We start from the raw sequence: 69,634 nt of genomic DNA, 5'->3' as shown, positions 1-69,634 counted from the left end.
CCCACCCTCCCCCGCCATCTCTCGCCCTATCCCCCTCTTCACCCCCTTCCCCGCCTCTCCTCTCTCCCAAATCTATCCCTTTTCCTCCTCATCCTCTCCCCTCCCTCCCCTCTTTCTTACCCCCCCCCCCCCCCCCCGCAAACGCCGTTGGGGAAACAGGACCCAACGGGTCTGCACATGGTTCTAGTTAATATATAAAACTCTCGTCCCATTCCGACCGGGGGGGGCTGGCGTTCCTGGCACCCTTTCTGCCTTTCGATTCGTTCCCGCCGTGCGATTTCACAATGCCCGATGCTCGCAGCTGTTTCCAATCGCAATGCCCGACGCTCGCAGGACGTCCAATCGAATGGATCCATTTACAGTACGGCTTCCGGCCGCATTTCTTCCTTTGATTCCCTGCAACTCCGAAACCAGGACGCAGAATCGCCGACATCTTTTCCATTTCGGTAGAGATTTCACGTTTCTTTCTAAGTATCCGCACCTCATTACATTTCGTCGTGTTTAAGTACACGTTTTTAATCAAATCCTTCCCCCCCCCCCCCAATATTTCAAAAATAAACTGGCTTCTCACCCATAGAAGCTGCACCAGCCCCAGCCCCTGGTGAATGTTCCATCGTGTGATGTCACAATGCCCGATGCTCACAGATGTCCAATCGGAATGGATTCATTTACATATGCCTTTGCAGGAGCACAAGCACTTGGTGAACGTTCCATCGTGTGATGTCACAATGCCCAATGTTCAAATACATTGTTGCCATAGAGGGAGTACAGAGAAGGTTCACCAGACTGATTCCTGGGATGTCAGGACTTTCATATGACGAAAGACTGGATAGACTCGGCTTGTACATGCTAGAATTTAGAAGATTGAGGGGGTATCTTATAGAAACGTACACAATTCTTAAGGGGTTGGACAGGCTAGATGCAGGAAGATTGTTCCAGATGTTGGGGAAGTCCAGAACAAGGGGTCACAGTTTAAGAATAAGGGGTAAATCTTTTAGGACCGAGATGAGAAAAACATTTTGGTGAATCTCTGGAATTCACTGGCACAGAAGGTAGTTGAGGCCTGTTCATTGGCTGTATTTAAGAGGGAGTTAGATGTGGCCCTTGTGGCTAAAGGGATCAGGGGGTATGGAGAGAAGGCAGGTACAGGATACTGAGTTGGATGATCAGCCACGATCATATTGAATGGTGGTGCAGGCTCGAAGGGCCGAATGGCCTACTCCTGCACTTAATTTCAATGGTTCTATGTTTCCCTCTCCTCACCCCTCTCCCTCTCCCACCCATCCCTCTCTCCCCCACCCCCCTTCCCTCTCTACGCCACCCCCTTCCCTCTCTCCACCCGCCCCCTTCCTCCTACCCCTCTGTCCCTCTTCCATCACTCCCCCTACCCCTCTCCACCTCCCTCCCCACTCTGGGGTGGAACCCTCTCCAAGACAGACGCGAAGCTCACCGTTTGACCTGTTTTTACAAAATGTTAAATGGTCAGCTTGACATAGATTACAAGACCTGCACCAAACTGAAACCTATTAGGAGCAGACGAGGGCATTCGATCCAATTTGTGATCCCAGCTACAAAGACAGATGTGTACAGCAATTCGTTCTCCCCCCGCACAATTAAAGCATGGAATAATATCCACCCTACTATAGTTACCCAACCAGATGCAACTAAATTTAAAGTAGCTCTTTCTTCCCAATAACCCTTTCATACCTGCCTTCTCTCCATACCCCCAGATAATGATCTGCCTCCCTGTTATTGCCACCAAAATTGATAACCTTACATTTATCCACATACAGTGCCCTCCATAATGTTTGGGACAAAGACACATCATTCGCTGTAGAAGAGGGGAAGACCATAAATGACTGCCCGGTTCATCGTAAAATAAAACCAGGGACAAGGGGAGTGAAGAAGTTGTCAATCACTGGTGGGATTCAGATAAATCCGAATGTAATTTAGAGGTACATTAGGGGCAAATGCGTGATTAGGTGAAGAAATAAACACAAAATGAAATATCTGTCTTCCCCCACACAGCCCCACTCCCCTCACACCCACTTTTCCCCTCCCCATTCCTCCTCCCTTCCCCCCACACCACCCCACCCCACACCACCCCACCCCCTCACACCACACCCCATACGCCCTTTCCCCCTCCCCACTCCCCTCCTCCCCACACACACACCCTTCCACATCCCCCTTCCCCATGGGTTGTACTGGTGGACCAGGCCTCCCGTGTGACTGGGACCCAACGGGTCCCACTTAGTCTAGTAGTATTATAAACATAGGAACATAGAAAATAGGTGCAGGAGTAGGCCATTCGGCCCTTCGTGCCTGCACCGCCATTCAATATGATCATGGCTGATCATCCAACTCAGTATCCTGTACCTGCCTTTTCTCCATACCCCCTGATCCCTTTAGCCACAATGGCCACATCTAACTCCCTCTTAAATGTAGCCAATGAACTGGCCTCAACTACCTTATGTGGCAGAGAATTCCACAGATTCACCAATCTCTGTGAAAAATGTTTTTCTCATCTCGGTCCTGAAAGATTTCCCCCTAAAACCAGTGCATAGGATTACGGTGATCAGTTTGAGATTTAAAATGAATCTCAGACCAACATCTCATTTCGGAGATTGAACCAAATCTGGAATGAGTTTTCAGAGGAAGTTACTGAAGAGGATGCCAGTCTAGTTTCCTATTTTTAAAAGTCAGTTGGTCAGATGCAGTTTGTGAAGAGTTAAGAAGACTGTGGATAATTGCAGTGATTGGTAAATGACACTAGCTCAGCAGGCCCACTTGATCGGGCCTGTACTAAGTGGGCTGAAGGGCATGTGTCCCTAAGACGTTGATTGAAAAGGCGCCTAAGAGATACCGTTAAAAATGTTGTACGTCGGTAAAAAGGAAGATACCAAACTAATCAAAATTACCGCAAATTAATGCAGAAATATAGAAAAAATAAGCCGTTGCCATCAAATACCAAGGATAAGAAATCAGATGATTCAGTTTAGATCAATTTAGTTTAGTTTTCTATTACCTCGGTACACTTAACAAATAGTCAACGAATATTCAGTGGAGGAGGGTCAGGGCGGTGAGTACTTAAATCGGGCGCGGGGCTTGTTTTCACAGAGGCCCGGGACCGTTGGAGACAGTGGAGGAGGGTCAGGGCGGTGAGTACTTAAATCGGGCGCGGGTCTCGTTTTCATAGAGGCCCGGGACCGTTGGAGACAGTGGAGGAGGGTCAGGACTTTTACCAAAGTCTGTAACGTTCCACACTCCATAGGGAGGGTTTCTAGTGGAAGCCGCTGATTGGTGGAAGCAGACTAGAGGAAGCAGCTGATTGGGTGCAACCTCAGGTTAGCATTTCTGCTTTCTGGTTAAAGGTACAGTGAGCCAAGGGTACAGTGGGCTAAAGGTACAGTGCTTTAGTGAAGGTACAGTGGGCTAAAGGTACAGTGCTTTTTGTTTATATAATAAAGGTGCAGTTTAAAGGGCAAGAGGGAGCAGCTGTATGTGTCAGATACCTGCTGATTTCTCCCAGCAGTTTCTATTGTATTATACTGGTATCGGATCCAGGGTAAGGCGAGAGAATGACAGTCAGAGCAGTGTACTGTTCTGGATGTCAGATGTGGGAGGTCATGGTGTCGGATGGCCCTCCAGACGTCCACATCTGCACCAGGTGCAGAGAGATGGGGCTCCTAAGGGACCGTATTAGGTTCCTGGAGCAGCAGCTCGATGACCTCTGTCTGGTCAGGGAGAGTGACGAGGTCATAGAGGGGAGTTATAGGGAGGTGGTCACTCCAAAACCACAGGAGAGAGACATGTGGGTCACGCTAAGGAAGGGCAAGGGGCAGAGGCAGGAACGAGGGAGTACTCCAATGTCAGTACACCTTGCAAATAAGTACTCGTGTTTGAGTACGGATGGGGGTGACAGCCTACCCGGGGATAGCAACAGCGGACGGGCCTCCAGCACAGAGACCGGCCCTGTTGCTCCGAAAGGTAGGAAAAAAAACAAGAGGGCAATTGTAATTGGGGACTCTATTGTAAGGGGGTCGGATAGGCGTTTCTGTGGACGCAGTCGGGAGACCAGGATGGTGGTCTGCCTCCCTGGTGCCAAGGTCTCGGACGTGTCTCAACGCATCCAAGATATCCTGAAATCAGAGGGAGAGGAGCCAGAGGTCGTGGTACATATTGGTACAAATGACATAGGTAAAAAAAGTGAAGAGGTCCTGAAGGGAGGATTTAGGGAGTTGGGAGGAGTGTTAAGGAAAAGGACCAAAAAGGTAACAATCTCAGGATTACTGCCTGTACCACGCGACAGTGAGAGTAGGAATGGAGCGAGGTGGAGGATAAATGCGTGGCTGAAAGACTGGTGTAGAGGGCAGGGATTCAAGTTTCTGGATCATTGGGACTTCTTTTGGGGAAGGTGGGACCTGTACAGAAAGGATGGATTGCACTTGAACCCGAGGGGGACCAATATCCTGGCGGGGAAATTTGCAAAGGTCACTGGGGAGACTTTAAACTAGAATGGTTGGGGCGAGGGACTCAAATAGAGAAAGCTAGTAGACAGAATGGGAGGCAGGAATCAGAAAAGGGAAGCACTCAGACACAAGAGGAGAAAGAAAAAAGGAAATAAACAGAGAAGAAGAGACGGGGGGTTTCTTAAATGTGCATATTTTAATGCTAGGAGCATTGTAAGAAAGGTGGATGAGCTTAGAATCTGGATAGACACCTGGAAGTATGATGTTGTGGCGATCAGTGAAACATGGTTGCAGGAGGGCTGTGATTGGAAACTAAATATTCCAGGATTTCGTTGCTTCAGGTGTGTTAGAATTGGAGGGGCAAGAGGTGGAGGTGTTGCATTGCTAGTCAGGGAAGATATTACAGCAGTGCTTTGGCAGGATAGATTGGAGGGCTCATCTAGGGAGGCTATTTGGGTGGAACTGAGAAGTGGGAAAGGTGTAGCAACACTTATAGGGGTGTATTATAGACCGCCAAATGGGGAACGAGAATTGGAAGAGCAAATATGTAAGGAGATAGCAGATATTAGTAGTAAGCACAAGGTAGTGATTGTGGGAGATTTCAACTTTCCACACATAGACTGGGAAACACATTCTGTAAATGGGCTGGATGGTTTGGAGTTTGTAAAATGTGTGCAGGATAGTTTTTTGCAGCAATACATAGAGGTACCTACTAGAGGAGGGCAGTGCTGGACCTCCTGTTGGGAAATGAGACGGGACAGGTGGCGGAGGTATGCGTTGGGGAGCACTTCGGGTCCAGTGATCACAATACCATTAGTTTCAATATAATTATGGAGAAGGTCAGAACTGGACCTAGGGTTGAGATTTTTGATTGGAGAAAGGCTAACTTTGATGAGATGCGAGATGATTTAAAAGGAGTGGACTGGGACATTTTGTTTTATGGGAAAGATGTAGAAGAGAAATGGTGGACATTTAAAGGGGAAATTTTAAGAGTACAGAATCTTTATGTTCCTGTTCGGTTGAAAGGAAACAGTAAAAATTGGAAAGAGCCCTGGTTTTCAAGGGAAATTGGACATCTTGTTCGGAAAAAGAGGGAGATCTACAATAATTATAGGCAGCATGAAGTAAATGAGGTGCTTGTGGAGTATAAGGAATGTAAAAAAAATCTTAAGAAAGAAATTAGAAAAGCTAAAAGAAGGTATGAGGTTGCTTTGGCAAGTAAGGTGAAAGTAAATCCAAAGGGTTTCTACAGCTATATTAATAGCAAAAGGATAACGAGGGATAAAATTGGTCCATTGGAGAAACAGAGTGGGCAGCTATCTGCAGAGCCAAAAGAGATGGGGGAGATATTGAACAATTTATTTTCTTCGGTATTCACCAAGGAGAAGGATATTGAATTATGTGAGGTAAGGGAAACGAGTAAAGTAGTTATGGATACTATGAGTTTCAAAGTAAAAGAAGTACTGACACTTTTGAAAAATATAAAAGTGGATAAGTCTCCAGGTCCTGACAGGATATTCCCTAGGACATTGAGGGAAGTTAGTGTAGAAATAGCCAGGGCTATGACAGAAATATTTCAAATGTCATTAGAAACGGGAATAGTCCCCGAGGATTGGCGTACTGCGCATGTTGTTCCATTGTTTAAAAAGGGTTCTAAGAGTAAACCTAGCAATTATAGACCTGTTAGTTTGACTTCAGTGGTGGGCAAATTAATGGAAAAGATACTTAGAGATAATATATATAAGCATCTGGATAAACAGGGTCTGATTAGGAACAGTCAACATGGATTTGTGCCTGGAAGGTCATGTTTGACTAATCTTCTTGAATTTTTTGAACAGGTTACTAGGGAAATTGACGAGGGTAAAGCAGTGGATGTTGTCTATATGGACTTTAGTAAGGCCTTTGACAAGGTTCCTCATGGAAGGTTGGTTAAGAAGGTTAAACTGTTGGGTATAAATGCAGGAATAGCAAGATGGATTCAGCAGTGGCTGAATGGGAGAAGCCAGAGGGTAATGGTGGATGGCTGTTTGTCGGGTTGGAGGCAGGTGACCAGTGGGGTGCCTCAGGGATCTGTGTTGGGTCCTTTGTTGTTTGTCATGTACATCAATGATCTGGATGAAGGGGTGGTAAATTGGATTAGTAAGTATGCAGATGATACCAAGATAGGGGGTGTTGTGGATAATGAAGAGGATTTCCAAAGTCTACAGAGTGATTTAGGCCATTTGGAAAAATGGGCTGAAAGATGGCAGATGGAGTTTAATGCTGATAAATGTGAGGTGTTACACCTTGGCAGGACAAATCAAAATAGGACATACATGATAAATGGTAGGGAATTGAAGAATACAGTTGAACAGAGGGATCTGGGAATAACCGTGCATAGTTCCTTGAAGGTGGAATCTCATATAGATAGGGTGGTAAAGAAAGCTTTTGGTATGCTAGCCTTTATAAATCAGAGCATTGAGTATAGAAGCTGGGATGTAATGTTAAAATTGTACAAGGCATTGGTGAGACCAAATCTGGAGTATGGTGTACAATTTTGGTCGCCCAATTATAGGAAGGATGTCAACAAAATAGAGAGAGTACAGAGGAGATTCACTAGAATGTTGCCTGGGTTTCAACAACTAAGTTACAGAGATAGGTTGAATAAGTTAGGTCTTTATTCTCTGGAGCGCAGAAGGTTAAGGGGGGACTTGATAGAGGTCTTTAAAATGATGAGAGGGATAGACAGAGTTGATGTGATCAAGCTTTTACCTTTGAGAATAGGGAAGATTCAAACAAGAGGACATGACTTCAGAATTAAGGGACAGAAGTTTAGGGGTAACATGAGGCGGAACTTCTTTACTCAGAGAGTGGTAGCGGTGTGGAATGAGCTTCCAGTGGAAGTGGTGGCGGCAGGTTCGTTGGTATCATTTAAAAATAAATTGGATAGGCATATGGATGAGAAGGGAATGGAGGGTTATGGTATGAGTGCAGGCAGGTGGGACTAAGGGAAAAAAGTTGTTCGGCACGGACTTGTAGGGCCGAGATGGCCTGTTTCCGTGCTGTAATTGTTATATGGTTATATGGTTATATGAATAGACAATACGCAATTCTCGTGAAGCCGTTCACAGTGCACAGACACACGATAACCGATATACAAACATAGAAACGTAGAAAAAGGAGCAGGAGTACCCATTTCGGCACTTCAAGACAGCACCGCCATTCAATATGATCATGACTGATCTGCTTTTTCCCCATTACCCTTCATTCCATTAGCCCGAAGAGCTAAATCTGACTTTCTCTTGAAAAACATCCAGTGAATTAGCCTCCACTGCCTTCTCTGGCAGATTATTCCTCAGATTCACTGGGTGAAATAGGTTTTCCTCTTCTCAGTGCTAAATGGCCTACCCATTATTCTTAAACTACGACTCCTGGTTCTAGACTCCCCCAACATCGGCAAAAAAAATCTGCATCTATCCGATCCAATCACTTAAGAATTGTATATGTTTGTCATATACATCAATGATCTGGATGATGGTGTGGTAAATTGGATTAGTAAGTATGCAGATGATACTAAGATAGGTGGGGTTGTGGATAATGAAATAGATTTTCAAAGTCTACAGAGAGATTTAGGCCATTTGGAAGAGTGGGCTGAAAGATGGCAGATGGAGTTTAATGCTGATAAGTGTGAGGTGCTACATCTTGGTAGGACAAATCAAAATAGGACGTACATGGTAAATGGTAGCGCATTGAGGAATGCAGTTGAACGGAATACGAACGGACAGGAATAACTGTGCATAATTCCCTGAAGGTGGAATCTCGTGTAGATAGGGTGGTAAAGAAAGCTTTTGGTATGCTGGCCTTTATAGATCAGAACATTGAGTATAGAAGTTGGGATGTGATGTTAAAATTGTACAAGGCATTGGTGAGGCCAATTCTGGAGTATGGTGTACAGTTCTCCTCGCCAAATTATAGGAAAGATGTCAACAAAATAGAGAGAGTACAGAGGAGATTTACTAGAATGTTGCCTGGGTTTCAGCACCTAAGTTACAGAGAAAGGTTGAACACGTTAGGTCTTTATTCTTTGGAGCGCAGAAGGTTAAGGGGGGACTTGATAGAGGTCTTTAAAATGATGAGAGGGATAGACAGAGTTGATGTGGATAACGGGTATGAGACGTGAATTGGCCAAGATTGACTGGCAATTGATTCTTAAGGGGTTGATGGTGGATAAGCAATGGAAGGCATTTAAAGACTGCATGGACGAACTACAACAATTGTTCATCCCAGTTTGGCAAAAGAATAAATCAGGGAAGGTAGTGCATCCTTGGATAACAAGCGAAATCAGGGATAGTATCAAAACAAAAGATGAAGCGTACAAATTAGTTAAAACAAATGTAGGTCCCTTGCAAACAGAAACAGGTGAATTGATTTGCTCCTTATACCCCATACCGGCCCTATCCACTTAATAATCTGCCGGAAATAGCAGGGGACCGGGGGTCAAATGCGATGGAGGAACTGAGTGAAATCCAGGTTAGCCGGGATGTGGTGTTAGGTAAATTGAATGGATTAAAGGCCGATCAATCCCCAGGGCCAGATAGGCTGCATCCCAGTGTACTTAAGGAAGTAGCCCCAGAGATAGTGGATGCATTAATGATAATTTTTCAAAACTCTTTAGATTCTGGAGTAGATCCTGAGGATTCGAAGGTAGCTAATGTAACCCCACTTTTTAAAAAGGGAGGGAGAGAGAAAACAGGAAATTATAGAACGGTTAGTCTAACATCGGTAGTGGGGAAACTGCTAGAGTTGGGATAGATGGGATAGATGTTAAAGATGGGATAGCAGCACATTTGAAAAGTGGTGAAAACATTGGACAAAGTCAGCATGGATTTATGAAAGGTAAATCATGTCTGACGAATCTTATAGAATTTTTCGAGGATGTAACTAGTAGAGTGGATAAGGTAGAACCAGTGGATGTGTTATATCTACATTTCAGAAGGCTTTCGACAAGGTCCCACATAAGAGATTAGTATACAAACTTAAAGCACCCGGTATTGGTGGTTCAGTATTGATGTGGATACTTTCATATGAAGAAAGACTGGCTAGACTCGGCTTGTACTTGCTAGAATTTAGAAGATTGAAGGGGGATCTTATAGAAACGTACAAAATTCTTAAAGGGTTGGACAGGCTAGATGCAGGAAGATTGCCTTCAAGCCTGCGCCGCCATTCAATATGATCATGGCTGATCATCCAACTCAGTATCCTGTACCTGCCTTCTCTCCATACCCCCTGATCCCTTTAGCCACAAGGGCCACATCTAACTCCCTCTTAAATATAGCCAATGAACTGGCCTCAACCACATTCTGTGGCAGAGAATTCCACAGATTCACCACTCTCTGTGTAAAAAATGATTTTCTCATCTCGGTCCTAAAAGACTTCCCTCTTATCCTTAAACTGTGACCCCTTGATCTGGATTTCCCCAACATCGGGAACAATCTTCCTGCATCTAGCCTGTCCAACCCTTTAAGAATTTTGTAAGTTTCTATAAGATCCCCTCTCAATCTTCTAAATCCCCGAATGTCTTTCCTCAGATTAGGAGACCAAAACTATATGCAATACTCCTGATGTGGTCTCACCAAGACCCTGTACAACTGCAGTGGAACCTCCCTGCTCCTATACTCAAATCCTTTTGCTATGAATGCTCACAATAGGACCGAGATGAGAAAAACCTTTTACACACAGAGAGTGGTGAATCTTATGTTAATCTTATTCAACAGCAGATGGTTAATACAAGTCAAACACAATACAAGGGCATATTGACATTATGCTATCTCACCGTTCAGGTGGCCCACGCCTCCATCCCCTCTCCAAGCCAATCATAAGCCTCTCAATTACTGCAATGTATCTACGCCACTCGCAAAAGTGGACGCGGGTGATCTATTGTAATTCCTCACAGAAGGGAAAACAAGCTTCATTATCTTCTCTACCATTTCATGTTTACATTTACCATCCACCCTTCAACACATTCCCAGACAAGAGGTAATACGTCTAATTTACTTTGTCGATATCCACAACCTCTTCTGCACCTGGTCAAGCGAGAGCTGCCAGTTGTCACATACAAAACATCCATTCCAGTCACAATTAAGCCAAGGACATTAATATTTCTTCCACACCGCCGGTGCACCCACAGCCCCGACGACCGGGCAAAGGTCTCGCCAAAGGTGGAGCAGTCGAAGGGCTTCCAGCCCAAGTGCACCCGCTGGTGCATCTTCTGCTCATGTGTCATCTTGAAGCTCTTTCCGAAGTCGGAGCAGCCGCAGGGACACTCGCCGGAGTGCACACAGTTGTGCCGCAGCAGGCTGTCGTAGCAAGTGAAGCTCTTGCCACACTCTGGCAGTTTGAGGGGCGCTCTCCCGTGTGCACCCACCGGTGGGTCTCCAGCTGGCTCGGGCTCTGCCAGGCCTTGCCACACACATCGCACTCATAACTCTTCTCCTTGTTGTGCCCCATCATGTGGTCCTCCATCGAAGCTCAGCCCCTCGAAGCTCAGCCCACACACCGAGCAGATGAGAGGGGGGATCGCCGGCACCCTGGCCGCCCTCAATGGCCGCTCACGTCCCCGCCTCTCCGCCCACAGGAACGGCTCCTAAACCCTGCAGGAGAGGAACACAAAGGGTCAACAAACTGGCAAACAGGTTATTATTAAGGTGTGAACATTACCAGTGCTTGAAGGGGGAAGAGTTAGTCTGGGGGGGAGGAGGGGGGTGATGGGGTGAGGGAGGGTGGGGGTAAGAGGATCAGGAGGGTGAGGGGAAAGAGGGGAACTGGGTGCCGAGTATGCGGGAACTGCGTTGAACCGTCTGCCCGCCCTGCTCCGTGATGTCAGCCGCATGCACGGATGGCGCTCACAAACGATGCCCTGACATCACCGCCAATCCGAGGGGGACTACTGGCCCCGCCCACTGCCATTGCGTAGAGTCACATGGGGGGGGGGCCGGCATGCATCATGGGAAGAGGCCACACAGTGCTGGAGTCAATCAACGGTTCGGGCAGTGTCGGTGGAGAGAAGGAATGCATGACGTTTCAGGTCAATACCTTTCTTCAGTCTGATGGGAGGTGCAGAGATAAGGAAGTGTAAGGAGTGAAAAGGAGAAAGGGAATAGAGTTCAAGGAAAATGTAGAATAGATCATTGTTAGATACATCAATGGGAGGTCACCATCGACACCACAGTCAAAAAGCCGCAGAGGGAGTAGAGAAGGTTCACCAAAAGGATTTGAGTATAGGAGCAGGGAGGTTCTACTGCAGTTGTACAGGGTCTTGGTGAGACCACACCTAGAGTATTGCGTACAGTTTTGGTCTCCTAATCTGAGGAAATACATTCTTGCCATAGAGGGAGTGCAGAGAAGGTTCACCAGACGGATTACTGGGGTGTCAGGACTTTCATATGAATAAAGACTGGATAGACTTGGCTTGTACTCGCTAGAATTTAGAAAATTGAGGGGGGATCTTATAGAAACTTACAAAATTCTTAAGGGGTTGGACAGGGTAGATGCAGGAAGATTGGTCCCGATGTTGGGGAAGTCCAGAACAAGGGGTCACAGTTTAAGGATAAGGGGGAAAGCTTTTAGGACCGAGATGAGAAAAAAAAATTTCACACAGAGAGTGGTGAACCTCTGGAATTCTCGGCCACAGAAGGTAGTTGAGGCCAGTTCATTGGCTATATTTAAGAGGGAGTTAGATGTGGCCCTTGTGGCTAAAGGGATCAGGGGGTATGGAGAGAAGGCAGGTACAGGATACTGAGTTGGATGATCAGCCATCATCATATTGAATGGCGGTGCAGGCTCGAAGGGCCGAATGGCCTACTCCTGCACCTATTTTCTATGTTTTCTATGTCTCAAAAGGCCCAACTGACGATGTACTTCCTGCGGCAGCTGAGGAAACACAATCTGCCACAGGCAATGGTGGTCCAGTTTTATACTGCCATCGTAGAGTCTGTCCTCACCTTCTCCATCACAGTCTGTATATCCGCTGGTGTTGCCGTAACCCCCGCAGTACGGGCAGTCGTAGGGCTGGTCACTGGTGTGCACATGCTGGTGAGACAGGGTGTGGTTGGCCATGGCAAAGCGCTCTCCACACACCGGGCTGGGGAAGGGACGGTCACGGCGTGCACCCGCTCGTGGGACAGTAGGCTGTTGGAGTGGGTGTAGCCCTTGCCGCTCTGGTCGCAGGTGAACGGGCGCTCGCCAGTGTGGGTGCGCCGGTGCTCCAACAGCTTTTTAGAACTGGTGAAGCCCTTGCCGCAGTCGCTGCATGTGTAGGGCTGCTCCCCGGAGTGCAGGCACCTGTGTACCTTGAGTTCCAGCGTCGACTTGAAGCTTTTACCGCAGTCGGAGAAGGTGAAGGGCCGCTCACTGTTGTGCGCCTGCCGGAGCCGCCTTAGCCCTGACAACTCGGCAAAGCTCTTGCCGCAGGTGGAGCAGCCGAAGAGCATCTCGCCCGTGTGCACCCGCCAATGGATCTTTAGCTTTTATGTCGTATTGAAGCTCTTGCCGCAGTCGGAGCAACCAAAGGACCTCTCGCCGGTGTACACCTGCTGGTGTTCCAGCAGGTTGTTGGAGCGGGTGAAGCTCTTGCTGCACTGGGCGCAGGTGAAGGGGCGCTCGCCGGTGTGGATGCGCTGGTGCTTCAGCAGGTTGTCGGAGCGGGTGAAGCCCTTGCCGCATTGGACGCAGGTGAAGGGGCGCTCACCTGTGTGGGTGTGCTGGTGCTCCAGCAGGCTCTTGGAGCGGATGAAGCCCTTGCCGCACTGGGCACAGGTGTAGGGGCGCTCGCCGGTGTGGGTGCGCTGATGCTCCAGCAGGCTGTTGGAGCGGGTGAAGCCCTTGCCGCACTGGGCGCAGGTGTAGGGGCGCTCGCCGGTGTGGGTCCGCTGGTGATCCAGCAGGTTGTCGGAACGGGAGAAGCCCTTGCCGCACTTGGAGCAGGTGAAGGGGCGCTCACCGGTGTGGGTGCGCTCGTGGGACAGCAGGCTCTTGGAGTGGGTGAAGCTCTTGCAGCAGTAGCTGCAGGTGTAGGGCTGCTCCCCGGTGTGCAGGCGCCTGTGCACCTTCAGGTTCGAGGACAACTTGAAGCCTTTGCCACAGTCGGCGCAGGTGAAGGGCCGCTCACTACTGTGCACCCGCTGGTGCGCCCGCAGCCCCCACAACTGGGCAAAGCTCTTGCCGCAGGTGGAGCAGCCGAATGGCCTCTCACTGGAGTGTATGAGGTTGTGCCGCAGCAGGGTGTCATAGCGGTTGAAGCTCTTGCAGCACTCTGTGCAGTCAAAGGGGCGTTCTCCCGTATGCACCCGCCGGTGGGTCTCTAGCAGGCAAGGGCTCCGATAGACCTTGCCACACACGTCGCACTCATAATGCTTCTGCTTGTTGTGCCCCGTCATGTAGTCCTGTATCGAAGCTCAGCCCCTCGAAGCTCAGCCGCCACACCGAGCAGATGGGGGCAGGGGCTCACCGGCACCCTGGCCGCCCCTCAATGGCCGCTCACGTCCCCGTCTCTACGTCCACAGCAACGACTCCTAAACCCTGCAGGAGGGGAACACAGAGGGTCAACAAGCTGGCAAACAGGACATTACTAACCGCGTGAACATTACTCGTGCTTGAAGGGGGGAGGGGGCAGGGGAGTGACCGGGGCGGGGGGGGAGACGGGGGGAGGAGGGGATGAAGAGGGGGGAAGTGAGGGGGGAGAGATGAGGCGGTGAGGATGAGGGGGGAGCGGGAGAAGGGATGGGGAAGAGATGGTATGGAGGGAAGGGCGGAAAGTGGTGGAAGGGGATGAGGACGGTGTAAGTGAGGGGAGGGGGTAAGGGGGGGATGAGGAAGCAAGTGGGAGAAAGGGGGGGGCGCTGAGCAACGTGGCACCGCGTGGAGCCGCCAGCCCGTGCGCCAGCCAGACGCCCTGCGCTGTGACGTCTGCAACACACACGGCGCGCACGACCGTCGCCCCTGACGTCACCCCCAAACAGAGGGGGGGCTGCAGGCCCCTCCCCGCCAGTGATTGGCGCCCAGTCACATGGGAGGCCGCATGCATCATGGGAAGAAGGTCACAGAGTGCTGGAGTCACTCAGCGGGGAACGTGGACAGGTGCAGCGTGGCCTCCCGCCGCCAGGGGCCGCTGCACTGGGAGGACCAGAGGCGCTGCCACAGAGACACAATGACGGCGCCGCCAGGTTAACACAAGCCGTGGGATCGCCCTGGGGAACGGAGGGAGGAGGGGGTGGGTGGGGAAAGGACGCGGGGCCGAGCGGCGGCGGCGGCGGCTGCTTTTCCCACCTGAGCTCCCGGCGCTGAGAGGAGGCCCCGCCTCACGTGACCGGCACCAGGTCCCGCCCCCTCCCTCTGTCCCAACCACTGACGGGCAGCGCCAGCGACCAATAGGAGCGGGTCCAGGGCAGGCGTCACAAACCACCCGCTCCCGCCCCCTCCTCGCTTCCAACCAATCGGAGCCGCGTCCCCACCCCTTTATCATATAGGTCGAGCCGTAGCCCCGCCCCTCGGATGGACAGCTCCCTCCGCCAATCGGAGCCGCCCATCCCGCCCTAGCAACAGTTGCCAGGACGCGGCCGGGCCAGACAACAAGATGCTGCAGGAACTCAGCGGGAGAGAAGGAATGGGCGACGTTTCCAGGTCGAGACCCTTCCTCAGGCTGAGAGTCGCAGGAGAGATGTAAACGGTGATGTGGAGTGAAAAGCATTTACATAGAAACATAGACAACAGGTGCAGGAGTCGCCATTCGGCCCTTCGAGCCAGCACCGACATTCAATGTGATCATGGCTGATCATCCACAATCATTGCCCCGTTCCTGCCTTCTCCCCATATCCCCTGATTCCATTAGCCCCAAGGGCCACATCTAACTCCCTCTTAAATATAGCCAATGGACTGTGGCCTCAACTACCTTCTGTGGCAGAGAATTCCACAGATTCACCACTCTCTGTGAAAAAATGATTTTCTCATCTCGTTCTTAAAAGACTTCCCTCTTATCCTTGTGAGATACAAATTCAATCACAAACTCTTCAGAGACAAAATCAAAGAAACAAGTTTTCCTTTATTACATTTCTGCGCAGAAAAGGGTGTCCCTCCTCTATCATCCTCTAGAGACACACAAAAATGGAGGTTGTATCTGTCTTTTATACCTTTCTTCACTATGTTCACCACCTCATGTCTCCCCATCGAGCTTCGTCCAATCATAACATAAAGCCCACATTCCCACGAGAACGTCCAGAAACGTCTCGGAACATCTCCTGACGTCAAAGGCTTCTGCTGGAGTTTTTATCTGTTACTTCTTTATTTAGAAGTTCCCTCTGTAATTTTCAGAGTTCTAGGATAAATCAACCTTCCCTATTAACCCTTCTCTCACAATCCACCATTTTTCTTTTTGCTACGCAACTCTTGATTTATACTATATCTTCCTTTTCTAGTGCTAGCAGCAGATTCTTCGCCTCCCTATCCTCTCGCTAGTCATACTGTGTTCTGAAGGCCATCATGACGGTGCTGTTCTTTGTCAGGGCTGTCTCTATAAATCGCTGAGCCAGAACCCGTGCGCAGGGAATGATACAACATCCGAATAGGCACAAAGTCAATGGTTCCTTCCCTTCCCGCACAGTCCATGGGCTGATATTGTCCGGTGGGGCCTCCACAGGACCCTTAAATCGGCTTGCGTGTGTCCACCCTTTTTCTTTTTGTTCGTACTGCTGTCTCGGTGATTAATAACACAAGGTAGGGTCCAGTCCACCTAGGTTACAGCTTTTCTTCCTTCCATGATTTTACAAGATCCCAGTTCTCTGCTTTCACAGAATGGAGTGGCAAGTCGAGATCGGGACTCTGTGCCAGCAGCCCTTGGTTTTTAATTCTGTAATAGAACGAGATATTGCCAGTAAATAGTTCCTTAAGAAAACATCACTACCCTCTATGGTGGGTATTCCTTCTCTCTTTCCCCAAATATGTAACTCGTTCAACCTTGCTCTTATAAATATGCCTAACAAAATTATACACCATACTCCACAATTGACCTCACCAATACCTTGTACAATTTAACATTACAACCCAACTTCTATAAACAATGCTCTGATTTCAACTTCATTCCTCAATTCACAATCTTTTACCATGTACGTCTAATTTGAATTGTCCTGCCAAGATGTATCACACTTATCAACATTAAATCCATCTGTCATGTTTCAACCCACTCTTCCAAATGACCTAAATCTCTCTGTACACTTTTAAAATCTACTTCATTATTCACAACACCACCTATCTTTGTATCATCTACATACTTCTTAATCTATCTTACCACACCAACATCCATATTATTGATTCACATGACAAACAACAGTGGACCCAGCACACATCCCCGAGGTACCCCTCTAGTCATTGACCTCCAACCTGACAAACATCCATCCACCATTACTCTCCCTCATTTCCCATACAGCCACTTTTTAATCCATCTTGCTATTCTTTACTAACCTCTTCTTAACCAACCTTATTTCCTTATTGAACCTTGTCAAAGGCCTTACTGAAGTTCACCACTTTAACCTCATCAATTTCCCTAATAACCTTTTTTTTAAAGTAAAAAATCAAGATTAGTCAAATATCACAATCACAAATCCATGCTAATTCTTCCTAATCCTACCCTATTTATCCAAATCCCTATAATATTGCCTTTAGTATCCTTTCCATTATTTCCCACCACTGATGTCAAACAACGTTCTTGTTAAAACTCTACTCTTCTTTGTCCTCTTGTTCACTTACCTCAGGGCTATTATCTATTCGTACCTGCAGGACAGCCCTCATGTAACTATTGAAATTGTACTAGGTATCTCAACCTTCCAAACGAACATCGGTCGGTGATTTAGAAAACTCATACATACACCTTGTCTTCAGGTTTAAAGGGTCCTTCCTCCTGGTCCATCTCCGACAGCTTTTACTTTACCTGTTCATAAATAGACTTGTATATCATTATTAACTGTTTCATATACTTTTTTTTATTATTCGATCTGTAACTGTTCCAAACTCGGTCCCCTGCAGGGACTTCTCCATTGTGCCACCCACGGCTGGTTAGTTTGCATGCAACATTTCTTCAGTGCCAATGGAAGAGCATTACACAAATGTTCCATTTATTCTTTTCATCAAATGAAAACAATCCGTTGTCAAAGCTGATTTCTGTAGGTTTACCAAACCTCTTAATTACCTTATTCATCATAAACGACACTAGTGTTTATACCTAAATTGATTCAGACTTACCCTGGACATCTCTTCCAGATGCTGTTTCAGCTGCTTTGTCTGCATTTTAATTTAACTTCTTTGACATGTACTTTTTCCGTTTCACCATACAATTTCAACATATTTTCCGACCTAGTCTGAACTATATCCTGCCTTTCCCAAGGTCATCATCTGCTGTCTTATATTCTGAAGTATTTCTCTCTCTCTCTCTCTTTACTTGTGGAACAAACCAACAAATTGTCCACATCAGCAAATACCTTCTAAGGGTATAACCATATAACCATTACTGCACGGAAACAGGCCATCTCGATCCTTCTAGTCCGTACCGAACACGTATTCTCCCCTAGTCCCATATACCTGCGCTGAGACCATAACCCTCCATTCCTTTTCCGTCCATATAACTATCCAATTTATTTTTAAATGATAAAATCGAACCTGCCTCCACCACCTTCACTGGAAGCTCATACCACACAGCTACCACTCTCTGAGTAAAGAAGTTCCCCCTCAACTTTCAACTCTGCCTTTCCCATCTAATTAAAAAAACCTACCTCATCCTAGCCTTTCTTGACATCCTTCCTTAAATCCCTTCCTCTCTCTTGGGGACCCCAGTCCTGTTAGGGCTTATCATCTCCAGATTAATTTCACTCCTGATAGGACTTTTCGAGGAAAAGTTCCCCAAGACATGTATTATTGGCATGTAATTCTCTGGCCCCGCTTGGTTCCGTCATAGGACTCACTTGTGTCAGTTCATCACTTATTTCAGTCTTTTCAACCAGAGGCTTTGTTCATTGACATTGACCACAGAGACCAACTGTTTACTGATTCTGCTTGACTTTAAGAAGAATGGCTTCCACCACAATAGTTCATAATTTAATGTTCATCAACTGGTTGCCTTCTATTTCTTGTTCATTTTCAACTCTCCACCTTTTCATTCCCATTTGTTCCTTGGGGTTCACCTTAAGTGGGTAACATTTGCTGAGGGGGCTGCATACCCTCGGTCATGACGGCATCCAACCAGAAGATGGCGCTGTGGCCGGTAGTCATGCTGCAGTGACGGCATCCAACCAGAAGATGGCGCTGTAGGCGGTAGTCAGGCAGCAGTAACAGCAGCTGACCTAACGGTGGCGCTGTTGCCGGTAAGTTTTGAACGGCGGCCATGTTTGTAGTCTATTGCCGGTCATTGTAACAATTTACATAGTGGTTCCCACCACTCACCAATGGTGCCTTCAAACCTTCCATGGCCAACAATCGTCCCACGTTCTCCTCCTCCAAAGCCCTAATCCAATTTTTATTTTATTTTTTAATTTTAATTTTAGCCCTCTCAGTTCATGGGTGCTCCAAGGGATAATCTGTCGTCTCTTACTTCTGTTTCTCTGTCTGTCTCTCTCTCTTTCTGTCTGTGTCTGTGTCTGTCTCTCTCTCTCTCTCTCTCTCTCTCTTTCTCGACGCTGAATAGATTCAGGACTACATGGCCCCTGCTTGGCCAGCCTTCACAAATGGGGCAGCAGCCCAACCCCACGGTGTGCTTGTGGCACTCCCGTACAACACATCATTGAAGCATGCCTTCAACAAAGACTCAAAGGAGGACTTGTCACCCTTCACACAGCAGATCAAGAGGCAACTGCTTGGCTAAAGGATTTTGCATTCGCTAAATAAATAAAATCTCTCTCTCTCTGTCTGGCTGTCTCTGTGTCTGTATCTCTCTCTCTCTCTCTGTATCTGGCTCTCTCTGTGTCTCTGTGTCTGTCTCTCTCTCCCTCTCTCTGTCTGTGTTTCTCAACTTATATGTCTACCATAAAACAACATAAAAGCTGGTCATGTTTCATCAATTAACTTATTTCCAGTTAACTTTACTGACAAGAAATCTAAGAGAACATCAAGAAACGATTTTTACAACTTCTCTTTTTCAGGTTACCAGGATACAAAGAGTTAATTTTTGCAGCTTGTTCGCAATCCCCCACGGCCCAAACACAGTGGGAATTCCCACCTCCGCCACGGGGGCGTCTGTGTTCAATTTTACAACTTGCTCATTTCAACCATTTGTTCCAAACCGGTTTTCAAACAAATCACTTCGTTTCATTCTTACTTCAAATAGGTTAGTCAATTTATATTTTCTCCCTGCCTGCACTGTTGTCCCCGGCCTTTGCCGTCTTCTATCACATCCCCCTTTCGCGGCCTCTGCCGTCTTCTTATCTGCTACTTTCGGGAGTAACTCCCTTATCATCCTGTCTCAGGAATTTTCCTGTCTCTCAGGAATTGATCTAACTGTTCTCGTCAGACCTAATGAATCTTCAAGGAGGCAAACTCCCTTCCCCCTCAGGGTCCTCTCCTAGGTACCTCCCTCGGGTCTAATTTCTCCCGAACTTCTTATCTTCCCCTTCTGCCCTTTGACTCCCCATCTTGTTGGCCGGGTGATTTTCGTCCACCCCGGCCCCTGTCTTCTCTTTCCCTTGGGTATTTTGGCCCCCTCCGGCTCTGCTCTTCCGTGGACATCTCCTGCCCATATGCAGCTCTGCATTTTCCCAAACTGACTATACCTTATCATTGTTGGCTTCTCCAACCCCTGGGTATTTCCTGCCCTCCAGGGTCCAGCATTTGCCCCAACGGACTATTGGGCAGAATGCGGGGATTTGGCCCACAGCCTTTTCCCTCCCTTTTTCTTAACACTGTGTTTATCATCCCTGCCTTGCCCGTATAGACCCCTGAATCTTTCAGGGCGTTAACCACAAGGTCTTATATTCTTAATACCGTGTTCATCATACCTGCCTTGCCTGTACAAGGTCTTATATTCTTAATACCGTGTTCATCATACCTGCCTTGCCCGTACAAGGTCTTATATTCTTAACACCGTGTTTATCATTCTCAATCGCCCAGGAAGTACTTAATAGTCATTTTCCTACCTGGGTTCCATGCACTGGAATTGCTCGATTGACTTTTCGCGATTTCCTACCACTCTCACACTATCACTTGTTTCTCGTGTCTCTCTGTGTGGTCCTGGATACTACTGCTCAAACAGCTGGCGGCAAGCAAGGAGTCTGAGACTGCTGAATTCAGCAGGGTGCACCTTCCCTTCGTCCGTCTACTCCCGTCAGCTGGCTGGAGTAATTGATCCCGGAACCGAGCCCCCATCTGTGAGATACAAATTCAATCACAAACTCTTCAGAGACAAAATCAAAGAAACAAGTTTTCCTTTATTACATTTCTGCGCAGCAAAGGGTGTCCCTCCTCTATCATCCTCTAGAGACACACAAAAATGGAGGTTGTATCTGTCTTTTATACCTTTCTTCACTATGTTCACCACCTCATGTCTCCCCATCGAGCTTCGTCCAATCATAACATAAAGCCCACATTCCCACGAGAACGTCCAGAAACGTCTCGGAACATCTCCTGACGTCAAAGGCTTCTGCTGGAGTTTTTATCTGTTACTTCTTTATCTAGAAGTTCCCTCTGTAATTTTCAGAGTTCTAGGATAAATCAACCATCCCTATTAACCCTTCTCTCACATCCTTAAACTGTGACCCTTTGTTCTGGACTTCTCCAACATCGTGAAATAATCTTCCTGCATCTAGCCTGCCCAAACCCTTAAGAATTTTCTACGTTTCTATAAGATCCCCCCTCAATCTTCTAAATTCTAGCAAGTACAAGCCGAGTCTATCCAGTCTTTCTTCATATGAAAGTCCTGCCATCCCAGGAATCAGTCTGGTGAACCTTCTCTGTACTCCCTCTATGGCAAGAATGTCTTTCCTCAAATTAGGAGACCAAAACTGTACGCAATACTCCAGGTGTGGTCTCACCAAGACCCTGTACAACTGCAGTAGAACCTCCCTTCTCTTATAATCAAATCCTTTTGCTATGAATGCTAACATACCATTCACTTTCTTCACTGCCTGCTGCACCTGCATGCCTACTTTCACTGACTGGTGTACCATGACACCCAGGTCTCTTTGCATCTCCCCTTTTCCTAATCGGCCACCATTCAGATAATAGTCTACTTTACTGTTTTTGCCACCAAATTGGATAACCTCACATTTATCCACATTGTACTGCATCTGCCATGCATTTGCCCACGCACCCAGCCTATCCAAGTCACCTTGCAGCCTCCTAGCATCCTCCTCACAGCTAACACAGCTAGATGCAGGCACAAAAAGCTTCACTCTAAAACATTTAGATCCAAGCATAAATACGCAAATATATTATAATCTGTCACTAAGCACCCACAAAAATATCTCGCAATAATGCTCTTTGCTCTTTGATTCAGAGGTTTAGTACGTTGCTGTCGGCTAAGCGTTTTAGGTCCCAGGCCTGTGTTAAAGGCTTGGCCCGAAGTTCAAAGCTATTTTAAGGGCTCAGGGCCTGTATGTTAGGCCCCAGGCCTGTGTTGTGGGCTTGCCCTAAGTTCTGGAAATTCCGAGCCTGTGTTTCGTAGGCCCCAGGGCTGTATTATAAGCTCCAGACCTGTGTTTTTTGCCTTGGCCTAACCTGTGGGCTTTGTAAAAAATATATATATAATAATAATAATAAATACTTTATTGATTCCCTCAGGGAATTCAGGAAGTTTGGCCTAAGTTCTGCGTTTCAAAGCCTGTGTTGTGGGCCTCAGGGCTGTGTTGTAGGCTCCAGGCCTAGTTCAAATCAAATCAAATCAAATCAAATCAAATACGTTTTATTGTCATTGCTCAACAACTGTACAACGAAATTTCATGGCATCTCCTTCAGTGGTCTACATAGAAGACACGGGATAAAAGATTTAAAAGAACAAAAACACAAACAACCATTAACTCTCACATACCGGCAAGATCAATGAATGAAACGAATAAATAGATAATAGAAATATAAAAATATTGCACATTATATTGCACACTGCAACAGACGATTTTTTATATTGCACCACGAATAGTGTTGTGTTGCCCGCAGTGTTATCTAGCTGAGTTTAGTTCTTTAATGGCACATAGGTAGAAACTGTTAATTAGTCTACAAGTGCGGGCCTTCAGAGACCTGTATCGCCTCCCAGAGGGCAGCAGAGTGAAAAGGTGGTTGGCAGGGTGGGATGTGTCCTGTTTGATGTTTGTGACCCGGCATAAACATTGGGCCCTGTAAATGTCTTCCAGGAAGGATAGTTGAGCGTTTGTGATGCTCTGTGCTATTTTAATAACTCTCTGTAGTGCCTTCCTTTCAGCCACAGTGCAGCTAGCAAACCACACCAGGATGCCAGTCAAGTCAAGTCAAGTCACATTTATTTATATAGCATATTTAAAAAACAACTCTCGTTGGCCAAAGTGCTTTATATTTGTTATAAGAATACTATAAACAAACAAACTACATACATATAGCCCTCGCTCAGTGGACGTTAGGAAAGGCTTGGGAGTATAGATAAGTTTTTAGTCTTGACTTAAAGGAGTCGATGGAGGGGGCAGTTCTGATGGGAAGGGGGATGCTGTTCCACAGTCTAGGAGCTGCAACCTAAGCTTACGCCTAGACCGCAGGATATTCAGCTGCCCCACGTCGGCCGATCTGAGGGACCTGGAGGTGGAGGGGTGGGTGAGAAGACTTTAATGTAGGAGGGGGCAAGCAAGAGGATGCTTTCCACGGCGCACCGGTAGAAGGACAGCAGCAGCTGCTGCGAAACGTTTGCTTTCCGCAGAGACCTCAAGAAATATAGCCGCTGCTGTGACTTTTTCACGAGAATGATGGTGTTCACTGTCCATTCAGTGTAGTTGTGGGCTTTGGCCTACGTTCTGGGCCTCCAAGCCTGTTTTGTAGGCTTCAGGGTTGTGTTGTGGGCTCCGAGCCTGTGTTATAGGCTCCAGGCCTGTATTTTTTTTACCATGGGCCTGAGTTGTTTGCTTTGGCCTATGTTCTAGGCCTCAGAGCCTGTGTTTTGTAGGCCTCATGGTAATGTAATAGGCCTCGGGCCTAACCTCTGGGCTTTAGCCTAATTTATGGGCAAGTAAAGGCCTACTGGAGTCAGGCTCCTGTTCCTAGAGAAGGCCTAGTCTATTGTCAAGGAAGGCCTAATGCCAACAGGCTTCTGTTGCGAAGGACGATCTACTGGTATCAGGCTGGTATCAGGCTCCCGTTGTTAAGAAACTCACACACGCACTCACTCCAGCACTAATATGAATCTTTTTGCAACTGCTTCTCACAATGAATGCTTCTAGTAGTTTCGGGGACCAGAATAGCACACCACACTCCCCAAATATTGCCCCACACACACACATACACACACACACACCGACATCTTTTGTACAGCTCTCTCTAACATGATGTATGTCCCAACTAACTCTTGTACTCAATGCTCTGACTGATGATGAAGGCGAGCAAGTTTGACAAACTGCTGCTGCTGCTTCTTCATCACCCCGTCTGTCTGTCTGTCTCTCTGTGTGTTATCGCTTTCAGAGAATTATGCGCTCATACTATTTTCACACACCCCCCCCCCCCCCTCTCTCTCTCTCAGTAAATTTGTTAACAGCAGCAGCAGCAAAGTTGGTGATGTACAGGACTTTAAAGCGATTGACTTACTCTCTGAAATTGCAGCAGTGTCTGGATCAATTGGAAATGTGGGCCAAGGAATAATGGCAGGTTGAATTGAACTTGGACAAGTGCAAAGTGGGAAGTTAAATCATTGCAGCAGCAGCAGCAGGACTTACACTGCAAATGGCAGCAGAGCCCCAGAGAATGTTGTAGGTGGACACAGAGACCGCCGAATAGTACGAGTACATGATTGTCTGAAAGCGATAAACAGGGTGATGAAGAAGCAGTTTGTCAAGCTTGTCTTCATCAGTCAGAGCATTGATTACAAGGCTTGGGACATCATGCAGTACAAAAAATGTTGGTACATTAAAAAAAGAGGGAGAGAGAGAGAGGTGGGGAAGGGAGAGACTGGAGAGAGGGGAGGAGGGGAAAGAGTGAAAGGGAGAGAGAATGATTACATACAAAAATTACATACAAACGCACAATAAATTACATAGCGGGGGGGGCAGCAGCATCACACACACACTAACCACCCCCCACACACACAAGGGGGGGAGGCGGGTGAGAGGGGTGGGAGAGGAGGGGGTAGAGAGGGGGGGAAGGGGCGAGAGAGGAGGGCAGAGAGGGGGAAAGCGGGTGAGGGGGAGAGTGGGAAAGGGCAGGGGGAAAAGGGGGGATAGGGGAAGGGCGGGCGAGAGAGAGTAGAGGGGAGATAGGAGGAGGGTAGAGAGGAGGGGAGAGAGAGTAGAGGGAGCGAGGTGGGGGGGAGGAAAGGACGATAAGTAGAGGCGGGAGGAGGGGGGGGAGGGATGAGAGGAAGGGGGAGGAGGGCGGAGAGGGGGGGAAGGCAGGGGTGGAGGGGAGTGGAAATGTGGCAGAGTAGGGCTGAGGGGGTGGAGGGGGGAGTGGGGAGAGGGGGCCAGAGGGGAGAGGGGAAGGAGAAAAGGATGGGGTGGGTGGAGGATTGAGGTGGGGATGAGAGGGGAAGGAAGGGGGGTGAGGGGGAGGGACGGGGTAGAGTAGAGTGGGAGAGGAGGGTGGAGTAGTGGGGGGAGAGGGGGTAGTGGGGAGGGGACAGAGGGGGGATGGGGAGAGAGAGGGGGGAGAGGGGATAAGGGGAGAGGAAGGGAGAGACAGTAGAGGGGAGAGAGGAGGGGGAAGGGAGGAGGTAGGGGGGGAGGAGGGGTGTGGAGGAGGGGGTGGGGGAGTAAGTAGTAGGGCAGGGGGCAGGTGGGGAAGGGAGAGAGGAGTGTAGAGGGGGCTAGAGAAGAGGAGAGCGAGGAGTGGGGTAGAGAGGAGGCCGGAGAGGAAGGGGGAGAGGAGAATGGAAGCCGGGCGAGCGAGGGTGCTGCGAAAAGCGGAGAGAGCCCGGGGAGAGAGAGAGCTCAAGTACATGGCCCAACTCTAGTAAACAACTCTCGGGAAAGCCGAGTTGAGGCTCGCATGTGTTGACCTCAGAAGCGCTCGGAAAGTCAGGAAGCGCCTTCGGAAGCCGTCGGGATCTGCAGAACAGAGCCGACTTGCTCGTTCTTTCTGCATCTTTTGAAGAACCGAGGGGGGGGGGGAGGGTGATGACGTCACTCCTGAAAAACAGTGCGCAGCAGGTGGCGCGTTGAAAACTGCGCAGCTCGCCTTGTGACGTCATCAGCTGTTAACTTCAAAAAATATCTCAGATTGTTGAACAATTTTAGTAAAAAACTCAGGAAATAATGAATCAAATTTTCTGATGATGGGCTTTTTGAGATCATGAGGTAGATCTCTACCAGAATATGTAAAAATTTCACCATTAGCGCGTCGGGTTTTCGAAGAGATGTGAATCACACACACGGGCACACACACACAAATAAATACATCCACATCCAAGATCAGAGTTTCATATTATAACTAGACCAAGTGCAGATCCCTTGGGTCTGTTCCCCCAAAGTGTGGTTGTGGGGGAGGGGGGGGGGGCATGCGGCATCACACACACTAACTACCCCCCTGCACACACGCTAGCTACCCCCACACACACGCTAAATGCCCCCCTTGATATATTAATATTATTAATTTGCTCCTTTTACCCCATACCCGCCCTATCCACTTAATAATCTGCCGGAAATAGAAGGGGACCGGAGGTCAAATGAGATGGAGGAACTGAGTGAAATCCAGGTTAGCCGGGAAGTGATGTTAGGTAAATTGAATTGATTAAAGGCCGATAAATCCCCAGCGCCAGATAGGCTGCATCCCAGAGTACTTAAGGAAGTAGCACCAGAAATAGTGGATGCATTAGTGATAATTTTTCAAAACTCTTTAGATTCTGGATTAGTTCCTGAGGATTGGAGGGTAGCTAATGTAACCCCCCTTTTTAAAAAGGGAGGGAGAGAGAAAACAGGGAATTACAGACCAGATAGTCTAACATCGGTAGTGGGGAAACTGCTAGAGTCAGTTATTAAAGATAGGATAGCAGCACATTTGGAAAGTGGTGAAATCATTGGACAAAGTCAGCATGGGTTTATGAAAGGTAAATCATGTCTGATGAATCGTATAGAATTTTTCGAGGATGAACCTAGTAAAGTGGATAAGAAGGAACCAGTGGATGTGTTATATCTGGACTTTCAGAAGGCTTTCGACAAGGTCCCACGTAAGAGATTAGTATTCAACCTTAAAGCACACGGTATTGGGGGTTCAGTATTGATGTGGATAGAGAACTGGCTGGCAGACAGGAAGCACAGAGTAGGAGTAAACGGGTCCTTTTCACAATGGCAGGTAGTGACTAGTGGGTATCGCAAGGCTCAGTGCTGGGACCCCAGCTATTTACAATATATATTAATGATTTGGACGAGGGAATTGAATGCAACATCTCCAAGTTTGCGGATGACACGACGCTGGGGGGCAGTGTTAGCTGTGAGGAGGGTGCTAGGAGGCTGCAAGGTGACTTGGATAGGCTGGGTAAGTGGGCAAATGCATGGCAGATGCAGTATAATGTGGATAAATGTGAGGTTATCCACTGGTGGCAAAAATAGGAGAGTAGACTGTTATCTGAATGGTGGCCGATTAGGAAAGGGGGAGATGCAACGAGACCTGGGTATCATGGTACATCAGCCCATTGCATTTAGCAGGAGTGGTCTATTTTTGGCCGGGAGTGGGTGGGTGTGGAGCTCCGCTCTGTGACCTGTGCTGTGATGTTTGCCTGCCACGTGGTCACCGAGCTCCCATTGGCCGCTGGCGCTGCCCGTCAGTGGGGGGGGGGGGGGGTAGAAGGGGCGGGGCATAGTCGCCGGTCACGTGAGGCTGGAGCTCAGGTGGGAACAGCCGCCGCCTCCGTCGCTCGGCCCCGCTTCCCTGACCCCACCCCCTCCTTCTTTCCTGAGGATCCGGAGCCCGAGGCGGGCGGGAGATATCAGTCAATGAGAGAGGGAAGAAGGAGGTCTGGTCCTCCTTTTTAGACATAGGAAACATAGAAAATAGGTGCAAGAGTAGGCCATTCGGCCCTTCGAGCCTGCACCGCCATTCAATATGATCATGGCTGATCATCCAACTAAGGATCCTGCCTTCTCTCCATACCCCCTGATCCCTTTAGCCACAAGGGCCACATCAAACTCCCTCTTAAGTATAGCCAATGAACTGGCCTCAACTACATTCTGTGGCACAGAATTCCAGAGATTCACCACTCTCTGTGTGAAAAACGTTTTTCTCATCTCAGTCCTGAAAGATATCCCCTTTATCCTTAAACTGTGACCCCTTGTTCTGGACTTCCCCAACATCAGGAACAATGACCCTCTGTGTTCCCCTCCTGCAGGGTTTAGGAGCCGTAACTGTGGACAGAGAGACGGGGACGTGAGCGGCCATTGAGGTGAGCCCCCCCCCCCCACCTGCTCGGTGTGCGGGCTGAGATTCGAGGGGCTGAGCTTCGGTGGAGGACCACATGACGGAGCACAACAAGGAGAAGCGTTATGAGTGCGACGTGTGTGGCAAGGCCTGGCAGCTCCCTAGCAAGCTGGAGACCCACCGGTGGGTACACACAGGAGAACGCCCCTTCGACTGCTCCGACTGCAGAAAGCGCTTCAAGTCAGCGAAGAACCTGAAGTCCCACCAGCAAGTGCAGATGGGCGAGAAGCCCTATGGCTGCTCCACCTGTGGAAAGACCTTTGCCTGGTTGTCGGGGCTGCGGGAGCACTGGCGGGTGCACAGCAGTGAGCGGCCCTTCACCTGCTCCGACTGCGGCAAAGGCTTCAAGTCGTCCAAGGACCTGAAGGTGCACAGGCGCCTGCACACCGGGGAGCGGCCCTACACCTGCAGCGACTGCGGCAAGGGCTTCACCCGCTCTGCCAAGCTGCTGGAGCACCAGCGCGCCCACACCGGCGAGCGCCCCTTCACCTGCGCCCAGTGCGGCAAGGGATTCACCCGCTCCAACAGCCTGCTGTCCCACCAACAGCTGCATGCCGGCGACCGTCCCGTCCCCAGCCCGATGTGTGGAGAGCACTTTGACATGGCCTCCCACGCCCTGTCCCACCAGCCCGTGCACAACAGTGTCCAGCCCTACAACCGCCCGTACTGCAGTGAGGCGTTTGACAGCTCGCGGGGGTTATGGCATCACCGGCGGGCCTACGAGATCTTAAGTTTCTATAAGATCTCCCCTCAATCTTCTAAATTCGAGCGAGTACAAGCCGAGTCTATCCAGTCTTTCTTCATATGAAAGTCCTGCCATCCCAGGAATCAGTCTGGTGAACCTTCTCTGTACTCCCTCTATGGCAAGAATGTCTTTCCTCAGATTAGGAATGTCTTTCCTCAGATTACCATGCCGGTAATTAGCCTGGTGATCCTACGGTGCATTCCCTCAATAGCAAGAATGTCCTTCCTCAAATTAGGAGACCAAAATTGCACACAAATATCCAGGTGCGGTCTTACCAGGGCCCTGCACAACCGCAGTAGGACCTCCTTCCTCCTAAACTCAAATCCTCTTGCAATGAAGACCCTCATGCCATTAGCTTTGGTAGAAACAAAATGCTGGAGTAATTCAGCGAGTGAGGCAGCATCTATGGATAGGAAATTGGCGACGTTTCTGGTCGAGCACCTTCTTCACCCGCTGAGTTACTCCAGCATTTTGTGTCCCTCAACTGCTGAGTTACTTCAGCATTTTGTGTCTACCTTCGATTTTACCAGCATCTGCAGTTCTTTCTTAAATATGAATTTTACTAGAATGTTGCCTGGGTTTCAACAGCTAAGTTACAGAGATAGGTTGAATAAGTTAGGTCTTTATTCTCTGGAGCGCAGAAGGTTAAGGGGGGACTGGATAGAGGTCTTTAAAATGATGAGAGGGATAGACAGAGTAGATGTGGACAAGCTTTTCCCTTTGAGAATAGGGAAGATTCAAACAAGAGGACATGACTTCAGAATTAAGGGACAGAAGTTTAGGGGTAACATGAGGGGGAACTTCTTTATGAAGTAAGACTGGATAGACTTGGTTTATACTCTCTAAAATTTAGGAGATTGAGAGGGGTTGGACAGGCTAGATGCAGGAAGATTGTTCCCGATGTTGGGGAAGTCCAGGACAAGGGGCCACACACACAGTTTAAGGATAAGGGGGAAATATTTAGGACCGAGATGAGGAAAACATTTTTTCCCCACACAGAGAGTGGTGAATGTGTGGAACTCTCTGCCACAGAAGGTAGTTGAGGCCACAGTTCATTGTCTATATTTAAGAGGGAGTTAGATGTGGCCCTTGTGGTTAAAGGGATCAGGGGGTATGGAGAGAAGGCAGGTACAGGATACTGAGTTGGATGATCAGCCATGATAATATTGAATGGCGGTGCAGGCTCGAAGGGCCGAATGGCCTCTACTCCTGCACCTATTGTCTATGTTTCTATGTTTCTATCACTAACTAACGGCAATAAGTCACCAATCTACACCCACTATCACAACACTGGGCCACAAAAACACTGCCTTTTGTTGTTGTTCGTGTAGAAAATCAGTTTATTTTTTATTACATTCATTATTTCACTTTGAACCATTTTAAAAAGGTCAACGCTTTCCTGTTTTTTTCAAAATATTTCGATATTTATTTATATTTAGATAATTCTTTGTGAAAAGATTATTGCATAAATGTTTAAAAACGTCGCGTTTATTAGATCCGCTGATTTAGACTGAAAATGCTTTTCTAAAAATTTACGTTGAACGATTAATTTTTTACAAAACTGCTTATTTTTTAATGTTAAAATCCCCACTGCTCTCTCCTTTCTATTTTCTGTTACAAACGTTGCCGTCATTGATGTTATTTCCCGTTTATATCCCCGCTGCGATCTGTCGTCAAAGTCACAAAACTCACGTATGGCGAGTAAACGGATTGACGGCGACACAGAGACGTGGATCTCCTCTCCTCCTCCCTCTCCCTCTCTGTCTCTTCCCTCCCTCCCTCACTCTCCCCCCTCCTCCCTCTCTGTCTCTTCCCTCCCTCCCTCACTCCCCCCCCCTCCCTCTCTGTCTCTTCCCTCCCTCACTCTCTGTCTCCCCCCCCTCTCTGTCTCTTCCTCCCCCTCTCTGTCTCTCCACCTCTCCCTCTGTCTCCCCCACCCTCCCTCTCTGTCTTCCCCCTCTGTCTCCCCCTCTCCCCCCTCTCCCTTTGTCTCTCCCCCCTCTCCCTCAGTCTCCCCCTCCCTCTCTGTCTCCCCCCCTCCCTCTCTGTCTCTCCCCCCTCTCTCTTCCCCCCCCCTCTCTCTCTTCCCCTCTCAGAGACATGAATCTCCTCTCCCCCCCCTCCCTCTCCTCACCTCTGAACATTAATAGCCCATTATTATCTGTTATTTGCACCACATCAGTTTATTTATTCATGTGTGTATTTACGTACATAATGGTATATGGACACACTGATCTGTTCTGTATTCATGACTACTATGTTCTGTTGCGCTGAAGCAAAGCAAGAATTTCATTGTCCTATCAGGGACACAGGACAATAAACTCTCTTGAATCTCTCTCTCCCTCTCTCCCGCCCTCTCCTCTCTCTCCCCCTCCCTCCCCCCCTCCCCCTCCCTCACCCCCCCTCTCCTCTCTCTCCCCTCCCTCTCCCCTCCTCTCCATCCCCCTCTCGCCCCCCTCTCCTCTTCCCTCCCTTTCCCCCCCTCTCTCCTCCTCCCTCCCTCCCTCTCTCTCTCTCTCTCTCTCTCTCTCTCTCTCCCCTCTCCCCTCTATCCCTCTCCCGTCCCATTTCTCTCTCTCTGCCCCTCGAGATAGGGCGGGGATAGGGTAAAAGGAGCCAATGAATAATATTAATATTTCATTACTTTCTTCACTCTACCTGCTGTACTTGTGCTTGGCTTGGTTGTATTTATGTATAGTATTACCTGATTAGATTGGACAGCATGCAAACAAAATATTTTCACTGTTTCTCAGTACATGTGACAATAATAAGTGTGGGCACAGTAGTGCAGCTGGTAGAACCGCTGGCTCACGGCTCCGGTGACTCTGGGTCGATTCCAACCACGGCCACTGTTTATGTGGAGTTTGCACGTTTTTCCTATGACGGCGTGTGTTTCCTCCCACATCCCTATGGCAAGCTGGCATGAACATCAATTGCCCTCTGTAAATGTGCTCCTAATATGCAGAACGGGAGATAACATAAAACTAGTGTGAGCGGGTGATCGATTGATGATTGGCATGGACTCGCTGGGCCGAAGGGCCTGTTTGCATACTGTGCCTCTGAACTCTGAATGCTAAAGCTAAAGTGTGAGAATAAGTCGCGTTTAATGTCGCAACGGTGTATTCTGTCAAATTGTGTTGACATTGTGTCCATCCAGAATCAAGAAGAGAATGCACCCGTCGGATTGAACAGTGGGAGAGGGACAATTGTTGTGAGTTAGCGCATTGTTTAGATGCCGCAGGGAATAAGTTACAGCAACAGCCTGGGGACCATTGTCAGGGCAAGTCGAGGATCTCAGCCGGGTCTCCCTCCCTCCGTGCAGGGTGCGGGTAGATCCGGCTCGTGGCCTGACAGCAACCCGCTGATCGGAGCGCCTCATCTCCGTCATGTGGTCTGCCTTTTAGCAGAGTGGGGGTAGTGACAGCTATGGGTGGAGGAAAACAGACAACACTTGATAATTCCATTATTTTGATTCATCACGGCTCCTCCAATGTCTTCGATGATGGAGCTCCTGGAAAGGTGTGATGATTCACAGCTGCTGGATTTGACAAATCATTACCGCCAGAGGCTGGAAGAGGCAATTCAAGAGAAGGGGATAGAGAGAGAGAGAGAGAGAGAGGGGGAGAGAGAAGGGGATAGCGAGAGAGGGAGAGGGTGGGGAGGGGGAGAGATGGAGAGAGATAAGGGGATAGAGAGATTGAGGGGGGGAGGGAGAGATGGAAAGAGAAGGGGATAGAGAGGGAAAGATTGGGGGGAGAGAGAGATGGAGAGAGAGAAGGGGATAGAGAGAGGGTGCGGAGGGAGAGATGGAGAGAGAGAAGGGGATAGAGAGAGACGGAAAGAGGGTGGGGAGGGAGAGATGGGAGAGAGAAGGGGATAAAGAGAGAGAGAGAGAGAGAGAGAGGGTGGTGAGGGAGAGATGGAGAGAGAGAGAAGGGGATAGAGAGATAGGGGAGGGAGATAGGATGATGGCGGGACTGACATAAGTTGAAAGAATATGAAAGTCCGGGAACAGCTTCTTCCCTGCGGCTGTCACACTACTCAACAATGTACCTCGGTGACTGCCAATCACCCCCCCCCCCCCCTTACACCCCTTCCACAGGCAAAACACTTTGACTGTATACATGTAAATAGATTTATTTATTGAAATCATATTCTATGTCGCTCTTCCAGGGAGATGCTAACTGCATTTTGTTGTCTCTGTACTGTACACTGACAATGACAATTAAAGTTGAATCTGAATCAGAATGGGTCAACTGGGTTTGTATTCACTGGAATTCAGAAGGATGAGCGGTAATCTTATAGAATCGTATAAAATTAGTGAGGGATTGGACAGGGTAGATGCAGGAAACATGTTCCCCATGTTGGGGAGTCCAGAACTGTTAAGGTACATTTCTTAAAACAGACAACTCACAATAAGTTAGATCAACCAACACAATCTTTACTGATCATTTAGCCGGCGAGAGTGACAGGGGATACAAAGTCAAGTATGCAACACACACTTAACCCTCCTGGGCCATCACTCTAATGAACAATGGCACACTGCATCTTTTGTTAGTATTTTGGAAACGTAGTCACATGTTTGTACACAGTTGGAGCAATGACGTCTAACACATCAATCACATACCCATTCAAAGCATTCTGGTCACTAACACAATACTTCTCATGCTGTGGTTATATTGATAATATGTGGGGAACATGGATAGGTGACGTTTCACGGAGTGCTGGACTAACTCAGCGGGTCAGGCAGCATCTGTGGGGAACATGGATAGGTGACATTTCGGGTCGGGACCCTTCTTCAGACTGACACTATGTTGACAGATGAGGGGGTGATCCGCAGATGAGTGAAGTAAGTGACAGAGGTGAGGGAAAATAAGGAGATAAACGGATGTGAGATAAGCAGAGAGGAATATATATTTGTAGCTTTAAGGGACATTGTTCAGGTAGCAAACCAAAGAACTGCAGATGCTGGTTTACAAAAAAGGACACAAAATGCTGGAATAACTCAGCGGCTCAGGCAGCATCTCTGGACAGAAGGACTGGGTGACATTTCGGGGCGAGACTGAGGAGTGTCTCGACCACAAATGTTACCCATTCCTTCCAGCATTTTGTGTTTACCTAAACAGCGCCTATCTACCCACGTGGCGGTGTGCCAGCAGGCTGGAGGAGCGCTAAAAGAGCGGGCAGGTGAAGGGGCGCTGGCTGGTGTGGACTCGCCGGTGCTCCAGCAGGTGGTCAAGGCGGGTGAAGCCATTACCACAGGACGGGCAGGGGAAGGGATGCTCACCGCTGTGGATACGCCGGTGCTGCCACAGGCTGGACATGCGGGTCAAACTCTTGCCACACTCAGCGCACACAAAGGGTCTCTCTCCTGGTATGTGTATCTGCTGGTGCTCCCGCAGACCCCATGCTCTCTTGTCACAGTGGGAGCAGCTGCTCGCCGACATGGGCCCGCCGGTGCTGCCGCAACCCCCGCGAGCTGTCAAACGACTCACCACAGTACGGGCAGTCGTAGGGCTGGCCACTGGTATGCACGTGCTGGTGAGACACGGCATGGGAGGCCATGGCAAAGTGCTCTCCACACACCGGGCTGGGGACGGGACGGTCGCCGGCGTGCACCCGCTGGTGGGACAGCAGCTTGGAGGAACGGGTGAAGCCCTTGCCACACTGGGCACAGGTGTAGGGGCGCTCGCCGGTGTGGGTGCGCAGGTGCACCAGCAGGCTGCCAGAGTGGGTGAAGCCCTTGCCACATTGGACGCAGGTGTAGGGTCGCTCGCCGGTGTGGGTGCGCTGGTGCACCAGCAGGCTGTAGGGTCTGGTGAAGCCGTTGCCGCATTGGGCGCAGGTGTAGGGGCGCTCGCCAGTGTGGGTGAGCTGGTGCACCAGCAGGTGAGTAGACTGGGTGAAGCCCTTGCCGCACCGGGTGCAGGTGTAGGGGCGCTCGCCTGTGTGGGTGCGCTGGTGCTTCAGCATGTGAGTAGACTGGGTGAAGCCCTTGCCGCACTGGGCACAGGTGTAGGGGCGCTCGCCGGTGTGGGAGCGCTGGTGCACCAGCAGGTTGCTGGAGTGGGTGAAGCCCTTGCCGCACTGGACGCAGGTGTAGGGGCGCTCGCCGGTGTGGGTGCGCTGGTGCCTCAGCAGGCCGCGGGTCTGGGTGAAGCCCTTGCCGCAGTCGCTGCAGGTGAAGGGCCGCTCCCCGGTGTGCACCAGCCTATGCACCTTCAGCTCCGCGGACGACTTGAAACCTTTGCTGCAGTCGGGGCAGGTGAAGGACCGCTCACTGCTGTGCACCCGCCGGTGCACCCACAGCCCCGACGACTGGGTAAAGCTCTTGCCGCAGGTGGAGCAGCCATAGGGCTTCTCGCCGGTGTGCACCCGCCGGTGGGTCTCCAGGACATTCGCCATCTTGAAGCTCTTGCCGCAGTCCGTGCAGTCGTAGGGGCGTTCTCCTGTGTGCACCCGCCGGTGGATCTCCAGCTCGCTCGGGTACTGCCAGGCCTTGCCACACACGTCGCACACATAACGCTTCTCCTTGTTGTGCCCCGTCATCTGGTCCTCCACCGAAGCTCAGCCCCTCGAAGCTCAGCCCGCACACCGAGCAGATGGGGGGCCGCCCTCAATCGCCACTCGCGTCCCCGTCTCTCCGTCCACAGCAACGGCTCGTAAATCCTGCAGGAGAGGAACACAGAGGGTCAACAAGCTGGCAAGCAGGGCATTACTAGCACATATTGAGTGTGTTTATGGCGGAGGAAACCGTTATATAATTCTGCGCGACACACCGCCAGAGACCCGGGCTCGATCCTGACTACGAGTGCTGTCTGCGCGGTGTTTGTACGTTCTCCCTTTGACCTGCGAGGGATTTTACTCCGGATGTTCCGGTTGCCTCCAACATTTCAAAGACGTTCAGGGTTGTAGATTAATCGGCCTCCGCAAAATTGCTGAATTTTCCCTAATGTGCGTGGGATAGTGCTAGTGTACGGGGTGATCGCTGGTCGGCGCGGGATCCGTGGGCCGAAAGACCTGTTGTTTCTGCGCTGCATCTCTAAACTAAACCAAAGAAGGGTGTCGACCCAAAATGCCACCCATTCCTTCTCTCCACAGATGCTGCCTGACCCGCTGAGTTACTCCAGCACTTTGTCATAAAGTGATACAGCTTTGGAAAGAGGTCCTTCGGCCCAACTAGTATTCGCACTCCTAGATCCCTCGGCTCCACTCATTCGCAAGGCTCAGAGTTGTACAGAGTCCAAGTGAGACCACACACTGTGTGCTGTTTTGGTGTCCGAATTTGAGGAAGGACATTCTTGCTATTGAGGGAGAGCAGCGTAGGTTTACAAGGTTAATTTCTGGGATGGCGGGACTGTCATATGCTGAGAGAATAGAGCGGCTGGGCTTGTACACTCTCTCTCTCTCTATCCCCTTCTCTCTCTCCATCTCTCCCTCCCCACCCTCTCTCTCTCTATCCCCTTCTCTCTCCCCATCCTCTTTCCCTCTTTCTCTATCCCCTTCCCTCTCTCCATCTCTCCCTCCCCACCCTCTTTCCCTCTCTCCCCCCTTCTCTCCCTCTCCACTCTCTCTCTCTCTCTCTCTCTCTCTCTCTATCCCTTTCTCTATCCCTTTCTCTCTCTCTCCATCTCTCCCTCTCCAGCCTCTCTCTCTATCCCCTTCTCTTTCCATCTCTCCCTCCCCACCCTCTCTCTCTCTACCCCCTTCTCTCTCTCCATCTCTCCCTCCCCACCCCCTCTCTCTCTCTCTCTATCCCCTTCTCTTTCTCCATCTCTCCCTCCCCGCCCACTCTCACTCTCTATCCCCTTCTCTCTCTATCTCTCCCTCCCCACACTTTCCCCCTCTCTCTCTATCTCTCCCTCCCCACCCTCTCCCCCTCTCTATCCCCTTCTCTCTCTCCAACTCTCCCTCCCCACTCTCTCTCCCTCTCTATTCCCTTCTCTCTCTCCATCTCCAAGGATATGGCGGACCAATTGAATAACTACTTTGGTTCCGTCTTCACTAAGGAAGACATAAATAATCTGCCGGAAATAGCAGGGGACCGCGGGTCAAAGGAGTTGGAGGAATTGAGTGAAATCCAGGTTAGCCGGGAAGTGGTGTTGGGTAAATTAAATGGATTAAAGGCCGATAAATCCCCAGGGCCAGATAGGCTGCATCCCAGAGTACTTAAGGAAGTAGCTCCAGAAATAGTGGATGCATTAGTAATAATCTTTCAAAACTCTTTAGATTCTGGAGTAGTTCCTGAGGATTGGCGGGTAGCAAACGTAACCCCACTTTTTAAGAAGGGAGGGAGAGAGAAAACGGGGAATTACAGACCAGTTAGTCTAACATCGGTAGTGGGGAAACTGCTAGAGTCAGTTATTAAAGATGGGATAGCAGCACATTTGGAAAGTGGTGAAATCATTGGACAAAGTCAGCATGGATTTACAAAAGGTAAATCATGTCTGACGAATCTTATAGAATTTTTCGAGGATGTAACTAGTAGCGTGGATAGGGGAGAACCAGTGGATGTGGTGTATCTGGACTTCCAGAAGGCTTTCGACAAGGTCCCACATAAGAGATTAGTTTACAAACTTAAAGCACACGGCATTGGGGGTTCAGTATTGATGTGGATAGAGAACTGGCTGGCAAACAGGAAGCAAAGAGTAGGAGTAAACGGGTCCTTTTCACAATGGCAGGCTGTGACTAGTGGGGTACCGCAAGGCTCAGTGCTGGGACCCCAGCTATTTACAATATATATTAATGATCTGGATGAGGGAATTGAAGGCAATATCTCCAAGTTTGCGGATGACACTAAGCTGGGGGGCAGTGTTAGCTGTGAGGAGGATGCTAGGAGACTGCAAGGTGACTTGGATAGGCTGGGTGAGTGGGCAAATGTTTGGCAGATGCAGTATAATGTGGATAAATGTGAGGTTATCCATTTTGGTGGCAAAAACAGGAAAGCAGACTATTATCTAAATGGTGGCCGACTAGGAAAAGGGGAGATGCAGCGAGACCTGGGTGTCATGGTACACCAGTCATTGAAAGTGGGCATGCAGGTGCAGCAGGCAGTGAAGAAAGCGAATGGTATGTTAGCTTTCATAGCAAAAGGATTTGAGTATAGGAGCAGGGAGGTTCTACTGCAGTTGTACAGGGTCTTGGTGAGACCACACCTGGAGTATTGCGTACAGTTTTGGTCTCCAAATCTGAGGAAGGACATTATTGCCATAGAGGGAGTGCAGAGAAGGTTCACCAGACTGATTCCTGGGATGTCAGGACTGTCTTATGAAGAAAGACTGGATAGACTTGGTTTATACTCTCTAGAATTTAGGAGATTGAGAGGGGATCTTATAGAAACTTACAAAATTCTTAAGGGGTTGGACAGGCTAGATGCAGGAAGATTGCTCCCGATGTTGGGGAAGTCCAGGACAAGGGGTCACAGCTTAAGGATAAGGGGGAAATCCTTTAAAACCGAGATGAGAAGAACTTTTTTCACACAGACAGTGGTGAATCTCTGGAACTCCCTGCCACAGAGGGTAGTCGAGGCCAGTTCATTGGCTATATTTAAGAGGGAGTTAGATGTGGCCCTTGTGGCTAAGGGGATCAGAGGGTATGGAGAGAAGGCAGGTACGGGATACTGAGTTGGATGATCAGCCATGATCATATTGAATGGCGGTGCAGGCTCGAAGGGCCGAATGGCCTACTCCTGCACCTAATTTCTATGTTTCTATGTTTCTATCTCTCACTCCCCACCTTCTTTCCCTCTCCATCTCTCCCTCCCCACCCTCTTTGCAATGTCCCTCTCTCTCCCCTCTTTCCCTCTCTTTATCCCCTTCTCTCTCATCTCTCCCTCCCCACCCTCTATCCCCTTCTCCCTCTCCATCTTTCCCTCGCCGCCCTCTCTCTCTCTACATCTCTCCCTCCCCACCCTCTTTCCCTCTCTCTCCATCTCACCCTCTCTCCCATTCTCTCCCTCCCCACCCTCTATCACCTTCTCTCTCTCCATCTCTCCCTCCTCGCAATCTCCCTCCCTCTCTCTCTCTCTCCTCTTTCCCTCTCTCTCTCTATCCCCTTCTCTCTCTCCATCTCTCCCTCCCCACCCTCTCTCTCTCTATCCCTTTCTCTCTCTCTCTCTCTCCATCTCTCCCTCCCCACTCTCTCTCTCTTCCTCTAACCCCTTCTCTCTCTCCCTGTCTCTCCCTCCCCACCCCCCTCTCTCTCTCTATCCCCTTCTCTCCCTCCCCACCCTCTCTCTCTCTATCCCCTTCTCTCTCGCCATCTCTCCCTCTCCAGCCTCTCTCTCTCTCTCTCACTCTCTCTCTCTATCCCTTTCTCCCTCTCCAGCCTCTCTCTCTCTCTCTCTATCCAATTCTCTTTCCATCTCTCCCTCCCCACCCTCTCTCTATCCCCTTCTCTCTCTTCCTCTCCTTCCCCACTCTCTCCCCCTCTAGCTCTATCCCCTTCTCTCTCTCTCTCTCCCTCCCCACCCTCTCTCCATCTCTCCCTCCCCACCCTTTCCCTCTCTCTCTATCTCCTTCTCTCTCGCCATCTCTCCCTCTCTCTCTCTATCCCCTTCTCTTTCTCCATCTCTCCCTCCCCACCCTCTCTCTCTCTATCCCCTTCTCTCTCCCCATCTCCTTCCCCACCCTCTCCCCCTCCAGAGACAGAAATTGAGAGATAGAGGGAGAGATAAATAGAGAGATAGATGGAGGTAGATAGACAGAGATATATAGATTTAGAGACAGAAAGCGATAGATCGGGAGATGGAGATAGAGAGAGAGGCAGAGAGAGAGAGGCAGAGAGGGAGAGAGATGTCTGTGTACATTATCCCACAGTCGTTGTTTACTATTTGACAGTAGATAGAGAGATGGGGAGATGGAGAGATGGGGAGAGGGGGGGAGGGAGGGGGGGGATGGGGAGAGAGATGGGGAGATGGGGAGATGGGGAGATGGGGAGATGGGGAGATGGGGAGAGGGGGGGGAGCCCTGACCCCGCGGGGGTGGAGGCGGGAAGATCCAATAAACCCTGTAAACCGGCAGTAAAATGCTCCACAGCCGCCTGTGTCCCGGGGGGGGGAGGAGGTGGAATCACGTGTGGACGGGGTTTGGAGCCAAGATCTTTTATTTAAAGCGAGTTGTGAGGGTTTGTTGGGCCGCGGAGGGGAGCGACTTCCGGTGGAGGCGTCATCCTCCCCCTAGCAACGGGGCCCGGACCCCGGGTAGTGAGGGAGAGGGAGATTAGAAACGCTTCACCGGCGGCGGAGGGAGAGAGAGTGAGAGTGGAGGAGGGGTTGTACTCACGGCTCATCCCCGCCCGGCCCGGCCCGGCCCTGACCGCCCGTTGCCCCGCAGACAGAGGGAGGGGCCTCAGCCCGGAAATGACCTCACGGCCCCGGCCCGTTGCCCCGCAGACAGAGGGAGGGGCCTCAGCCCGGAAATGACCTCACGGCCCCGGCCCGTTGCCCCGCAGACAGAGGGAGGGGCCTCAGCCCGGAAATGACCTCACGGCCCCGGCCCGTTGCCCCGCAGACAGAGGGAGGGGCCTCAGCCCGGAAATGACCTCACGGCCCCGGCCCGTTGCCCCGCAGACAGAGAGAGGGGCCTCAGCCCGGAAATGACCTCACGGCCCCGGCCCGTTGCCCCGCAGACAGAGAGAGGGGCCTCAGCCCGGAAATGACCTCACGGCCCCGGCCAGTTGCCCCGCAGACAGAGGGAGGGGCCTCAGCCCGGAAATGACCTCACGGCCCCGGCCCGTTGCCCCGCAGACAGAGGGAGGGGCTTCAGCCCGGAAATGACGTCACGGCCCCGGCCCGTTGCCCCGCAGACAGAGGGAGGGGCCTCAGCCCGGAAATGACGCGTCTGTGGCCAAGATGGAGCCGACCCGCACGGGACCAAAGCTCCTAAATAAAGCGCTGGAGGATCTTTGTACTGGACGGTGAGAGAAGGGGAGCAGGGGAGAGAGGGAAGGGGAGAGGGAGAAGGGGAGAGACAGAGTGAGAGGGAGAGAGAGAGAAGGGGAGAGAGGGGGAAGGGGATAGAGAGGGAGAGACAGAGAGAGATAGGGGCGGAAGAGAGAAAGAGGGGGAGAAAAAAGAGGAGGAGAGGGAGAGAGTGCGAGGAGGGAGAGAACAAGAGAGAGAGAGGGTGGGGAGGGAGAGATGGAGAGAGAAAGGAAGAGAACAAGAGAGGGTGAGATAGGGGGTGGGGAGAGAGTGAGTGAGAAGAGAGGATAGAGAGAGAGCCAGAGATAGGGGCCGGGGCGGCACAGAGAGGGAGTGAGTGAGAGAGAGGGGTGTAGAGAGCGAGAGAGAGAGGGAGTGAGGGAGAGAGAGAACAACATGGGGGGAGAAAAAGAGCTGAGGGAGGGAGGGAGAGAGGGGGGGGGAGAGAGAGACAGAGACACAGAGAGAGACAGAAAGAGGGAGAGAGAGACAGAGGGTGGGAGGGAGATAGAGAGACAGGGAGTGGGGAGGGAGAGAGGGATTGAGTAGAGGGAGAGGGAGAGAGAGAGAGGAGCAGTTACAGAAATTGAGGGGTGGAGAGAGAAAGGAGCGAGTGAGAGAGGGGAGGGGAGGAGAGAGAGATTCGGAGGGGAGAGGAAGAGAGAGATATCTGAGCGGTGGGAGGCTGAGGGGCAGGAATAAGGGGAGAGGTTCAGAGAGAGAGAGAGGAGACAGTACGGGGAGGGAGGGGGCAAGAGTCTGGGGGTGGAAAAGGGGTGAAGTTAGTAGCGGGGGGAAGCAGGGAGCAAAGGGAGGGGGGAGGGATTCAAGGGGGAGTGGGTTTGCTGCCGAGAGGGATGAATGGGGGGGAGGCAGGGAACTGGGGGGGGGGGGGGGGTGGAGAGGGTATAAGTGAGTCAAGGAACGGGTAGGGAGCCTGGTGGGGATTCACACTTTGGGAAGGGGGAGGGAGCAAAGGGGGGTAAGGAGCAGGAGGTGGCAGGGGTAAGGGGCAGGGAGCCACAGGGAGGAGGTCACATTGTTTGGGGGTGGGGAGAGTGTTGCAGTTTAGGAAGTCAAACCAGGGCAGGATCTTCACTGAATGGCGGGGCGCTGGGGCATTAGATAATAGGTGCAGGAGTAGGCCATTCGGCCCTTTGAGCCAGCACCGCCATTCAATGTGATCATGGCTGATCATCCCGATCACTACCCCGTCCCTGCCTTCTCCACATATCCCCTGACGTTATCTTTAAGAGCCCTATCTACCTCTCCCTTGACAGTATCCAGAGAAGTGGCCTCCACCGCCCTCTGAGGCAGAGAATTCTAAAGACTAACCACGTCTCCGTTTTAAATGGCTTACTCCTACTTCTTAAACTGTGGCCCCTGGTTCTGGACTCCTCCAACATCGGAAACATGTTTCCTGCCTCCAGCGTGTCCAATCCCTTAACAATCTTATATGTTTCAATAAGATTCCGTCTCTTCCTAAACTCCAGAGTGTACAACCCCAGCCGCTCCATTCTCTCAGCATATGACAGTCCCGCCATCCCGGGAATTAACCTTGTAAACCTACGCTGCACTCCCTCAATAGCAAGAATGCCTTTCCTCAAATTAGGGGACCAAAACTGCACACAGTATTCCAGGTGTGGTCTCACTAGGACTCTGTACAACTCTGAGCCTTGCGGAATGTGTGGAGCCGAGGGATCTAGGAGTGCGGGAACGAGTTGGGCTGAAGGGCTTCTTTCCAACGCTGTATCACTCTATGACTGGATGACGAAGTGCATGAGTTACTCCAACACTTTGTGTCTATCTTCTCCACAGATGCTGCCTGACCCGCTTGAGTAACTCAGCGGGTCAGGCAGCATCTGTGGAGAAGATAGACACAAAGTGCTGGAGTAACTCAGCGGGTCAGGCAGCATCTGTGGAGAAGATAGACACAAAGTGTTGGAGTAACTCAGCGGGTCAGGCAGCATCTGGAGAGAAGGAATGGGTGGCGTTTTGGGTCAACACCCTTCTTTGGTTTAGTTTAGTTTAGAGATGCAGCGCGGAAACAACAGGTCTTTCGGCCCACGGAGTCCGCCCCGACCAGCGATCACCCCGTACACTAGCACTATCCCACGCACATTAGGGAAAATTCAGCAATTTTGCTGAGGCCGATTAATCTACAACCCTGAACGTCTTTGAAATGTTGGAGGAATCCGGAGCAGCCGGAGTAAAAACCCACGCAGGGCAAGGAGAGAACGTACAATCTCCGCACAAACAGCACCCGTAGTCAGGATCGGCCCCGGGTCTCTGGCGGTGAGGCAGCAACTGTACCGGTGCGCCAGTGTGCCGCGCAGAATTATATAATGGTTTCCTCTGCCATAAACATACTCAATATGTGCTAGTAATGTCCTGTTTGCCAGCTTGTTGACCCTCTGTGTTCCACTCCTGCACGGTTTTGGAGCCGTTACTGTGGACGGAGAGCCGGGGACGTGAGCGGCCATTGAGGGCGTCCAGGGTGCCGGTGAGCCTCCCATCTGCTCGGTGTGCGGGCTGAGCTTCGAGGGGCTGAGCTTTGGTGGAGGACCACATGACGGGGCACAACAAGGAGAAGCGTTATGAGTGTGACGTATGTGGCACGGCCTGCCGGAGCCCGAGCGAGCTGGAGATCCACCGGCGGGTGCACACAGGTGAACACCCATTCAACTGCTCAGAGTGCGGCAAGAGTTTCAAGACGGCGAATGTCCTGGAGACCCACCGGCGGGTTCACGGGCGAAAGGCACTATGGCTGCTCCACATGCGGCAAGAGCTTTACCCAGCTGTCGGGGCTGTGGGAGCACCGGCGGGTGCGTAGCAGTGAGCGGCCCTTCACCTGCTCCGACTGCGGCAAGAGCTTCAAGTCGTGCATGGAACTAAAGGTGCACAGGCGGTTGCACATCGGGGAGCGGCCCTTCACCTGCTCCGAATGCGGAAAGCGCTTCAAGTCGTCCACGGAATTAAAGGTGCACCGGCAGTTGCACACCGGGGAATGGCCCTACATCTGCAGCGACTGCGGCAAGGGCTTCACCCAGTACAGCGGCCTGCTGGATCACCAGCGCACCCACACCGGCGAGCGCCCCTACACCTGTGCCCAGTGCGGCAAGGGCTTCACCCACTCCAGCACCATGCAGGTGCACCAGCGCACCCACACCGGGGAGCGCCCCTTCATCTGTGCCCAGTGCGGCAAGGGCTTCACTCAGTCTCCTCACCTGCAGAAGCACCAGCGCACCCACACTGGCGAGCGCCCCTACACCTGCGCCCAGTGTGGCAAGAGCTTGACCCGTTCCTGCAACCTGCGATCTCACCAGCGGGTGCATGCAGGTGGCCGTCCCGTCCACAGCCCGGTGTGTGGAGAGCACTTTGCCATGCCCTCCCATGCCCTGTCTCACCAGCACGTGCACACCAGTGGCCCGCCCTACGACTGCCCGTACTGTGGTGAGTCGTTTGACAGCTCGCGGGGATTGCGGCCGCACCGGCGGGGCCATGTCGGCGAGCAGCTGCTCCCACTGTGACAAGAGAGCATGGGGGCTGCGGGAGCACCAGCGGATACACACTGGAGAGAGACCCTTTGTGTGCGCTGAGTGTGGCAAGAGTTTCAACCGCATGTCCAGCCTGTGGCAGCACCGGCGTACCCACAGCGGTGAGCATCCCTTCCCCTGCCCATCCTGTGGTAAGCCTTGACCACCTGCTGGAGCACCGGCGAGTCCACACCGGCCAACGCCCCTTCACCTGCCCGCTCTGTGGCAAGGCCTTTGCCCACTCCTCCAGCTTGCCGGCACACCGCCACGTGGATAGATAGGCGCTGTTTAGGTAAACACAAAATGCTGGAAGGAATGGGTAACGTTTCTGGTCGAGACCGTCCTCAGTCTCGACCCGAAATTTAGCATTGATAGCAAAAGGATTTGAGTATAGGAGCAGGGAGGTTCTACTGCAGTTGTACAGGGTCTTGGTGAGACCACACCTGGAGTATTGCGTATAGTTTTGGTCTCCTAACCTGGGGAAATACATTCTTGCCATAGAGGGAGTACAGAGAAGGTTCACCAGACTGATTCCTGGGATGTCAGGACTTTCATATGAAGAAAGACTGGATAGACTCGGCTTGTACGCGCTAGAATTTAGAAGATTGAGGGGGGATCTTATGGAAACGTACAAAATTCTTAAGGGGTTGGACAGGCTAGATGCAGGAAGATTGTTCCCGATGTTGGGGAAGTCCAGAACAAGGGGTCACAGTTTAAGAATAAGGGGGACAACAACAGCCAGAGTGCTTGGCGAACATTGGCCGTTTGCTCACTGCATTGCATCAACTAAGGCATTATTTGTGTTTTTTCTTAATTCCTTTGGCATCTAAAAAGATTCAGAAGTGATAAATTTAGCTGTATTTTTTTTTAAATCGCCCATGGTTCTCAAGTGGGTTTTTACATACATAATGAAAACGCATCTGAAGAAAAATTTACAGCCAGATTTATCACTTCTGAGAATTTTTAGATACCAAAGGAATCAAGAAAAAACACAAATAATGCCATACTTGATGAAATGCAGTGAGCAAACTGTATTACACTCGCTCCCGGGCGAATAAACTGTATTACACTCGCTCCCGGGCGGATAAGGCTCGGCCTCCAGCTGTTGACACTCCCGCCCGTCACCCTCTCAATTGGTGACGGCTATCGACCCCCCACACCCCCTCTCCCAATTGGGCCGGGCCGTCTGTCCGTCTCCCTCCTCCTCCTCCAATGAGCAACGACAGGTGGCGGGACAACGACCAACTCCCCCGCCCATTGGCCCTTCCATCCCTCAGTCTCCCATCCTCCTCCAATGCGCACGTTCGGGACAACCCTCAGACCCCCCTCCTCATTGGATGACCCGTCCGCCCCTCTCCCTGCTCGATCCAACCAGCAACGAGAGGGGGCGGGACAACCTCCAACCCCTGCCTATTGGATGATCCGTCCGCCCATCAGTCAGTCCACATCCAATCAGAACCTATGGGAGGCGGGATGTCCCTCTAACCCTGCGCCCATTGGCCGGGACCGCTGTCGGTCGCCGCCTCCTCGTCCAATCAGCGCGGATGGGGGCGGGACCTTGAGACAGTTGGTGCCCGGAGCCACGGCCATCACCGACTCCCCCCCCCCCCCCCCTTCACAGCTGTGGACGCTCGCTCGGCTGTCCAGCTGTTGACCGTCGCTCATTCACCCGCCCCCCCCCACCCACACTAACCCATCCCGACTGTCGACCATCGCTCGCGGGCGGGCGGCCAGACCACACTGTTGACGTCAACGGGAGATTGACTGACTGACTGCCAGTAGTCAAGATGGCCGCCTCTGGCTTCACTCGCACTGACGTCAACGGGAGACTGACTGACTGCCAGCAGTCAAGATGGCCGCCTCTGGCTTCACTCGCACTGACGTCAACGGGAGACTGACTGACTGCCAGTAGTCAAGATGGCCGCCTCTGGCTTCACTCGCACTGACGTCAACGGGAGACTGACTGACTGCCAGTAGTCAAGATGGCCGCCTCTGGCTTCACTCGCATTGACGTCAATGGGAGACTGACTGACTGACTGCCAGTAGTCAAGATGGCCGCCGAGATCCCACCAACTGTCGCCGCTCGCGCTCCCTCAGCCGTTGCCGCCCGTTATTTCCCGCCGTTTCCAGAAGGTTGTTCACCAACGGTCGCTCGCTCGCGCGCTCGGTCACTGGGAGTTCGCTTCTCCACGACCGACCTTCACATTCCCGCTGGAAATGAGTTGAATAAACACAGGTGGGAAGTTTAAATCATCTTGAATGACAACAACGTGTAGTAGACACACAGACAGACAGACAGACAGAGGTTGTTAGTTGTTAGTTCAGGTTGTTAGGATGGGAAACTGTTGGGGGAGAGATGGAGAGAGAGAAAGAGGGAGAAAGAGAGGGAGAGAGAAAGAGAAGGGGAAGAGAGAAAGGTGTAGTGGCGAGATGGAGGGAGAGGGAGAGGGAGAGGGAGAAAGAGAGGGTGGGGGGGGGTCAGAGAGAGAATTATCACATCCTCCCCCCCCACCCTCTCTTGAATTTAGAAGATTGAGGGGGGATCTTATAGAAACGTACAAATTTCTTAAGGGGTTGGACAGGCTGGATGCAGGAAGATTGTTCCCGATGTTGGGGAAGTCCAGAACAAGGGGTCACACACACAGTTTAAGGATAAGGGGCAAATATTTTAGGACCGAGATGAGGAAAACATGTTTTCCCCACACACACAGAGAGTGGTGAATGTGTGGAATTCTCTGCCACAGAAGGTAGTTGAGGCCACAGTTCATTGACTATATTAAGTAAAGTAAAGTAAAGTAGCCTTTATTGTCATTCAGACCTTGCGGTCTGAACGAAATGTTGTTGCCTTGCAGTCCTACATATAGTAAAAAAATGGCAAAATCACACACAAAAAACACAAATGAACATCCACCACAGTGAGGTGAATACTCCTCACTGTGATGGAAGGCAAAAGTCTTCAGTCTATGTCTCTTCCCTTCTTATTCTCCCTCTGCGCCGAGGCGATCCAGGCTTCGGATGTTGTGACCCCGCCGGGCGATGGTAAGCAATGTCAGTCCCGCGGCTGAATCCAAGCTCCGCGAACGGGCCGGTTCAGTTCCGCGGCCCGGGGTGGCCGAAGCCGCCGAAGCTGCGGCCCTCCAGTCCAGAGGACACAGCTGTTGTCGCGGGAGCGCCGGAGAACAGGTCACCAACCTGCGAGATCCCGATTTAAGAGGGAGTTAGATGTGGCCCTTGTGGCTAAAGGGATCAGGGGGTATGGAGAGAAGGCAGGTACAGGATACTGAGTTGGATGTTCAGCCATGATCATATTGAATGGCGGTGCAGGCTCGAAGGGCCGAATTTTTTTATTTATTTTTTTATTTCAAAATATACTTTATTCAATTGGTAAATATATACAATTCCTGAACCATTCAAACAAAATTCATCCGACATTTTCGGAGACTATACAAATTTTTTCCAGTACAATTTTTTAAACATTTGTCAAATTTCACCAAACAGTCCCCCATCAGTTCCACTCTGTGGCCCCTGTCCAAGTAATAAATATATACAATGTGTCCACAGTGCGAAAATTTCCATCTGACATTTCAAGTTCCACAAAAAAATGTCCCCCACCCGTGCCACTCATGTGGTCCCCTGGCGTGGGATACCTTCCCTTAATTTAATTTGAGGGGCGTCTCCACCATGTCCAGCAGCGGAAGGACCCTAGACTGTGCCCCCCCCCCCCTCCCCCACCGAGCCTTGGCGTTGGCTGCACCAAGCTTCAGCGAGTCCCTTAGCACGTATTCCTGCAGTCTGCAGTGGGCCAGTCGGCAACATTCCCTGACGGACATCTCGCTCTGCTGGGTGAAGGTACACAAAATTGCTGGAGAAACTCAGCGGGTGCAGCAGCATCTATGGAGCGAAGGAAATAGGCGACGTTTCGGGCCGAAACCCTCTTCTGAGTCTGAAGAAGGGTTTCGGCCCGAAACGTCGCCTATTTCCTTCGCTCCATAGATGCTGCTGCACCCGCTGAGTTTCTCCAGCAATTTTGTGTACCTTCGATCTTCCAGCATCTGCAGTCCCTTCTTGAAAACACCGCTCTGCTGGGTGGTGAGCAACGCTCGGGCAGACCAAAGAGCGTCTTTCACCGAGTTGATGACCCTCCAGCAGCACTCGATGTCAGTCTCTGAATGTGTCCCTGGGAACAGTCCGTAAATCACAGAGTCCTCTGTAACGGAGCTGTTCGGGATAAATCGTTCCAGGGACCCTTTCATACCTCTCCAGACTCGTTTTGCAAATCCACACTCTGCAAAGAGGTGGGCAACCGTCTCCTCTCCATAGCAACCGTCCCGGGGGCAGCGTGCGCTGGTAGTGAGGTTCCGACGGTGCAGGAAAACATAGAAACATAGAAACATAGAAAGTAGGTGCGAGAGTAGACCACCAGGTCCGTCGAGCCCGCACCGCCATTCGCTCATGGCTGAACACTAAACAGACACACTTACCCACAAACAGTAGACACAAGACACAGAACACAAGACACTACCCTCCCCTTTATACCGCTATCACCCCTCTCCACCCCAAAAACCTCGTGATCTCCTGGGGGAGGCAAAAAACCGGATAAAAACCCAGGTCCAATTCGGGAAAAAAATCCGGGAAATTCCTCTCCGACCCCAATCCAGGCGATCGACACTTGTCCAGGAGATCACTCAGGTCTTACTATGCTAACCATACCTAGGTCCATATCCCTGCCCTCTCCCCGTAGCCCCTTATCCCCTTGGCAGCTAAAAAACCATCTATTTTAGTCTTAAATATATTTAAAGTTTCTGCTTCCACTGCTCCCTGGGGCAGTGAATTCCATAAATTAACCACCCTCTGGGTGAAGAAGTTCTTCCTCATCTCAGTTTTAAAAGAGCCCCCCCTTATTCTGCAACTATGTCCCCTAGTTCTAGTCTAACTGAGAGGGCTCTAACTGAGAGGGCTCCCCTCACCGCCAGCCAAGCCAGGTCTTGGTGCTTGTTGGTCAGTTCTGGCGATGAGGCATTTTGCCAGACAAGCTGGGCAGTCTGCTCTGGGAACCACGCCACCGGATCCATCGAGTCCTTTCCCTGCAGTGCCTGCAGGATATTCCGTGCTGACCACTGCCCGATGGACTTGTGGTCAAAGGTGTTGGTCCGGAAGAACCTTTCAACAGACGACAGATGGGGCAGTAATGACCAGCTGACTGGCACATTGCGTGGCATCTGCGCCAGGCCCATCCTTCGCAACACTGGGGACAGGTAGAACCTCAGCAGGTAGTGGCACTTAGTGCCCACGTGCCTTGGCTCTACACTCCGCCTGATGCAGCCACACACAAAGGTGGCCATCAGGATGAGGGCGACGTTGGGCACGCTTTTACCCCCGGTGTCTGCCGACTTGTACATTGTGACCCGTCGCACCCGGTCCATCCTCGACCCCCAGATGAACTGGAAGACGGCCCGGGTGATCCCCGTGGCGTAGGAGGGAGGGACAGGCCACACTTGTGCCAAGTACAGCAGACCCGAGAGCACCTCACACCTGATGACCAAATTTTTCCCGGTTATGGAGAGGGAGCGTTGCCTCCACAGCTCCAGCTTCCTCCCCACGTTGGCTATCCGCTCCAGCCAATTCTTGTTACTCGCCTCAGCCCCTCCGAACCAGATCCCCAGCACCTTCAAGAAGTCAGGCTTGATGGTGAAGGGGATGGAAGATCGGTCGGGCCAGTTGCCAAAGAGCATGGCCTCGCTCTTCCTGCGGTTCACCCTGGCTCCCGTGGCCGACTCAAACTGGTCACAGATGCTGATTAATCTGCGGACCGACCTTGGATCCGAGCAGAAGACGGCGACATCGTCCATGTACAGGGAGGTTTTTACTTGAATGCCCCCACTGCCTGGCAACGTCACTCCTCTTATGCTCGCATCCTTCCTGATGGACTCGGCAAAAGGTTCAACACAGCAGACAAACAAGACAGGAGAGAGAGGGCAACCCTGCCTGACTCCAGACCTTACAGGGAAACTGTCTGATTCCCACCCATTGATTTGGACCGCACTACGAATGTTGGTGTAGAGCAGTTTGATCCAATTTCGGATTCCCTCCCCGAAACCCATTTTGGAGAGCACGTCCCTCATGTACGTGTGCGATATCCTGTCGAAGGCCTTCTCCTGGTCCAAGCTGACTAGGCAGGCATCCACCCGTCTGTCCTGCACGTAGGCGATGGTATCTCTCAGCAGCGCTAGGCTGTCTGAGATTTTCCAGCCAGGTACAGCACAGGGTTGGTCCGGATGGATCGCACGTCCCAGAGCAGACTTGACCCGGTTGGCGATGGCCTTAGACAGGATCTTGTAATCTACATTCAACAATGTTATGGGTCTCCAATTCTTTATATTCTTCCTCTCCCCCTTCTGCTTGTAGATTAGGGTGATGCTGCCCTTCCTCATGGAGTCTGACATGCTGCCGGCTAGAAGCATGTCGTTGTACACTTCCAGCAGGTCCGGGCCCACCCAGTCCCACAGAGCCGAATACAACTCGGCCGGTAAGCCATCGCTTCCGGGAGTTTTACTCCAGTCAAAGGAGCGGATGCAGCCAGTCAGCTCCTCTAGGGTCAGTGGTTGGTCCAGACTCTCCCGCTTGCTGTCCTCCAAGACCTCCGTGATAGAGGACAGGAAGTTCTGGGAGGCGGTGCTGTCTGTGGCCTTTTGGTCATTCAATTCCGAGTAAAAGGATTTGCAGACCCTCATCATGTCTGTCTGCGAGGATGCTACCGAGCCGTCCTCCTCCCTAAGGCTGTTGATCACAGAGCTCCCCCTGTGAACCTTATGGAAGAAGAAACGTGAGCACGTCTCATCCTGCTCCACATGGCGGACCCTGGATCGGAAGATGATCTTGGAGGATTCAGAGGTAAAGAGCCGAGCTTGCCGGTCCTTCACCTCTCTAAGTTCCTCCCTCACATCCACCCCCCCTCGACTGCAGAAGGAGCAGTTGTTGCAATTCTGTCTGGAGTTGGCACAATTCCCTCTGACTCTGTCTTGCTCTCTGAACCCCTTTGGCTATGAAGAACCTCTTAATGTTCTCCTTGGTTGCTTCCCACCAGAGTGTCGGGGAGTCAAAGAGGGGCCTCACCGTTCTCCAACGTGCGTAGTCCCTCTTTAGCTCCTCAACGTTCTCTGGGGTCAACAGCTTCACGTTTAACTTCCACGTCCCTCTGCCTGCCTTCCGGTCCTCCTGTAGGTGACAGGAAGCCTGAAGGAGGCAGTGGTCAGAGAAGAACATCGGCGTGAGGTCGGTGTGTCTCACCGTAACGGCCTTCGTGGTGAAGACGAAGTCTATCCGGGATCGGGCTAAACCGTCCGATCTCGACCAGGTGAACCGCGGCAGGGACACGCCTGCAGGGTCGCTGAAGGCGTCGTGCAGCTTTGCGTCTTTTACCATTTCCATCAGGAACTTGGACGTGCTGTCCAGTCTGTTGTCGGCACTGCCGGTTCGTCCAGCCGCATCAATGATGCAGTTGAAGTCACCGGCCAGAACGAGCTGCCGGGACGTGGCCAACTGGAGCTGCTGGAGAACGGCCTGCCGCTCGCTCCGCACGGGTGGGGCATACACATTAATCAGCCGGAGCGGAGAACCACGGTACATAACATCCACCACGAGGAGACGTCCCGCAACCACCTCCCTGACCTCAGTGATGGCGAAGTTCCCTCCCCGCAGCAAGTTCCCCAGGCCGGAAGCACGACAATCATTGCCCCCCGACCACACCGACAGTCCGTGGGGCCACCATCGCGACCACCTCCGATAGCAGCGGAGGTGTGGCAACCTGCACTCCTGGAGAAAAGTCACATCTGCCTTGACCTTAGCCAGGTACTGTAAGGCATTTACACATTGCCGAATGGCCTCTACACCTGCACCTATTTTCTATGTTTCTATTACTAACTAACGGCAATAAGTCACCAATCTACACCCACTATCACAACACTGGGCCACAAAAACACCGCCTTTTGTTGTTGTTTGTGTAGAAAATCGGTTTATTTTTGATTACATTCATTATTTCCATTTGAACCATTTTAAAAAGGTCAACGCTTTCCTGTTTTTTTCAAAATATTTCGATATTTATTTATATTTGGATAATTCTTTGTGGAAAGATTATTGCATAAATGTTTAAAAACGTCGCGTTTATTAGATCGGCTGATTTAGACTGAAAATGCTTTTCTAAACATTTATCTTGAACGATTATTTTTTTACAAAATTGCTTATTTTTGAATGTTAAAATCCCCACTGCTCTCTCCTTTCTATTTTCTGTTACAAACGTTGCCGTTATTGATGTTATTTCCCGTTTATATCCCCGCTGCGATCTGTCGTCAGTCACAAAACTCACGTGTGGCGACCGCTCGGCAGCGAGTAAACGGATTGACGGCGACACAGAGACGTGGATCTCCTCTCCTCCCCCTCTCTCTCTTCCGCTCCTCCCCCTCTCTGTCTCCCCCCCCCCTCTCTGTCTCTCTCCCACCCTGTCTCTTCCTCCCACTCTCTGTCTCTCCCCCTCTCCCTCTGTCTCCCTCCCCCTCCCTCTCTGCCTCTTCCCCCTCTGTCTCTTCCCCCTCTGTCTCTTCCCCCCTCTGTCTCTTCCCCCCCCCCCATGTCTCTTCCCCCCCTCTGTCTCTTCCCCCCCCCCCTCTGTCTCCTCCTCCCTCTATCTTTCCCCCTCTCTGTCTCTCCCCTCTCTGTCTCTCCCCCCCTCTCTCTCCCCCCTCTCTCTCTCACCCCCTCTCCCTCCCCCCTCTATCTCTGTCTCTTCCCCCTCTCCCTCTGTCTCTCCCTCTGTCGCTCCCCCCTCTCTCTCTCCCCGCTCTCTCTTCCCCTCTCAGAGACATGGATCTCCTCTCCCCACCTCTGAACATTAATAGCCCATTATTATCTGTTATTTGCACTTCAGCAGTTTTATTTATTCATGTGTGTATTTACGTATATAATGGTATATGGACACACTGATCCGTTCTGTATTCATGCCTACTATGTTCTGTTGTGCTGAAGCAAAGCAAGAATTTCATTGTCCTATCAGGGACACAGGACAATAAACTCTCTTGAATCTCTCTCTCCCTCTCTCCCCACTTTCCTCTCTCTCCCCCCTCTCTCCCCCTCTCTACCTCCCCCCTCTCTCTCCCCCTCTCTCCTCTCTCCCCCCTCCCTCTCCCCCCCCTCTCCATCCCCCTCTCTCGCCCCCCTCTCTCCTCCCTCCCTCTCCTCTCTCTCTCTCTCCCTCTCCTCTCTCTCTCTCGACCCTCTATCCCTCTCCCGTCCCATTTCTCTCTCTGTGCCCCTCGAGATAGGGCGGGGATAGGGTAAAAGGAGCCAATGAATAATATTAATATTTCATTACTTTCTTCACTCTACCTGCTGTACTTGTGCTTGGCTTGGCTGTATTTATGTATAGTATTACCTGATTAGATTGGATAGCATGCAAACAAAATATTTTCACGGTTTCTCAGTACATGTGACAATAATAAGTGTGGGCACAGTAGTGCAGCTGGTAGAACCGCTGGCTCACGGCTCCGGTGACTCTGGGTCGATTCCATCCACGGCCATTGTTTACGTGGAGTTTGCACGTTTTTCCTATGACGGCGTGTGTTTCCTCCCACATCCCTATGGCAAGCTGGCATGAACATCAATTGCCCTCTGTAAATGTGCTCCTAATATGCAGAGCGGGAGATAACATAAAACTAGTGTGAGCGGGTGATCGATTGATGATTGGCATGGACTCGCTGGGCCGAAGGGCCTGTTTGCATACTGTGCCTCTGAACTCTGAATGCTAAAGCTAAAGTGTGAGAATAAGTCGCGTTTAATGTCGCAACGGTGTATTCTGTCAAATTGTGTTGACATTGTGTCCATCCAGAATCAAGAAGAGATGCACCCGTCGGATTGAACAGTAGGAGAGGGACAATTGTTGTGAGTTAGCGCATTGTTAAGATGCCGCAGGAATATGTTACAGCAACAGCCTGGGGACCATTGTCAGGGCAAGTCGAGGATCACAGCCGGGTCTCCCTCCCTCCGTGCAGGGTGCGGGTAGATCCGGCTCGTGGCCTGACAGCAACCCGCTGATCGCAGCGCCTCATCTCCGTCATGTGGTCTGCCTTTTAGCAGAGTGGGGGTAGTGACAGCTATGGGTGGAGGAAAACAGACAACACTTGATAATTCCATTATTTTGATTCATCACAGCTCCTCCAATGTCTTCGATGATGGAGCTCCTGGAACGGTGTGATGATTCCCGACTCGGCCCCGGAACCGTGGCGCAGCAGCAGCAGCGGAGACCCGACTCGGCCCCGAAGCTGTGGCGGCGGCGGCAGCAACAGCAGCGGAGACCCGACTCGGCCCCGAAGTTGTAGCGGCGGCGGTAGCAGCAGCGGAGACCCGACTCGGCCCCGGAACCGTGGCGGCGGCAGTGGAGACCCGCATCTTGGAGCTGTGGCGGCGGTAGCGACCACCCGCGGAGTTTGAACTGTCGCCTCGGCGCAGAGGGAGAACAATAGGGAAGAGACAAAGACTTTAAGATTTTGCCTTCCACCACAGTGAGGAGGTGTTTGGTGAACTCATTGTGGTGGATGTTAAACTTGTGTTGATTGTGTGTTTTTGTCATTTTTTAATTATATGTATGACTGCAGGGAAACAACATTTCGTTCAGACCGAAAGGTCTGAATGGCAATAAACGAATCTAATCTAAAAATTCACAGCTGCTGGATTTGACAAATCATTACCGCCAGAGGATGGAAGAGGCAATTCAAGAGAAGGGGATAGAGAGAGAGAGAGAGAGAGAGAGAGAGAGAGAGAGAGAGAGAGAGAGAGAGAGAGAGAGAGAGAGAGAGAGAGAGAGAGAGAGAGAGAGAGAGAGAGAGAGAGAGAGAGAGAGAGAGAGAGAGAGAGGGCGGGGGGAGAGATGGAGAGAGAAGAGGATAGCGAGAGAGGGAGAGGGTGGGGAGGGAGAGATGGAAAGAGAGAAGGGGATAGAGAGAGGGAAAAGGGGGGGGGAGATGGAGAGAGAGAAGGGGATAGAGGGAGAGGGTGGGGAGGGAGAGATGGAGAGAGAGAAGGGGATAGAGAGAGACTGAAAGAGGGTGGGGAGGGGAAGATAGGAGAGAGAAAAGGGGATAAAGAGAGAGAGAGAGAGGGGGTGGTGAGGGAGAGATGGAGAGAGAGAGAATGGGATAGAGAGATAGAGAGTATGGGAAGGAGATAGGATGATGGCGGGACTGACATATGTTGAAAGAATATGAAGGTCCAGGAACAGCTTATTCCCTGCGGCTGTCAAACTACTCAACAATGTACCTCGGTGACTGCCAATCACCCCCCCCCCCGCCCCTTACACTCCTTCCACAGCAAAAACACTGTGACTGTATACATGTAAATAGATTTATTTATTGAAATCATATTCTATGTCGCTCTTCCAGGGAGATGCTAACTGCATTTTGTTGTCTCTGTACTGTACACTGACAATGACAATTAAAGTTGAATCTGAATCAAAATGGGTCGACTGGGTTTGTATTCACAGGAATTCAGAAGAATGAGCAGGTATCTTATAGAATCGTATAAAATTAGTGAGGGATTGGACAGGGTAGATGCAGGAAACAGCCCAGAACTGTTAAGGTACATTTCTTAAAACAGACAACTCACAATAAGTTAGATCAACCAACACAAGCTTTACTGGTCATTTAGCCGGCGAGAGTGACAAGGGATACAAAGTCAAGTATGCAACACACACTTAACCCTCCTGGGCCATCACTTTAATGAACAAAGGCACAGCATCTTTTGTTAGTATTTTGGAAACATAGTCACATGTTTATACACAGTTGGAGCAATCAATTCAAACACATCAATCACATACCCATTCAAAGCATTCTTGTCACTAACACAATACTTCTCATGCTATGGTTATATCGATCATATGTGGGGAACATGAATAGGTGACGTTTCGGGTAGGGACCCTTTTTCAGACTGACACTATGTTGACAGACGAGGGGGTGATCGGCAGATGAGTGAAGTAAGTGACAGGGGCGAGGGAAAATAAGGAGATGAACGGATGTGAGATAAGGAGAGAGGAATATATATTTGCAGCTTTAAGGGACATTGTTCAAGTAGCAAAACAAAGAACTGCAGATGCTTGTTACCAAAAAGGACACAAAATGCTGGAATAACTCAGCGGGTCGGGCAGCATCTCTGGACAGAAGGACTGAGTGACATTTCAGGGCGAGACTGAGGAAGGTCTCGACCAGAGATGTTACCCATTCCTTCCAGCATTTTGTGTTTACCTAAACAGCGCCTATCTATCCACGTGGCGGTGTGCCAGCAGGCTGGAGGAGCGGACAAAGGCCTTGCCACAGAGCGTGCATGTGAAGGGGCGCTGGCCGGTGTGGACTCGCCGGTGCTCCAGCAGGTGGTCAAGGCGGGTGAAGCTGTTACCACAGGACGGGCAGGGGAAGGGACGCTCACCGCTGTGGATAAGCCGGTGCTGCCACAGGCTGGACATGCGGGTCAAACTCTTGCCACACTCAGCGCACACAAAGGGTCTCTCTCCGGTGTGTATCTGCTGGTGCTCCCGCAGGCCCCATGCTCTCTTGTCACAGTGGGAGCAGCTGCTCGCCGACATGGGCCCGCCGGTGCTGCCGCAACCCCCGAGAGCTTTCAAACGACTCACCACAGTACGGGCAGTCGTAGGGCTGGCCACTGGTGTGCACGTGCTGATGAGACAGGGCGTGGGAGGCTGTGGCAAAGTGTTCTCCACACACCGGGCTGGGGACGGTATGGTCGCCGGCGTGAATCCGCTCGTGGGACAGCAGCTTGGAGGAACGGCTGAAGCCCTTGCCACACTGGGCGCAGGTAATAATAATAATAATAATACATTTTATTTTTGGGCGCCTTTCAGACATCTCAAGGACACCTTACAAAGATTAACAGGAATAAAAAACATAATCAGAATAAAATAAATAATAAAGACATCACAGAAACACAAATTAAAAACATAATTCAGTCCAAAAACAGAAAATCAAAAACACAATGTGAAGAGAGAGCAGCGGCAGTTAAAACGCGCCAGCGTCCACTCTCTCTTCACGGCAGCCATCTTGGACAAAGACTAACAGGATTACGTAGAGACAAAAAATCATCCCCACACAATGGATACCACTGTGGGGGAAGGCACAATGTCCAGTCCCCAACCCCAAAGTCAGGCCTATTGAGGCCACCGCGATTGCCTCTACGGAGGTTCTATGTTCCTGGCCGTTCTCTCCGGGTGGTCTTGCCCAGGCGTCGGGAGAGTCCGCACAGCGGCTGGGCCACCTGGAACGGCCGCTTCCAAGCTGGAGACCGCGGCTTCCGGAGCCGACAAGGCCACGCCGGTTTGGAGCTCCCAGGCTCCCGATGTTGAAATCGGCGCCGCCCGCACCGCCCCGCAGCCCGGAGGTGTTGAACTCGGCGGTCTCAGCTCACCAGAGCTCCAGCGCGTCGCTCCAGCGCGGCGACGCGATAGCGCTCCAGCGCTGTGCCGCCACCGAGGCCGAGGTGCTGGGCGGTCCCCGCCAGGAAACGGCGCTCCAAGCCCGCTGGTAGGCCGCGAGGACGTGTCGACGGGCAGCCCGGAGAAAAAGCTGCCTCACCGACCAGGTAGGGACCTAGAAATAAAATTGCCCCCTACCCCCCAGATTAAAAAGTCAATTTCTCCAAACGGACGAGACACAGGACTTACTAAAAACGTTTTAAAAAGCGAGTTTAACGGACGGCTGCTGGTTAGCAGCCGTTCCTCAAGATGGCTCCTCCTACTACGCAGGTGTGGGTGCGCTGGTGCTTCTGCAGGGGTGTAGACTGGGTGAAGCCCTTGCCGCACCGGGTGCAGGTGTAGGGGCGCTCGCCGGTGTGGGTGCGCTGATGCATCAGCAGGTGAGTAGACTGGGTGAAGCCCTTGCCGCACCGGGTGCAGGTGTAGGGGCGCTCGCCTGTGTGGGTGCGCTGGTGCTTCAGCAGGTGAGTAGACTGGGTGAAACCCTTGCCGCACTGGGCACAGGTGTAGGGGCGCTCGCCGGTGTGGGTGCGCTGGTGCACCAGCCGGCTGCTGGAGTGGGTGAAGCCCTTGCCACACTAGGCACATGTGTAGGGGCGCTCGCCGTTGTGGGTGCGTTGGTGCTTCAACAGGTTGCTGGAGTAGGTGAAGCCCTTGCCGCACTGGGCACAGGTGTAGAGGCACTCACCAGTGCGGGTGCGCTGGTGCATCAGCAGTCTGGTGGAGCTGGTGAAGCCCTTGCCACACTGGGCACAGGTGTAGGGCAGCTTGCCGGTGTGGGTGCGCTTGTGCTTCAGCAGTTTGCTGGACCTGGTGAAGCCCTTGCGGCAGTCGCCGCAGGTGTAGGGCCGTTCTCCGGTGTGCACGCGCCTGTGCACCTTCAGGTACGTGGACGTCTTGAAGTCTTTGCCGCAGTCGGGGCAGGTGAAGGGCCGCACACCCGCCGGTGCTCCCACAGCCCTGTCAACTGGGTAAAGCTCTTGCCGCAGGTGGAGCAATCATAGGGCTTCTCGCCCATGTGCACCAGCCGGTGGGCCTTCAGGACCATCGCTCTTGCGGCATTCATGAAGCTCTTGCAGCAGTCCGAGCAGTTATAGGGGCGTTCTCCCGTGTGCGCCCGCCGGTGGGCCTCCAGCTTGCTCGGGCTCTGGCAGGCCTTGCCACACACGTCGCACTCATAACGCTTCTCCTTGTTGTGCCCTGCCATGTGGTCCTCCATCGAAGCTCAGCCCCTCGAAGCTCAGCCCGCACACCGGGCAGATGAGGGGCTCGCCTGCACCCTGGCTGCCCTCAATGACTGCTCACGTCCCCGTCTCTCCGTCCACAGCAACGGCTCCTAAACCCTGCAATAGGGGAACACAGAGGGTCAACAAGCTAGCAAACAGGACATTATTAACTCGTGAACATTACAAGTGCTTGAGGGGGTGGAGGGGGGGGGGGGTGGAGACCTGGGGGGTGCTGAGCATCTGAGAGACAGACAGACAGACAGACAGAGTGAGAGGGGGAGAGAGAGAGAGAGAAAGGCAGAGATAGAGAGAGAGACAGAGAGAGCGAGAAAGGCAGAGATAGAGAGAGACAGAGAGAGAGACAGAGAGCGACAGAGAGAGTGAGGCAGACAGATATAGATATAGATATAGAGAGACAGAGACAGAGACAGAGACAGAGACAGAGACAGAGACAGAGACAGAGACAGAGATAGAGAGAGAGAGAGAGTGTGTGAGAGAGAGAGAGAGAGAGAGAGAGCGAGAGGGAGAGAGAGGGAGAGAGAGAGAGAGAGAGAGAGGCAGAGAGGGGTAGATAGAGCCAGACAGAGAGAGACACAGATAGAGATAGAGATAGATAGCAATCAATAAAGGGCTAGAGGCCTATTGCTAGTTTATGTACAGGGACATATCTATCCATGCACTGTATACTTGTATTTATATTGATGCATTTTAAATATGTATGTCATGTGTTATACTTTGGCGATATAACCATGTATTTTTATCATGCCAATAACGTTTTTTTAATTGAAAATTTGAAAATTTGATAGAGAGAAACAGAGATAGAGAGACAGAGAGAGCAAGAGATACAGAGAGACATAGGGAGAGACAGAGAGAGAGACAGAGGGAGAGACAGAGGGAGAGACAGAGGGAGAGACAGAGGGAGAGAGAGACAGAGGGAGAGAGATATATATAGAGAGAAAAGCAGAGATAGAGAGAGAGATGTGTGTACATTATCCCGCAGTCGTTGTGACGAATAAAACCATATTGTATTGTATTGTATTGTTTACTATTTGACATTAAAACCAGATTGACCAACGTTGCAGGTTGGAGATAGAGAGACAGAGACAGAGAGACAGACAGACAGACAGACAGACAGAGAGATAGCGAGAGAGAGACAGACAGACAGACAGACAGACAGACAGACAGACAGACAGACAGACAGACAGACAGACAGACAGACAGGCAGAGAGAGAGATGGAGATAATGAACAAAGGGCAATCAATAAAGAGCTATAGGTCTATTGTGAGTGTATGTACAGGGACATATCTATCCATGCACTGTATACTTGTATTTATATTGATGCATTTTAAATATGGATGTCATGTTTTATACTTTGGCAATATAACCATGTATTTTATCATGCCTATAACATTCTTAAATTGAAAATTGAATTGAGAGAGAGAGAGTGAGAGGGAGAGAGAGAGAGAGGGGAGACAGAGGGAGAGAGAGAGAGAGAGGGAGATAGAGAGAGAGACAGATAGAGAGAGAGAGAGAGAGAGAGAGAGAGAGAGAGAGAGAGATAGAGATATACTAGACCAAGTGGGACCCATTGGGTCCCCGCATCACACGGGAAGGCTGGACACCCAACACAATATTCCACCTCTCCACCAATTCCAATATTGTTGGCCAGTGGGGGTGGGGTGGGGGGGGGGCTGTCTGTTGCGCTAGTATGAGTGTTGTGGGCCGAAGGTACTGATTTCCAGAGGGCTAGTATGGAGTTTGTGGGCCAAATGGATTTTTGGGCTGGCAGCTCAGTCACTGAAGGCTGGCAGCTCAGTCACTGAGGCCTGGCAGTACAATCACTCGGACCTGGCAGGCTGGCGGCTGAGAAACTGCCAGAAATTCTGCCCACAACAGGTGACAGACTGTAAGAGAGAAGGGGGAAGAGGGTGGACTGAATAGATTGTTGGGCTGGCAGTTCAGTCACTTACAGCTGGTGGTCTGGCAGTTCACTAACTCACGGCTCGTGAGCTGACAGTGCAGCCACTCACGCCTGGTACGCTGGCAGTTCACTCAGTCACCTCACCTACCTTCACCCCCCCCACTCTGCTCCTTGCCATTCCCCTCCCAACCACACATTCAGTGCATCTCCAAACAATCTCCCCCCCCCCCATGCACTCTTAATGGCTCTCCTGCCTATCATGGGGTAACGTTAGTAGTTCCCCATTCTCTGATTTGATTTTAGTAATCGTCTTTTCCTTATCCTGTTTCTTCAATTGTCCAGTCAAAAGTTTATGTGGTTTATCACCAAATTCAAACTGTGCCTGTTTTGTGATCTGAAATAATCGTATTACTCTTGCCGAAAATATTCGATTAAGTTTAAATTTCAATAATGTGATCTTATTATGTTTATCTATAGTTGGGTATTTTGCGTTATCTAATTCTAATATTTTAATTTCCTTTTCTAACGTCTCTTGTTCTATGGAGTTATTTTTATTTTGGTAACTTTGATATGAGATTATAACTTCACGTATAAATGCCCTAAATTTTTCCCATAATAAAGATGGTGAGATGCATATTATTGACTTCCGCCGGTGGAATTGTACATTGAGCTCAGCCCCCAAATTAAGCTGTCCTAGACAATGTCATGCCATTTCCCCTTAATATAGCCAAAAATCTTAACCTACATAGAGAAAGACAAAAAAAAAAAAAGTTGTAACCAGTCAAGCCAAAAAAAACACCAAAAAAACCAACAACCAAAATTTCATCATAAAAAATTATCCTCATCATTACTTTTCCACGTAATCTCTTAAATACCCAAACTTTAAACCTTCTATAATTCAATACTTCTTATTCCTTACTTACAATCATGAAATCATAAGACATAAGGACAGGCCTTGTCCTTATACTCAGAGATGCACCTAATTACCAGCCTGTTCCAAGTGTTAATTTCCCTTATCTTAATAGTAACTATCTTCCTGTCTGAACCTTTGGAACTATTCCAAATCCTTAACACCCCCCCCCCCCCCCTTTACTACAGGTTTATAGAATTATAATCTTCTTATACCTATTTTCATTAGTTATTGAGTATTAGAATACATCCAGGATATATTTCCTTACATTTCATCTATTGGAATTATTTAACTGTTAGTAATTTAATAAGCTTCATATAATTAGTTGGTTCTTTACTATTTAATCTTCATTATAATAGTTAAAGCTTTAAATTCAGTCCATAATATCATTTCTGCTGTTTTTCTTCAGCCTCTTTCAGTTGTTTATCTTCTAACTTTTCGTTTAAGGTGAAATCTGAACTCTGTCATAGAAAACACATTCCATTGAGATAAGGCTGCCTGGTTAGTGTCTGAAGCAAGTCCGCCATCTTAATTGTAGTACAGACTTTTATTGAAAGTTTTAATCATCATCCTTCTCAATTTTCTGTACAATCTCTTGTGCGTACTTAAGTGCCTTCTCCGGATCCATGAATGAACGTTGAGTTGTTTTGTAAGAAATAAACATCTTGGCCGGATAGACCACGCCGTATCTTATCCCTCGTTGCCCTTGCAAAGTGTTGCTTGCTTTTTTGAATTGATTCCTTTTCTCCATTACTTCGCGAGGGTAGTCGCTATAGAATCTCACGGACTCTCCCTCGAATATAAGCCTCTCACCGTGTGGTATCATCTTCAGGAGTTTTTCCGGGGTTGAAATATCTAGGAACTTCGCAATAATTTGTCTTGGGGGAGCATTTGTTTCTCTTCGGGGAGGACCGACTCTTTGAGCCACATCAATCCTCACATTTTCCTTCAACTTAAAGACCTCTTTAATTATTTTGGAGAGAAGCACCGACATATCAATTCCTTGTTCTCGTCCCTCCTTTACTCCTACAATCCTTAAGTTCAATCTTCTTGACTTCGCCTCCAAATCTTGACATTGTCCGTCAATTTAATCAATTGCTCCCGATTATCACTTTGTTCCTTTTTCAGAATCGATATTTCACGAGCCATCTCCTTCATTTCAGTTGTAATATCTTCTGTCACAGTCTGCCCTCTCCTCATTCTCATCCACTTCACCTCCCTGTACTTTTCCACCGGTCCCTCCTTCTCCTCACCTGCCTGCCTGCCACTCCCCTCTCATCAGCCCAACTCTCCTCACCTGTTGCACTCAGTTGCCTCTGATCACCAATTAACCCGGTATATAGACTCTCCTCGCCGTGCACATAGTGCCAGCTTGTTCTCAGCATTCATGCAAGACTCTCCAGCGATTTCCCGACTGCCTACACGGATTCGAACCTGCCTGCCCCTGACCATTCCGTCCTGTCGTCTTCCCGGGTATCACCTCAGCCTTCTGTCCCCGACCTCCTGGTTTCTGTCTGCCTCTCTCCTGGGCTGTTTGGTGTATCCCTGCAACGGCTCCTCGACTACCTGCCTGGCTTCGACTCTCCTTTCGTCTGTCCCTCGCTGGTTTGTTTGCATCGTGTGTTGGATCTCCTGGTTACCGGACCTTCCGCTACCCCGACTCCGTCTCCTGCCTGCCCCTCTTCGGAACCCTCGCTCAACCCTGAGCCTCTGTGTGAGTACGGTGTACCCATTCCTGTGTTACTACTCTGTGTTACAGTATCGTAATAAGGTTCATTACCAATTATACCTGCCTGATTCTGTGCTGCTATTGGGTCCAAGCTATACCCGTTACAGTACAATCTGGCCAACAATGGACTCAGCGCACACAACGTCTCCGTCAAACCGCTTCGAGAGGATTGAGCACACGCTCCTGCAGCACGAAGCTATGCTCACTGCCTCCAACTCCGAGGTTCGACAGGCTGTGTCAAGCCATGAGCAGGCATTGGTTGCACTAGCCACCCAGGTCCAACTGCTGACGACCACCCTCGCCCAGGCTACACCCCAGGCTTCGCCTCCGGCTCCGACAGCACCAGCTCCCGGTCCGCCAGGACCATCACCTGAGCCTCGGAGACTTTCTCACTGCCTGCTGTACCTGCATCTTACTTTCAGTGACTGATGTACAAGCACACCCAGGTCCCATTGCACCCCCCCCTTCTAATCTGACATAATTCAGATAATTATCCGCCTCCCTGTTATTGCCACCAAAATGGATAACCTCACATGTATCTACATACAGTGCCCTCCATAATGTTTGGGACAAAGACACGTCATTTGCTGTAGAAGAGGGGAAGACCATAAATGACTGCCGGGTTCATCTTAAAATAAAGCCAGGGACAAGGGGAGTGAAGAATTTGTCAATCACTGGTGGGATTCAGATAAATCCGAAGGTAATTTAGAGGTACATTAGGGGAAAATGCGTGATTAGGTGAAGAAATGAACACCAAGTGAAATATCTGTGTTCCCCCACACAGCCCCTCTCCCCCGCCCACCCACATACCCACTTTACCCCTCCCCTTTCCTCCTCCCTTCCCCCCACACCAACCCACCCACCACCCCATCACCCCACACCACCCCATCACCCCACACCACCCCACCCCCTCACACCACACCCCATACCCCCTTCCCCCCCTCCCCCTCCCCTCCTCCCCACACCCACCCCCTTCCAATTACCCTTCCCCTTCCCCATGGGTCGCCATTCAATATGATCATGGCTGATCATCCAACTCGGTATCCTGTACCTGCCTTCTCTCCATACCCCCTGATCCTTTTAGCCACAAGGGCCACATCTAACTCACTCTTAAATATAGCCAATGAACTGGCCTCAACTACCTTCTGTGGCAGAGAAGTCCACAGATTCACCACTCTCTGTGTGAAAAATGTTTTTCTCATCTCGGTCCTAAATGATTTCCCCCTAAAACTTGAACTTGATCAGTTTGAGATTTAAAATGAATGTCAGACCAACATCTCATTTCGGAGATTGAACCGAATCTGGAATGAGTTTTCAGAGGAAGTTACTGAAGAGCATGCAAGTCTAGTTTCCTATTTTTAAAAGTCAGTTGGTCAGGTGCAGGGTGTGAAGAGTTTAGAAGGCTGTGGATAATTGCAGCGATTGGTAAATTACACTAGCTCAGCAGGCCCACTTGATCTGGCCTGTACAATGTGGGCTGAAGGGCAAGTGTTCATGCTGTATAACCCTAAGACGTTGATTGAAAAGACGCCTAAGAAATATCATTTAAAATGTTGTACGTCGGTAAACAGGAAGATAGCAAACTAATCAGAATTACCGGAAATTAATGCAGAAATATAGAAAAACTAAGCCGTTGGCATCAAACGCCAAGGATAAGAAATCAGATGATTCAGTTTAGATCAATTTACTTTAGTTTTCTATTACCTCGGTACACTTAACAAATAGTCAACGAATAGACAATACGCAATTCTCGTAATGCCGTCCACAGTGTACAGACATACGATAACCGATATACAAACAGAGAAACGTAGAAAGGGAAGGTACACAAAATTGCTGGGGAAACTCAGCGGGTGCAGCAGCATCTATGGAGCGAAGGAAATAGGCGACGTTTCGGGCCGAAACCCTTCTTCAGACTGACAACGTAGAAAGGGAAGCAGGACTACCCATTTCGGCACTTCAAGACAGCACCGCCATTCAATATGATCATGGTTGATAATCCAAAATTCGTAATCCGTTTCTGCTTTTTCCCCATTTCCATTCATTCCTTTAGACCGAAGAGCTAAATCTGACTCTCTCAAGTTCAAGTTCAATTTCAAGTTCTAGTTCAAGTGAGTTTAATGTCACGTGTCCCTGTATAGGACAATGAAATTCTTGCTTTGCTTCAGCACACAGAACATAGTAGGCATTTACTACAAAACAGATCAGTGTGTCCATATACCATAATATAAATATATACACACATGAATAAATAAACTGATTAAGTGCAAATAACAGAAAATGGGTTATTAATAATCAGAGTTTTGTCCGAGCCAAGTTTAATAGCCTGATGGCTGTGGGAAAGTAGCTATTCCTGAACCTGGGTGTTGCAGTCTTCAGGCTCCTTGAAAAACATCTAGTGAATTAGCCTCCACTGCCTTCTGTGGCAGATTATTCCTCAGATTCACAGGGTGAAAATGTTTTTCCTCTTCTCATTGCTAAATGGCCTACCCTTTCTTCTTAAATTATGACTCCTGGTTCTGGACTCCCCCAACGTCGGCAAAGAAAATCTGCATCTATCCCATCGAATCACTTAAGAATTGTATATGTTTGTCATATACATCAATGATCTGGATGATGGTGTGGTAAATTGGATTAGTAAGTATGCAGATGATACTAAGATAGGTGGGGTTGTGGATAATGACGTAGATTTTCAAAGTATACAGGGAGATTTAGGCCATTTGGAAGAGTGGGCTGAAGGAGGATGGCAGGTGGAGTTTAATGCTGATAAGTGTGATGTGCTACATCTTGGTAGGACAAATCAAAATAGGATGTACATGGTAAATGGTAGCGAATTGAGGAATGCAGTTGAACAGAGGGGTCTAGGAATAAATATGCACAGTTCCCTGAAGGTGGAATCTCATGTAGATAGGGTGGTAAATAAATATTTTGGTGTGCTGGCCTTTATAAATCAGAGCATTGAGTATAGAAGTTGGGATGTAATGTTAAAATTGTACAAGGTATTGGTGAGGCCAATTCTGGAGTATGGTGTACAGTTCTGGTCGCCACATTATAGGAAAGATGTCAACAAAATAGAGAGAGTACAGAGGAGATTTACTAGAATGTTGCCTGGGTTTCAGCACATAAGTTACTGAGAAAGGTTGAGCAAGTTAGGACTTTATTATTTGGAGCGCAGAAGGTTAAGGGGGGGGGGACTTGATGGAGGTCTTTAAAATGATGAGAGGGATAGACGGAGTTGACGTGGATAAGCTTTTTTCCATTGAGAGTAGAGAAGATTCAAACAAGAGGACATGATTTGAGAATTAAGGGACAAAAGTTTAGGGGCAACACGAGGGGGAACTTCTTTACTCAGAGAGTGGTAGCTGTGTGGAATGAACTTCCAGTGGAACTGGTGGAGGCAGGTTCGATTTTATCATTTAAAAATAAATTGGATAGGTATATGGACGTGAAAGGAATTGGGGGTTATGGTCTGAGTGCAGGTAGATGGGACTAGGTGAGAATAAGTGTTCGGCACGGATTAGAAGGGCCGAGATGGCCTGTTTACGTGCTGTAATTGTTATATGGTTATATAGTTTCTGTAAGATCCCCTCTCATCGTTCTAAATGCCAGTGAATTTAATCCCAGTCGATCCATTCACTCAGCATATAACAGTCCCGCCATCCCGGCATTAACCTGGTGAACCTACGCTGCACTCCCTCAATAGCAAGAATGTCATTGCTCAAATAAGCAGATCAAGACTACACACAATGCTCCAGGTAACGGTCTCACCTGGCCCCTGTATAAATGCAGGAGGACCTCCTTCCTCCTGTGCTCAAACCCTCTCGTTGTGAAGGCCAGCATGCCAGTTGCTTTCCTCACTGCCTGCTGTATTGCATGCTTGCTTTCATTGACTGCTGTACAAGGCCAGCCAGGTCTCGTTGCACGCCTCCTGCTCCTAACCCGACACAATTCACACAATAATCTGCCTTCTTGTTATTTCCACCAAAGTGGATGACCTCACATGTATCCACATTATACTGCATCTACAAATCATCTGCTCTCTCACCCAACCTATCGAATTCACCCAGCAGCCTCATAGCCTCCTCCTCACAGCGCACACTGCCACCCAGTTTTGTGTAATCCGGAAACTTTGAGATGCTACATTTAATTCCCTTGTCAAAATCGTTAATATATATTATAAATTACTATACTCCCAGCTCTGAGCCTTGCGGCACCCCATTAGTCACTGCCTGCCATTCTCAAAAAGGAGCCGTTACTTCTTGCACTTTGCTTCCTGTATACCAACCAGTTCTCAATCCAGGTCAATACCCCACCGCCAATACCATGTGCTCTAATTTTGCACACACATCTCTTGTGTGGAGCCTTCTCAAAGGATTTGTGAAACTCCAGATACACCACATCAACTGGCACACCATTTCAGTTCTACTTCTTGCATCTTCAAAACATTCCAGATTAGTCAAACATGAGTTCCCCTTCATAAATCCAAATATAAAAATATCCAAATATCCATGTACAACATTTAGTAATATATAAATGTTGATAAAATCCTATTCAAAGTCGTACATAGAAACATAGAAACATAGAAAATAGGTGCGGAGCTAGGCCATTCGGCCCTTCGAGCCTGCACCGCCATTCAACATGATCATGGCTGATCATCCAACTCAGTATCCTGTACCTGCCTTCTCTCCATGCCCCCTGTTCCCTTTAGCCACAAGGGCCACATCAAACTCCCTCTTAAATATAGCCAATGAACTGGCCTCAACTGCCTTCTGTGGCAGAGAATTCCACAGGTTCACCACTCTCTGTGTGAAAAATGTTTTTCTCATCTCGGTCCTAAAAGATTTCCCCCTTATCCTTAAACTGTGACCCCTTGTTCTGGACTTCCCCAACATCGGGAACAATTTTCCTGCATTTAGCCTGTCCAACTCCTTAAGAATTTTGTAAGTTTCTATAAGATCCCCCCTCAATCTTCTAAATTCTAGCGAGTACAAGCCGAGTCTATCCAGTCTATGATCATGTTTCTATGTTTCTAATTTGTCTTGCTGACATTAAATCATAAGGTATTGTCTTGGCACAAGGATACAATGTTCTCAAATGCCTCCCGGTACTACACATCGTCATTCTTTGACAGAGGAGCCAAAGCGGCGCAGTCAGCTGCGAACTTGTACATTGTGTCGGATTACAAACGCATCAATTTCGGGTAGCAGCGTTGAGAATTATCGCAGAGCACAACTTGTCACGGCTTATTGCCTGGATGTACATGATGCAGTTGCAGAGGTGTGTGCCAAATCCTGTTTCTATGAGTTTGGATATCAGCTTGGTTGGGATAATGCTATTTAAACAGAGCTGCAGTATATGGTCAGGTCGGGGTGACTTCCCCCCGCCACGAGTAACATGTAATCCCGTGCAACCTGCTCCGGTAGTCGGCGACTAAACCATGTCCCCCACCTGGTTTGCCAGGTGAGGAGGGGGCTGTGGACCCCCAGCAGGACCAAACACAAGCCCTGTCAAAGCGTGGATGAGCTCCTAGCGAGCCACACTTCAGTAGAAGCTTCTATCACTGTGGTACATAACATTGTAAGGCACCAAGTGCCCGTTGATATTTTCAACGATGATGATGATGATGCAGTATATGTAGAGGAGTCTGACCTAGGTGTCCTTCTTATCCAGGTGTTCCAAGGTGATTGCAGTGTTGCGGAATGTAATCAGCCCTGGACGTCTGTCGGCGCACGATTACAATATCCACAGTGGACAGCCTAAGGAAAAGTGTATAACATTTAATCCAAGTAAAGTCTAATCATCTCCGAAAAATATATAGTGTAAAAGTCTCCAATGAAGTAGGTGGGATGTCAGGACCGCAACTGAGCTGAATAGAGGACCGTCAAGTTGTCTGATATCAGCAGAGAAGAAACTGCCCCTTAGTCCGGAGATATACGTTTTGAGATTTCTGCACATCTTCGTCTGACGGGAATGGGTAGAAAAAGGGAGTGACTGGGATGAGGCTGTTCACTGATTATAGAAACAGAGAAAATAGGTGCAGGAGTAGGTCATTCGGCCCTTCGAGCCTGTA

At 50.1% G+C, this 69,634-nt stretch overlaps 1 protein-coding gene and 1 long non-coding RNA gene across 2 annotated transcripts; both read right to left on the bottom strand.

Annotated features, from left to right (window-relative positions):
• Positions 1-8,902: 8,902 nt before the first annotated feature.
• LOC116990038 (zinc finger protein 239-like) lies at positions 8,903-35,238 on the bottom strand (the record flags this gene model as incomplete). The annotated part of the gene is made up of 6 exons (XM_033047562.1): positions 8,903-8,918; positions 10,634-10,835; positions 12,449-12,655; positions 34,464-34,875; positions 34,960-35,192; positions 35,229-35,238. Coding segments are annotated over 6 exons (1,080 nt in total), but the record flags the coding sequence as incomplete, so codon positions are not given.
• Positions 35,239-35,581: 343 nt separating this feature from the next.
• On the bottom strand, positions 35,582-43,221 carry LOC116990188. The gene is made up of 3 exons (XR_004416460.1): positions 43,154-43,221; positions 42,726-42,731; positions 35,582-35,591 (listed from the first exon to the last, which is right to left on the bottom strand). It is a non-coding gene; the product is annotated as an uncharacterized LOC116990188 (long non-coding RNA).
• Positions 43,222-69,634: the final 26,413 nt, after the last annotated feature.

The sequence above is a fragment of the Amblyraja radiata genome, chromosome 30 (genome assembly GCF_010909765.2).
Source record: "Amblyraja radiata isolate CabotCenter1 chromosome 30, sAmbRad1.1.pri, whole genome shotgun sequence".
Taxonomy (NCBI): domain Eukaryota; kingdom Metazoa; phylum Chordata; class Chondrichthyes; order Rajiformes; family Rajidae; genus Amblyraja; species Amblyraja radiata.
The sequence above is the reverse complement of the archived record's forward strand: the minus strand, read 5'-3'. Positions and strand labels throughout refer to the sequence as shown.